Below are 63,895 nucleotides of genomic sequence, written 5' to 3' on the forward strand. Positions count from 1 at the left end.
TTCATTCCTTGTGATAGTGGCACAAGGTCCCATGTATTATTTTTATGAAGGGCTTCGATTTCTTCTTGCATCACCATCATCCACAGTGAAGCATCTGAGCTGTTTATTGCCTCCTGGTATGTTGATGGCTCACCGTCCTCTGTTAAAAGGCAGTATGTAATATTACCTTCTATAACATAATCTGAGTGCCAATTGGGACGTCTTCTCACACGATCTGATTGACGAGTTGTTGGAGCTTCAGAACTCTTTGGTTCTTGTTCATCATGTGCTGGTTCTGCTTCAGAAGAATCTCCTTCTTCAAACGCTTTTTCCACATGTATCTGAGTAGTCTCTGACTTTTCAGCGCTATCATCGTCTTCTTTTCTTTGTAGTTTATCTTCTACAAAGATAACATCCCTGCTAATGATCACTTTGCGGGCAGTGGGATCCCACAAGCGATACCCCTTTACTCCATCAGCATACCCCGAGAATTTGCATTTCCTGGATTTTGGATCCAGCTTTGAAATTTCTTGGGCGTTGTACATCACGTACACAATACTTCCAAATACATGGAGGTTTGAATAATCAACTGGTTTACCAGTCCACATCTCCATTGGTGTCTTCAGCTCTATTGCAGTTGATGGAGCTCGATTCACCAAATAACAGGCGATATTGACTGCTTCTGCCCAGAATGATTTTTCTAGGTCTGCGTCCCTCAACATTGCTCTTGTTCTTTCTAACAAGGTTCTGTTCATCCGCTCTGCCACTCCATTTTGTTGAGGAGTGTTCGCCACTGTGAACTGTCTTTTGATGCCTTTTTTCTTGCAAAAGCCATCAAATTATTCGCTTGTGTATTCTCCTCCATTATCTGTTCTGAAACACTTGATCTTATTTCCAGAATCAAGTTCCACCCGCGCTTTAAAGTTTTTGAAAGTTAAAAACACGTCTGACTTCTTCTTAATAGGGTGCACCCAACATCTCCTGGAGTAGTCATCAATAAATGAGACAAAGTATTTTTCTCCACCTGGACGTTACTGGTGCTTGCCATACGTCAAAGTGAACCAATTCTAGAATACTTTTGCCTCTAGAATTTGATGTGTTGAATTTCAACCGGTGCTGCTTACTTGTTATGCAATGCTCACACAAAGGAAGTGATACCTTTGTTAAGCCTGAAAGTAGCTTTTGCTCTACAAGGACTTTCATTCCTTGTTCTGACATGTGTCCAAGTTTCTGATGCCATAGCATTGCCGAATCTGAACTACATGAGGCAACAGAGGCTTCTGCTTCTACCAAAGTCTCTCCCTTCAGCATGTACAAGTTTGCAGCTATTTTTTCGCCTTTCAGTACCACAAGCGCTCCACAGAACACTTTCATGATTCCTTTCCGTGTTTCAATCTTGCTTGCATTATTATCCAACAATCTATAGGATAATAAATTTTTCTTCAGGCCTTTCACGTGCCGCACATCTCGAACAACTTTAATTGTTCCGTCATACATCTTCAATTTGATGGTTCCCACTCCAACGATCTCTAAGGCATGATCATTGCAACTATACACAGATCCTCCTGAGACAGGTTCATAATGATGGAACCATTCTCTTCTTGAGGTCATGTGATATGTTGCTCCCGAATCAATGAGCCATATATCTGCAAATCGTTTTCTTCCTTCCACGGTGGTTGACGCTTCACAGCATAGAGCATCTCCATCATCTGAAGTGTTTGCGGTATTGCCTTGTGGATTGGAGTTTTTATTTAGACTCCAACAATCCTTCTTCAAGTGACTCTTCTTTCCACAGTTGTAACACTTTAAATTCTTCTTGCTTCTCGACTTCGATCTACCATGTTTGTGACTGTTGCTTTCGCCACATTCTGTTGATCTCCCTCTCATCGTTGTCAACGCTTCTACTTGTTGCAGATTTACTTGTCTGTCTTCCTTGTTCTTGCGCCGATTTTCTTCTTGTAGAACAGCAGCTGCAACGTCATCGAAGACTAGACTGGTGACATTACTGTTTGTCAAGTTGATGATGAGTTGATCATATGAATCCGGTAGACTTTGAAGTAGAAGATCAGCACGTTCTTGTTCTCCTATTTTACAATTTAAGGATGTCAGTTGAGAAAATAAAGTGTTCAGTGTATTTAAGTGCTCCGTCACTGAAGTAGATTCTGGCATACGGAGAGTGTACAATTTTCTCTTAAGGAAAATTTTATTGTGCAACGATGTGGCCTCGTACAGTTTGGTGAGATGATCTCATATCTCCTTAGCTGTCTTCTTCTCCTCGATACTTGACAATACTTCATCTGCTAATGCTAGATGAAAGTTTGCCTTAGCATTTCCGTCCATTTCGATCCATTTGTTGTCGTCTGTGAAATCTACTGGCCTTTCGCTGATAGCTGCTAGACAACCGTCTTTCCTCAGGATGGCCTTCATCTTCAATTTCCACAATGAGAAATTTCTCCCATTGAATTTTTCAATATCAAATTTCGTTGCCATAGCTTCTTTTACAGATAGCTCCCACTATTTCACTATCGTGAATAGTTCTCTGGAACCTTCAAAGAATGGGTAATACCTTCTTACTTTCTTATGTTGGAGGATCCACCTTTTGGTGTCAACCACAAAGACAATAAGCAGATATTACACACTCTAATCTAGCTCTGATACCAATTATTGCGGAAGACGGCTATCGGATAGAGCAAAATCGCAACTGATAATTTGAGAAAATAAAAATGAAGATAAAAAGAGACACAAAATTTACGTGGAAAACCCCTAAATAAAATAGGGTAAAAACCACGGGCAACGGTAGAAGAATTTCACTATGAGAAAATAGGAATTACAACCTCTCTCAATCTACCAAGGAGAAAACAATGATAATTCTCTCTCGATAAAAAGGAGAAAACAACTCTCAAGAAACTCTCTAAATTCTCTCTAGTATTGGAAGAAAGCTAGAATGCTTTGGGGTGATTTTGAAGCTAAATGAGCTAGGGTATTTATAGTTGAAACTTAATGATTAATTTGTAAATACCTTAACTTACAATGGCTAAAATTGAGGTTCTACCATTGTTGAAAAATCAACAATTTCTGCAGCCCTTTCTAAATGTCAACAAATGCTGCCACCAAATAATTTTCACCAAAAGTTTGGTTTACTTTCGGTGATGCCACTTATTTTCAACATAAAGAACCTTCACTGCTGGAATAAGATGCGCTTCTTTCGTTTGATGAGAAGTATTCTTGTCGACGAGGGCTCCTTGTGGGTTGTTTGGGTGAAAGCCTACATAATTAAATCCACCGATTTTTAGACCTTGGTCTTAGTGGTTAGGACATTGGACTTTTAATTCAATAACCCTATACCAATGTGTGAGCATTAAGTCCATTTGGTTTAATACATAAGGAAAATGAACAATCAGTTTATAATTCTTTGATAGCTAGCCATATCTATGTTTCTATGCTTTGCCTCTAGTTTTTTGTTTAATATATATATTACTGCATATGGTTTAGTTCTCGGCATTTGTTAATCTTGATTTTTTTTTTAATTTTATAGAGTGTAAAGAGCTATGAAATTGGATAGTGTTGATGATAATGTGATGAATGTTGCTATGATTGATGACTCGAAGAATGAAGATAATAAAAAAGTTGTTGAGGGAGATACAATAACTAAAAAGAAGAAGAGGAAATCTTCTAATCCCACCGTAACTAACGACAAAGTAGAAAGAAAAAATGCATCCCTTGTTTGAGATCATTTTCATATAATCAATAATCCAAACAAGGTGAAGTGTAATTATTGTAGGAAATATATTGCTTATAAATTATCTAATGGGACTAGTGGAATAAAAAATCTTACTGAAAAATGTACGAAATTTCTTGCAAACTTGGATAGAAAACAAAAATCTATTGATTTTGAATCCAAAACAATTAGATCTTCATATGGCACCATTAAAATTGTTCAAGTCTCTAAAATTGACAATTTGATCAAGATAATTGTAGGAAAACACTTGCTAAGATACTTATTGTAGTCGAGTTACCATTTATCTTTATAGAACTTGAAGGATTTCGATATTTTTACAAACAAATGTGTTTTGTATTTGATCGTTCTTCATGTAACACTGTCATAAGGGATTGGTATAGTCTTTTCATTGAAGAAAGAACTAAATTAAATTTTTTTGGAGTAATTTGTATTCAAGAATGTGTCTCACTATTGATACTTGAATTTCTGGTTATAACCTAGGGTTTTTGTGTCTCACGGCTCCCTTTATTAATGATTAGTGGACATTGCGGTATGTTGTTTGTACGTTGACGGACGTTCAGTATGTTGTGTTTCATGCCTTCATCAACACAGAAAAGGATAAAGCATATCAGAAACTACGTTGTTTCATTATTTACCTTTATTCATGATTTCAGTTTTATTTATTTAAGATTTGCTTATATAGAATTAGGATCAAACTGAAATAATGTGTTAGTGTAGAGGACTAAATATATTATTATCTCCATTCTTATAACGTTATTGTTTTAAGGGTAAAGTACACACATGGTCCCTCGGTTATAGGGTGTTACTTTATTGAGATCCTCAACTATTAAAAGTTACAAAATAATTTCTTGAATATATGACGTTATTTTGTTGAGTCCCCGGAACTATTAAAAGTTACAAAACGGTCATTTGACTATTCATATGTTCCAAACTCGTCATTTTTTTCGTTAAAAATTTGACGACCGTCTCAGCTGGATATTAACATGTTGATTGAGAGATAATAAAATCATATTTTAATTATGTCTAATGGCACTATTGTTGCTTTCAAGCACTGGCTCGATAACACAATATTTCAAGCACTAACTAAACGATATAATGTAAACGGAGAGTCGATCCAAAAAATATAGCTCAAACGATTATGAGATCAGATTTTATAATCTCTTATGTCAACATATTAACGTCCAGCTCAAAAGATTGCTATTTTTAACAAAAAATGATAAGTTTAAAACATACGAATAGTCGAATGATCATTTTGTAACTTTTAATAGTCGAATGACTCAACAAAACAACATCCTATAATTAAAAAAATATTTAATAATTTTTAATAATCGGTGACTTAACAGAACAGTACCATATAATCGCCAACCTTTATTTACTCTACCGTTGTTTTAATTGAATTTATTTAGATGATTCTGGAACGAAACAATTGTCCAATGGGGTTTTGTTTCGAGTAATGTAGTACTCAAGTGTACAATGCTGCGTTAATACAACGACAACGAAAGAATGGGCCATGGGGTTTTATTTTAATTAATGTAATTAATGGGTTGTTTGTTTGTCTCTTAATGGAATCATTCAGCGTTGAGCGCGTTTGTTTCGTACCTCTGAATGATTCAGTGTTGACTGATTCAGCAAAACAGTGCTGAATGATTCAACACATAAGTATATTCTGAATCATTCAGAGTCAGTTATTAAACAACATGTCACATTTAGAGTCAAACCATTCAGAGCCTCTGAATCATTCAGCATTTGAATCATTCAACGCTTAATCATTCTGAAATAAACAAACAACCCCTAAGTCTACAATATTGTCTTAGTAAAACGGCAAAAACAACCATAAGTAGAGGAATTTGTGTGGAACATTAACAATTTATTTTCCTTTCATTGTTTATTCCAGGTAACTTGTAATTAAGTTTCAACCAACTGCCTTATATTTATTTTTATGAGTACCAAAATCTTATAAATAAAGTAATTATTTTTATTTTCAATATAATATATTTTATGAAATATTTTTGCTCTAAGCCTCTAGTACCATGTCTAATTTTAATATATATTTTTTATTTTTGATGCAGAGCCTTAGAGTGTTAATATACCTCATCTTTGAGATTTGATCGTAATGTATAGACCGAGTCTAAGGGGTTATAAATGATATCTTGTGTCGTTAATATCATAGATAAATATATAATTTTATGCCATGGATACAAACTTAAAAAATTATATTAGAAATTTAATGGTGCGATATAACACAATTTTAAAGAATAAAAATTTAGATAATTGATAAAAATATAAAAAAATATTTAAATTATGTGAAAATTAAAAAAAAACAATTAAACAATATGACCGCACCAACACTCTTTTATCTATTTACGGGTGTAATATTTCATAACTATTTCAAATGTGTTTACAAAATCTTCAAGAACTCACAGAATGATCGCACCTTTAGGAAAAATTTATAACCTCTAGACAGATGAAAAGGTGGTGGAATAAGTTAGCTTATTAGGCTAGGCTGTCTCGTCATTTACCAATTATTAAATTTCATTTTTGTTTTAGTGATTTTTTATATCAAATAAAGTATTTTTTTCCTTACGTAGAAAAGCTTGAATTCTTTTTTTATAGGGAAAAAAACTATGATTTTTTTATTAATCTAAAATATTTATAAGTGATAGTATTTATTCTAAATTTTTTTAGTTATTTAACTATAAGCATTTAAATATCCTACAATTTTTGTTACTTAAATTTGAGACCTATTCAAATAAGGGAGAGTTAATAATATGATTTCTGAGTATTAGGTGGGAAACCTCAACCACTCATTAAATATGACCCAACATTAATTAGTAACATGTCTGAATTTAAGATGAAATCGAAATCTAAGATTCGATACATTTATAAGTTGTTCTGAATTTAAACCACCACATCAAAATTATTTGCTCATTCCATATTCAATTTGTTTAGTTAATATTTTTTTTATTTTTTATTAGTCTGAAATAATTAAAAGATAATTTTGTTTGAAAGATTTTAAATTATTTAATAATGAATTCTCAAACATCATTATAAATGTTGTGTTCTAATATAAAATCTCTAAGGATAACAATCATCCTTTTAACCGCTAAGTTCGTTTTATTCGTACTTATTAACATAATATAAACAAAAAATTTATGAATACTTTACTGAATATTCTGTTGATTTATTACACGCATATAAGTTAAGCAGAAGTGCAGAACATAAAAGTTGTTATCACGAGCCGGCACGCATTGAAAATGGAAAATGAAGACAGAAAAAAAGAGAGCTATTAGCAGTGATTTAAATTATCGGCTATTAGAATAACATTGTTATACAATGATAAAGATAATGTTTAAAACCATTATTTTATAATTTTGATATTCACAATAATCGTAATAGCAAATGTTATTACCACAATCACGATAAACATAACGTAATAAAAAACACAATCATAACTATAATCTAAATCCATGATCAAGTCAACTGATTGTGCACGAAGGTGTTGAGCTCAGCCATTAGCAAGGGTGATTCAGGCAGCTCGGGAAACGCATAAAAGCCGTGGAAAGCATCAGGATACTCAACGCTGTACACTTGTTTTCCACATTTATTCAATCCCTCCACGTATTTCTTCTGCCAATCTTGTAAAGGATCAAATCCTCCTATAACAACCAGTGTAGGTGGAAATGGTAACTCTGAAATATCGACAGAATTTGGTCCAAACACATTTACCACCTGATGATCCCGGTCACAGCCGTGTGGCAAGAATGCCTTCCACATCCAATCCGTACGCTTCACAGAGATGAATGGGACCCCAACGAGTTTGAGTTCCGATTCTGTTCTTTCTTCTCCACCGAAAAAAGGCTGTAAAGCTATAACTCCACGAAGCTTCAATCGGGAAAATTCGTGCTGGCAAGCCTTGAGTGCCACATGATGCGCCAGGTTACCACCGGCGCTGTCTCCGGCAACAAAAAATGGCTTCTTGCTGGTTCCAAAAGCTGGAAACCCTTCAATATCTGAGCTATCGATGAACTTCAAAACGTCGAAACCGTCGACGTACTGCGAAGGGAACCGGTGCTCAGGCGAGAGACGGTAGTTGACTGAAACGACCACAGCAGGGATTTCACGCGCAAGTCGCTTGCATAAGTCGTCGTAGTTCATTGAATTGGCCGCCATGTACGCAAAGCCTCCACCGTGGAAGTAGACTATGATGGGAATGTCCATTTGGTCACCGGAGGTGGTGGTGTATAGGCGGAACCAAAGTTTGCGGGTGGTGTCAACCATGATGTCAGAAGACACTACGCCATTATCAGGCTTTGTTGCAGGAGAGGCTTTAGGGTCGAAAAGATTCATGAGACGTCGGTTCACGGCGCTGCCGTCGGGACGGCTGAAAGCAGCCACGGTCATGGAATGAGCTGCAATGAGAAATCTGACTTTTAATGGAAGTTTTGGCATAGGTTTATTGGCGCTAGACATTTTTACTTGTAAATATGAAACTATTTCAACGAGATTTGAGCGACTTAAGATTAGAAAAGTAGATGAATTTAAAGGACTAAAAGAGCATATGAAGCCGAGCCACCTCAAGTGAAGAAGTAATCTGTTATGGGTAAAGTACATAAATGGTCCCCAATTATAGGGTGTTATTTTGTTAAGTCATATGACTGTTAAAAGTTACAAAATAGTCCCCTGGTAATATTTTGTTGAGTCTCCTAACTATTAAAAGTTAAAAAATAATTACTCGACTATTCATATGTTCCAAACTCGTCGTTTTCTGTTAAAAATTGAGAGTCGTCTGAGTTGGACGTTAATCTACTGACTAAGATATGATAAAATTATATTTTAATGATGTATATTGGCATCGCCATCGCTTTCAAGCAGTGGCTCGAAGATTTAATGTAAATGAAAATTCGATCTACAAAATATAGCTCAAACAGCTCTAGGATCAGATTTTATATCACAGTCAATGTATTAACATCAAACTCAAACGACCACAATTTTTTCAACAAAAAATGACACGTTTAGAATATATGAATAGTCAGATACCATTTCGTAACTTTTAATAGTTGGGGACTCAACAAAACAACATCATACAGTTAGTGGATCATTTTGTAACTTTTAATAATTGAGACTCAACAAAGCAACACCCTATAAACGAAGAACGATTTGTGTATTTTACGTTAAGTTATATTATATTTTTAAAAAAATAGTTATTTTGTAAGAAGAAGAAGTATTGTCTCATCGATCTCCAATCTAATATTAATCAAGATTTCAATCTTAAGAAGATTATTCAAGATAACAAGAGTTAATTGCATCACGTTATTAAATTATGATTCTAATTCTAAATTAGTCTCTAAACTTTTAAATATTACAATTTTATTCTTAAATTATAAATGTCATTCTAAATTAGTCATTAAACTTTCAAATATTTTAATTTCATCTTCAAACTATGACTTTCATTCTGAATTAAGCAAAACCCTATAATCAAAGAATCATTTGCGTACTTTACGTTAAGTTATATTATCTTTTTTAAAAAAAGTAGCTATTTTGTAAGAAGAAGTATTGTCTCATCGATCTCCGATCTAATATTAATTAAGATTTCAATCTTAAGAAGATTATATCAAGATAATAAGAGTTAATTGTATCACGCTATTAAATTATGGTTCTCATTTTAAATTTGTAACAACCCGAATATTTACAAAATAGTATTTAATTGAAATTGGAGGTTAATTATGAAAATTGGTAAATTGTTGGTGACTAAATCAAAATTTATGAGAGTTTATAGGCCATTTTAGAAGTGAAGGAAATCCAAGGACCAAGCCTTGAATTTACCCTAAAACTGTCGGCAGCTTTGATTATAAGCGTACATTTGGTTCTAATTTTCAGAACCAAAATGCTCCCAATTTTCCTTTCCCATACGCAGTTTCCAACTCCGATTCCGACGCCGTCCAAATTCCGATCATCGTTTTAAACCCACCGTTGTGTTCATCATCGAGCGAGGAACAAACCCTTCAAATTAATTGAAGCGAAACGCAGCCAAACGTCGGGAATTTCCAGTCAAAGTAGCGACGGTTTTGTTAGCTCTATCGCCGAGGAAATCTTAAATTAACCGCTGATCGTTGCTCCGTTTACGACACCTCCCGCACCATCGTGTTCCTTGTGCCGTTCCGAGTTCATCGGTGTCAACCTTGTCCGCCGTAGACGGCGGCGCGTGAGGAGGTGGTGCAGTCAAAGATTCGGCCGATTTGAAATCGAGCTCTCCGCCGTTCAAAAATTTGAACCGATCGTTGTAAATATCTTGAAATCGCTCAAAATAATTTTTAGAAATTTTTCCGGGATTTTTAGGGCCCCGGAGGACGCCTCACGCGCCACACGCACCGCCGCAGGGCGAGTGGCTGCTGGAAACCGGTTTAACCGGTTTTCAACCGGTTCTGACCGGTTTGACCTGTTTCAACCGGTTCGAACCGATTTGACCGGTCTGAACCAGTTTGACCGGTCTGACCCGACCCGACCGTTGACCCGACCCGACCGTTGACCGTTGACCGTTGACTTTATTTGGCCAAAACTTAAAATGGCTTTGACCGAGCATTAAACGACCGTTAATCTTTTCCGAGTATACCTATCCTGATAGTTTTCGACGTGCCGAATCCATTTCCACTGTCCGTTTCGTCAAATTCGAACCCGAAGGCCTCCAAATCGACGGTCAAAGTGGTTGAATTTGACTTTGACCATGAATTTGAATTTCCAAAAAGTCATACTTTATATTTTTCGACGTCCTGATTCCGTTTCCGCAATCCGTTTAGTCAAATTCAGACTCGAAATACCCCAACTTGATAGTCAAACTCGAAAAATGCTTATATACTTAAGAAGACTAGCTTTGAACAATTAAATAGGATTTGGGACTGATAGATTATTATTGTTTGAAGGTACAAGAGACTCTCCGGATCGTTCGACAGCTCGACCCAGCTCTTCTAGATCAGTTAAACCACGTGTGCCAGTATTCACCCGTTCGAAAACTGTAGCAGAGCGTGGTGAAACCAGCAATCAGTAGATTTGTTATTTGAATCTATTGTCGAGGTGTGTTCCCTACTTATTATTGAACTGTTTTATTGGTTTTAATATGTGGTACACCGAATTCATTGGTTATTGTTTTATGGATGCACCAATTTAATGTGACAATTTATGGAATATGGCTGCTATCTAATTTTTGTTTTGAAATGGTATATGATTACCATGTTTTTGGATTTATGGAATTTATGTCACGGTGCAATTGAATTTTTGGAATTGAATTACGATGGAATAGCTCTGATCAAGCTAACTGGGCCTAATGTGACTCTTGAGGGCCCCAAGATGTTTCATTAGGTCGGCTTTCCTTTGCTGTGTGCTTAGGGTAAGCTATATGGACTTATTGACTTGGGCTTAAGGATACAAGCTTCAGAGCATATCCTTAAGTCGGCTTTCTTTTTTGCTATGTGCATAAAGTAAGCTATATGGAAAATAATTTTGGGAACTACTGATGGTGTACCAGAAAAGGGTTTAAACTATGATTTTCAAAAAGTTAAACTCTTTTACGAATTTGTAAGATTACTGGACTATGATTTGTACCTATTGTGATTTTATGGAAATGTTGGGACACACTGAGCCTAGCTCACCTTTTGAAAATGTTTTCCCCCTTTCAGATACTGTTGGGTAGATACCTTGGTTCGAGCACTTGGAGGATCAACATATCTCTTGAAGTAAATCAGATTGTAATGTTTTTATCTAGCAAGTTGACTTTATTTTGGTGACATGGACCTTATTTTAAAATATCGGATTTTATAATGATAACACTTTTGCTACTACTGCTCGGTTTATTGTGATTTTGAATTTGAAGACATGTTTTAAATTAAATTATTATTTATTTGTACTATATTTAAGAGTTGGATTTTGATAGTATAAATTGTTTATAATTTCATGTTATTTATAATGTGATTTTATATTGATGGAATAACGGTTGCGAAAAATGTCTTTAATAATTATAATGCGATCCACTAGCCTTAGTCGAAACGCATAGGCCGGGTCTAGGGGTTACAAAATTAGTCTCTAAACTTTTAAATATTACAATTTTTTCCTTAAACAATAATTTTCATTCTAAATTAATCATCAAACTTTTAAATATTTTAATTTCATCTTAAAACTATAACTTTCATTTTAAATTAGTCCCTAAACTTTTTGAATATTTCAATTTCACCCCAAAAATTGTATGTATATACTAATCACATCAATTGTTAATAAAATCGTTAGGTCAAGCTATATTATTATATGTTTTAAAAAATAAAATTTAAGTTAAACTATGGTTGACACTAAATATATATATGGATGAATTTAGAGATGAAATTGGAAGATTCAAAAATTTGAGGACTAATTTAAAATAAGGGTCATAGTTTAGGATGAAATTAAAATGTTGAAAAGTTTAAGAATTAATTTAAAATGAGAATCATGCTTTTAAAATAAAATTAAAATATTCAAAAATTTAAAAATCATTTTAAAACGAGCATCAGAGTTCATATAGATATGATGCAATTAACTTCGATCCTACGCTATAAAATAATAATAATAATAATAATAATAATAATAATAATAATAATAATAATAATAATATTATTATTATTATTATTATTATTATTATTATTATTATTATAATAAAACATAATGTCGTTTAGCTAGAGAATAGCAAAGGCGGAGAGGCCGACACATTATTTTGGAAATAACAAAGTGTTCAAGAAAATGTCAATTCTCGTAATTGGAGAAGTAGATTATCGTTAATGAAGACTTTTGTTTTAATTTTTTAATATATATATTTTAAATAATATTTCTATTATTGATTTTTTTTTAATTTATAATCAAAAAGATATTAAACGTATAAATATATTTGATTTCATATTCTTACAAGTATATATTTTAAACAATGTCTATATTATTCAAATTATTGCTAATATATTTTTAGTTCAATCTTATATTATATGTTTAATTATTTAAATCTGGTTTATCATATAATTGTTAGTTTATTTGTATTTTATTTACGTATAATGTTTAGGAATTATTTAAATTTTTTTCGTATATTTTAAGTTTAAGTTTTATTTCCATACATAATTATTTAATTTTTGTATAAATATTTATTCTGCTTATTTAAATAATATATCAAATTAATTTATTTTACAGTTACAAATAAAAATGTTAATATTAGACATAAAAAAACATTTAAACTTATTAATAATATATGATATGTAAATTAAATTTGTTGAGGCGTCAAATGACTTCATTGGTTAAGGGTAGGGTCTCCTAGAGGTTATGGATCTAAGGGTTAAAAAAATTATGAATATATATTATCTTGTAAACATCTCATATTAATAAAAATTTGAATAAATTAATTTATTCAAGAAATTTCATTATTCTTAGTAAATTAATTTTGTTATTTATAAGTAACAGAATTATGATATTATTATTAATGTGATATTTGAATCAAGCTAAATTTTATTACATGTCTGGAGTAGTTGGAAGTTATAACTGCAGTAAACACCACCAAAAACACGTTTCTCTCTTGTGGCGAGTATACGATCATTCTTGAAGATGTTGAGATTTCTCTATCATTGTGATTAATAAGAGTGAGATTGAGTGAGTTGTTTTATGTTACAACTTGATTGGAAATGTACCAAAAGAGGAACTTGCCACAAACTCCAAGGCACCAGTGATTGACACCTAGCTCAATTCATCATTTCAAAACGCAGCCGGAACCTCGTGTAACGGATGACCCTTTTGGTTTCTTTCAATGATCTTTCGCGCAAGAGGAACTTGTTTGCCAATGACAAAGATGAATGCCTTACCCGTTCCCCAAGCTCCTCTGGCAGTTCGTCCGACACGGCGCACGTATTCACTAGGATCACGAGGGTAGTCGAAAAGTACAACATGATCCACACCAGAGAAGTCTATTCCACGTGATGCTCTGCCATCAGTTTTCCAAGGTTATTTTAACCCACCATATAGGAAGGAGACATACAGGCTATATCTTTATAAACAAGTAGGAGAAAAAAGGAGACAGAAGAAGATAGTACTAGCCATATTTATATCATTTTGTTTGGACAGTGAGAAACACTACCTATCAGTGCAAACCAATATCAATGATTCTTCTCCAGGTTGAGAATGGGTGAATTCCTTCATGTTTATAAGTCGCGTCTCTTGTGACAGGGCAGCATGAAACGGTAGGACTCGCACATGAGTTCCTTTCCTATCAAAACGTTTTAGTACATTCTCGACTTTTCTGCATGTTTCAATCTGATAATGGAGAAGAAAAATGTCAAAATACGATGAATCTACAATAATCTCATCAAGAAATTTCAATCAGGAAGGCTATCCTTCCGTGCACGCATACCTTGTTGCAGAACACAATTGTTTTGGGAACTGGGCTTTCTTCCACAAGCTTCAGAAGAGCATTCTTCTTATTAAGAAATGCTGTATCTGGAGTCTTTAAAGTCCCTTCTTCTCCACTGCAATCTACGAGAACCTACATGTGCAGATTGGATTTTACTCATTACAAAGAAAATTAAGAATATTCATTAATCATACAACTTATTCCAATCACCACACAAAAGGGAACCTGACTAGTTTGTTGACAAAGCGAAAGAAAAAGTTCTAGGAAACCTAACTTTAGGATATGATACCACCATTTATCCACATGTCCTCACAAAGTTTGATTCTAAAGGCACGGCCATATATTTAATTAGAAAGATTTTAGTCCTTATCACAGATCTAGAAATGGTATAACAGATTGCAGAATAGCTGCACACTTTCATGATAAAGGATATGTTTATGGACACCAAATTTGTATTTCCCACAATGGTAAGGGTTTCAAAAGTTCCTCCTTAAGTGGGAAGGCAGTTAAACCGACTCACATGAACCATTTAAAAGTTTATAAGAGGAAAATTCTTCAACCCTACAAAGAGGAAGCCGACTCTTATTTATCGTAGTATGAGGTCTTAGCTCTGGAACGTAACTAAACAAACTACTTGTTATGAGTTATTGTAATTTTAAAAGGTTGAAAGAGTATTTAGGTAACTATTGCCCATAGGCTTTATTGATCATTCATGTAATTTTGGTTCACCATATCCATAAAAATACTTGCTGAACTCTTACATTTTATCATTACGAACACTCATGGCGAGCACTCAATGATGAAGAATTCAAGAAGTCATAAGTATGATTTTACGTGCTAAAATCATGACAAACCTCATTAGTTATGGTTTTCGAAATTACAACTGTTTTGAGAAAAGCCTGAAAAGTTTGAAAAATTTTACAACTAGTAAAGTTCATTAACAATTATGGTCCCTAATTCTAGCAGGTAGCACAACTAAACAGCATCTCCATCCATGGTCAAAACAAGAACGTGGGAGATTCTGGTTCGGGCTAGAAATTGTTTTAAAAGAAAATAAGAGTACTTAGTTTGGAGTGAACATAAAATGTTAATTAAGACTAATATGTAAAAGACCGAGCTAATAACATACGTCAAATAGGAAGTTCCAATTCCGGAGCAAGTTAATAATGAAAATAACTAAAGACACAAACTGAGTACAAAGAAAGAAATGAGAGCCAACCTCCTCAAGACCAGAGCTTATATGATGCATGCCAGGTCCCATGATCACTTTAGTATCAGGAAAAACTTCAACCAGCCTGTTGTATATTTCAATGGGCAAAGTTGCAGTGACAAATAGATATTGCGTTACGACAGGTGCAGAGTCTATCAAACTTTGCAATGCAACCTTGAAATCCTCATCGTTAAAAAGTATATCCACTTCATCAAAAACAGCACTGCAATACAGGCAATTGAATAGATCGTTTGAGTGTATTCTAGGCACAAATGGGTAAAGTTAAATCCTTGCTGCTGCTTTGGGGAAAAAACTAATAATAAGTGCTTTCCTTTGCAGTGTGATGCAGGCATGGAAACATTTCTATCGAGAACAAAACTCAGTCCAAAAAGTTCATGTTTGTCAATATAGACCATGAAACTGCACAATAATTTTGTTTCAAGGGCGACAAGAAGAAGTCAGAAATGATACTCGAATAAATGCTACCACACCAAGAGCCCAAATGTAATCTCTCAACAAGACAAAAAGGAGCTGGAAAAAACTAAACTAGACTTTATGCAGCAATGTAAATGGTTAGGTATGCATTATCATATTTATTTACCACAAGGAATGTAAAGTAAGGATAAGGAGAGAAGGGAATAACATAAAATAGATATAAGAGAGGTATCATTATTAAAAAGCCCCACTTAGAATGCCCTAGAAATTTGAAGACCCCATGACAATTGAATATAATTAAGGTAAATAAATGAAGCAGTTTTTAAGGAAATTTAACTTACCTCCTAAGATTTTCTAATTGCAGGTAGCCTTCTTTAATTAGGAACATGAAACGACCCGGTGTTGCTATTAAAACATCAACACTTTGCTCTAGATTTTCCAGCTGAGTTTTTTGCCGAAACCCACCAGTTACAACCAGAGATCTGAACGGAACCCCAGATTTCGACAATGACCGACAACTATTCAAGACCTGCAAAAATTTTACTTGCAATAAGCAACCACCATGTTGCCATGGAGAGGATTCCTACAAGATTGTATGCAACTTAGCATAGCAGCAAAAAGTATCCACTTTTCAATTAAGCAAAGTGCACTGAGGTTTCTACATTATGAATTTCTCTTAAATACAAACTTTGCATTCCTCAGGTTCAATAACTCGATGTCACTCTACCTTTTGAAAAGCAATAGTGAAAACAAATTCAATGGTTTTGCAGTTATGCTGTTTTTCATACATGTGGAATTTAGCTGCTTGTCTTTAAGAACAGTTGAGTAGAGAAGAATTATACCAAGAATCAACTCAATCCAACAAAAATTTACAGTTGGAGAAAAGCAAACCATGTACCGATGAGTAATTTCCAGGCACCGCATTTACAAAATCATGACTATAAACAGTAGATGGATCCAAGGTATATAGAAGAAACTCCTCAATCATCATTACAAATTAAAAGATGTTTTCCCTATAAAAGAAAGTATTAATCATAAACCCTGTGGTCCTATCATTCAAAACTCTATACAACGATCAGATAAACCATTTTTGGCAAGCTGATATGATCAAAACCTTCAAGCTAGAATGAAAGAAAAGAATCATGTAGACTGGCCATTTCTTGTTTTTCACTCATTTCAGTTGCACATTCAACTTTTTTTTTCTTTTCCTATTTCCAGTTGGAATATAAATTTAAGCAAATTTCAACCTTGATTACAGACTCCAGAAAAGGGATTAATAGGGAAGGAATAGAAGTTTAAAGCTTCCAATACTGGAGCTGGAGGCATACTGCTAGCGGAAGAATGCAGTGATCTTAAGCTCTAAAGCTAGAAAATGCAATCAAAGTTTCATTCGCATAAATTACTTTTAGCTATACTCAGAACAGATTGAGAAAGTAAATACCATACTGACGAGAGACAGCACAATGCTAATAGGTTACAATGATGCATATTGTTTAACGCAGCAATAAACAGAGAAACGACAACATCAAAAAGGAAAATGAGACAAGAAACTGACCTGGGATGCCAATTCAGCTGTTGGTACAATTATAACTGCACGAGGGCTGCCAGAGGATGACCTGCTAACTCCTTGGAGTTCTTCTTCCCTAAGACGCTGAACCACAGGTGTAAGGTATGCTAATGTCTTCCCCGAGCCACTTTGATCAGCAATAATACAGCTATGTCCCTCAATAACAGGTCCAAAAGCCTTGGCCTGCAGTGATTCAGGATTTTTAATTTATTTCACATGCTAAATGGATTTCGACAAATCAAACCAGGTAAGTTGTAGTGTCATTTATCAATATCTATGTGACACCACATTGAAAAATAGATAAACTATTGAGAGTTGAGACATGACAAAACAAACTCGACAATGGGCACAATGCTTACTGGACCAAGTTGTCACAGGAAACTAGTAAGTAAACAATACCTGAATATGTGAAGGGCGCAGGAAATCTTGTTCTTTTAAAGATTTAATCATGTATTCACTGCAACCCAAATTGGCAAAAGTCTTTCGACTGAAAAAATCAGTCCCAGAAAGATGTTTGTTTAGATGGTGAGGTGACTTCAATTTGGGGTTACGTATGGAACCCCCATCAGCCCAACCTCGCAAGTGAGGAGCTGCGAATGAACCCACCGGTTCAGAATTTTTGGGGAAACTCTCTCCCCTTGAAACTCTTCTATCATCATCGCAAGTGTTTATTTCTTCTTGCTTTATCCTCTTGACAAGGGCTTTTACTCTTTTCGCTTTAAGTCTCGTGAAACCCGCAGTGGATCCCTTTGAACCAGAGTTACTGCTGGTTGCTGTTGAATTAGGGTTAGGGTTAGGATGAGGAGAGAGGGCCCAATCAGAATCTGAATCCGATTCAGATAATAGGAGGTGGTCGGGGACAGGGTGAGTTGCGGCGGCGCAACGAGTGAAGCAACGGAGGTGGAGGTGGCAGTAAGAAGGCGGTGTTTCGAGGGACGCCAGTGTAGGGGTACGATGCCATCCCAATAATGGAGGATTTGCTGTAATGATATTTGAAAAACAACCATTACTCAACATTTGCTTGCGAATTTGTTTCTCCTTCCTCTTCCTGGATTTTGATTGATTTCTAACTCAACTATCAATCTGTGTAGATAGATTTGCTTCAAAATAAAGATAAAAAAATGCGTTTATCCTTGGATTTCGTTGTTAGATATTTTTGAACATTTTTGGAATTTATGCATATCATCTATATTATGTAGACGTTTCTATCCAAATATACCTAATTTAAAATTTATTTTCTCATTCCACACTCGATCAAAATTATTCTTCATTCTAACACTCATTCAACATTATTTTCAATTTAGTACCTTCTTATTCTACGTAAGTGATATGCAACCCCAACATACTTTCTTCATTTGATTGAAGAGATATTATTATCAAATAAATCCGAGAATGTAATTTACATTTAGTATCTTCTTTTATTGGGTGTATTTATAGAGACTTGTACGTATAATTATAATTTCGTGATTTTGACATTCTTATATTATGAATTTTGAAAGACAACAAACACGATAAAGGGAAGCAAAGAGGATGTTGATAGTTACGTTATCCTTTTATAATCTTGGACTTGATACCGACTTTCATATTTTACACCAATTATATTACTTTAGTTAAGTTTTCTCTTACCGCGAGATAATTTTTTTACTCTATTACTAGTCTATTTGGGTTTGAGAGTCAACGATGTGGGCCATTACTTGGGAATTCCAATTTTTCATATTGAATAGTTAAAAAGATTTCATATACATACTAAACATTAAAGAACTCTGTTTTGAAAATCGGATCGGATTGATCGATTCAAACGGTTTAATCGGAAATTGTTGTTTAGTTCGATTCAATCTAAACTGATTGAACCGCTATTAGTGAACCGGCTAGAACCGCTGAACCGTTCGAATCAGACCGGCTGAAAATCGGAAAAAACAGGGAAAAACCGGGAAACACCGGGAAAAATCAGGATTTTTGTTTTTTAAAAAAAAAAATTAAACCAAACAACGTCGTTTGTTAAACGAGCCAAATCGAACTCGAGTATTGCTGAGCTCGACTCGAAATTGAAAACTTTAAAAATAAGCTCAACTCAACTCAAACTCACAAGCTAAAAATTATTAAGTTCAACTCAAACTCGAAATATAATATTGAAACTTGAACTCAAAAAGGCTTGAACTCAAAAAAAAATAAGAAGCTCGATTGAAGCCTAAAATTCGAGCTTGATTGAAGTGAAAGAATAGTTCACTCAATGCTCACCAAAAGACTCCATGATTTTGAATGCCAAATTACCTCTATTATTTATAGAAATTAGTTGTAATGCGCTTCTATGTTTCTTAACAATGTGAGATTGTTTTGTTCTCATATTTTTACTCTTTAGACTTTTGGGATACTCTTCTATGTTTCTTAGCCATGTGAGATTGTTTTTAAAAAAAATTAAACCAAACAATATCATTTTGTTATGGTTTTTTTAACCCCAAATTTATTTTTTAATTATAGTTATATAATTATATTTGTAACACCCCAATTTAGGGGCTAAATTTAAGAAATTAAAAAGTGGTGGATTTAATTTGGTATTTTGAAAGAAATAGTGGGTTAAATTGCAAAATTTTAAAGTTGACAGACTGTTTTATGAAGTGCAGGAAGTTCAGTAGCTAAACTCTTGGTTTAGCCATTTTTAATTATGAGATGATATATACCCCCAATCTCCCGTATGTTTCTGAAAATTTTTCCAGTTTTTCCTATCCCGTCAACCCTCCTTCCAACTCCGATCTACTCGCCGTCCGACCTCCGATCGACGAGCCGAAACTACCATCGTGTTCGTTGTCAACCGAGGAACAAAACCCCTCAAACCGTTTGTCGTGAATCATCACCGTTCGTCGTGAATTTCAGTCGGAAGTATCGTCGGTAATAACTCGATTTTAGTTGGTTTTTCATCGATTCACGACGATCGGGTCATCCGTTTACGACACCTCCCGCACCATCGTGTTCCTTGAGCCGTTCCGAGTCCACCGGTGTCCTCTCTTTTCTCCGGCGGTGGCTGCACGTTTGGAGGTGAAGCGATCAAAGTTTCCGATTCGTTGAAATCGAGCTCTCCGTCGTTCAAAAAAATTGAACCGAGCTTTGTAAGTATATCGAAATCGATTAAAATAATTTTTAGAAATTTTTTCGAGAATTTTCCGATATCAGTGCACTGTTCATGCGCCGCCACTGCGCGTGGGGAAGGAAAAATGAACGGTTTGACCAGTTTTGTAACCCATTTGACCGGTTTGACCAGTCACAACCCGACCCGACCCGTTTACCCGTTTACCTGACCCGACCTATTGACCCGACCCGTTGACCGTTGACCATTGTTGACCAAAAACTTTGACTGACTTTGACCGGGCATTAAACGACCTTTGACTTTGACTGAGTATACTTATCCTGATATTTTTCGACGTTCCAAATCCGATTCCGCATTCCGTTTCTCCAAATTCAAACCCGAAGCCCTCGAAATTGCCGGTCAAACCCGTTGACTTTGATTTTGACCGAAGATTCCAAATTTTGGAAAAGCCATATTTTATGCTTTCAACGTTCTGAATCCGAATCCAAAGTCGGTTTTGCCAAATTCGAACCCGGTAAGCTGTTTTTGACTGATTTATCATCCGATTCGATCCGTTTTTCAGAATTAAACTCCGTTTTTGATGTAATTTCTGTTTATTTGGATCCGAGGAAATATTGGAAGTTGAATTTAAGATCAAAGGTGTTCGAATGGAATTTTTATGGTCGATCAGTATTGCACAGTAATCGAGGTAATACTTTACTACCTCTTTATGCTTTATGGAACATGTTTATATTGATAAATGCATGAACAAGATAATGTTGGTCACTTTGGTGGAGTGGAATAATTTATACACTTGATATGATGTGGTAGAAATTCTGTAACTGATTACGGATCGAATGACTAATATAAGAGATTGAGAAATTGTTAGATTAAATTACAAGTTTGTGATTAGTGATAAAGAAATCAGCCCTGTATCTGCAACTTATAATTTATTTCATCAAAGGTTAAATGTTAAAGGTACTTGGATGAGAAATTATGAGAATACTCTGGTAGGGTAAAATTACGAAAATACCCTTATGTTATAAAAAGACAAGATTTGAATATGGAAGTTAGATAAGAGGATTTTACAGACATATTGATCTGATAAAATATTGATGTCCATAAGAAATGTTAGTTTTATTTGGAAATTATGGATAACTGGTTTTTAATCCTATGAGAGTTTGTGAAGAATACTAGAAGTTTGTTAAGAGAACCGTTTCAAGATCAGAGAGTATTCAAGAAAGCAATTAATCATAGGATCTCTAAATTATATTATTTTCGTTAAGAGCTAATATCGAAATTATCTGGTTAAGAAATTATGGAAATGCCTTTAAGAGGTAGAATAATCTAGTTGACTCTGAATGAGAAAAATACTTAGGGGATTCATACTTAACTCGATTAAGTATGGATTTAATTGTTAAGATCCTGACTTAGTGCAGGAAAATTCCTGATATTCCGTTTGTAAAATCTGAGAAGACACTTGGCCCGTAAATATTCGAATAATGAGTAAATACTTGAAGAATAATTTATCGGGGGTATTCTGTTGTCAGAATTGTTCAAAAGGACTGAAGTAAATGATAAGATTGAATTAAATAATAAGACCGAATGGCAGCATAAGATTGAAATACCGTAGATCTGTAAAATGACCAAAATACCCATGTAATGGAAATGACCCAAGAATATCACCAAGCTCAGGAATGATTGGATATCCTCGAGCTCTGAAATAAATGGAATAAAACTGAACACCAAAATTACCAAAATAACCTTATGGCCTAAACTAAGTAAATACCTTGGATTAATTAAGGAATCCAAATAAGCATAGGTATTGGACTACCTTTAAAAGTTATGGAACATAACTTAAGTAAGCCGATCAACCTTAATAATATGTCAGTACCTGAACGAAAATAGATATTACTTGAATACATGTTCGTCTACTCAAGTTTAGCTCAATGATAATTTTGGAAGTATTCAGCTCAGCTCAACTCTAGATTGCATTCGGTACTAAGAATTGGATATTTGTTCGACAAATCAACCACGAAGACCAAACTGAACTGAACGGAAGTACAATATGTATCTGAAATTCAGAAACGTACGGAATTACTCTGGAAAATCCCGAAGTAACTGGAATAGACTTGAATGCTAAATGAACTAAGCAACCTCAAGCACTAAGGATTAAGTAAGTGATGTGAATGAGTCTGGAAACGTTAATGAACATACACAATGTACTGTTCATCTAGATCATGAACTACAAATCAAGCACGTCAGTATTTCATGATATATTGGAAGCGTAAAAATAAAATAAAGACATTGGAAGATCTATTCAGTGATGATTCAGAAAAATAATCTATGGATAAGAGTTTGTGGTATTAAAGAGTAAATACCCTGGAAGAACAATGAATTGATCAATCGACAAGAATTAATTTTGGGAGCTATTCATTTAAGAGTTGTTTGATAATCCGATCAATCGACATAGATTGTAAATGTCCTGAATCTTCATTTCTTCCTTATAGCTCAAGTCATATTCTGAATAATTGATGATTTTGTCAGATATTGAACTATTCCAATAGTGATTCTAAATTTCGATATTCAATCGGCATACTGAATAACTGTGTTTCTCTACCTGATACAGTACCTCCAAATAATACCTGTAAACTTCGGTGTGTTCCCTATTTATATAAATATTTTATCTGATTTCCGAATTGAATTTTGTTCTGATACGTTACCTGAATTCTGTTCTGATTCTGATCTGGATTCTGTTCTGATATCTGATATGAATTATGTTTTAATTTTTGATATCTCCGTTTACTGACGGAGAAATGTTTTATCTGGGGGGTTTATTGTTGGAAGAAGATTATTGCAGGCTACTCGGCTGTGTGCTCAGGGCCTTACTGTTACCGGTTGTGCGGGGTGTATGGTTCCGGGGAACCTACACAAACAGATTGTGAAAGGATGGGGGTGTATATATATATATGCTTTAAATATATATATATATATATATATATATATATATATATATATATATACTGGTTTTATGGGAACACACTAGATAACATATTCTGATCTCCTGAACTCAGTCATCCGAAATATTTGTCTGAACTGAAAGCTCATTGTCCGTTACCATCTGAAATATCAGTAGAATCTTTGCTCAGCATAAAAATCTATAAATGTTCGGAAATAATAAGGATATGTATGTTTATCTGTATCTGTACGTTCTTCAGCATTATCTGGTAGTTCTGTATTACTGAGCTTTTCAAAGCTCACTCTATTACTCATCTTTTCAGGTTAAAAGAATTGTACCAGTGCATCTATCGACTTCAGTAAAGGAGTTTTTCCGGCGTTGTTGCAGAGTATAGTACATGTGATTAGGGGGCATGTAATTGTATTTTGATTTATATACGAGTCTGTAAATCTATTTTATTTTTAAATAGTAACAACTGATTTTATTAGTTTACATGTAATTTAAAAAGTTTTAAATTTTCCACTATTTTAACAGTGGATCGCTCCGGTGGCCCAAATGTGACACCCCGGATCGGATCTGGTTACCCTTATCGGTCTGTGGGGGTTATATTTAGTGGTATCAGAGCTTTGGTTTGAGTCAAAATTTTCAAGTTAGACCGGTCGGTCGGATGTCAAAATATGTCTGATCAGTACATGCCCCTAGACTGCAATCGTACCTCTCTGAGCTGGAACTCCATGGTTGAGTCCCTATCTGTAATGAGTAAACCTAAGTTTCTATTCGTTAAGACTCTACTTTTGCAAAAAAGGAATACCAGTAACATCTGTATAAATGATGTAAAGTACCTCACGAGCCATGTGAGAGTTAATTATCTGAGAAATTCTGAATTGACTCCGGAAATGAAATTGAGATATGATGCTGCTCTATGAGCCTATTCACGTAGCCAAGGCTGAATTGATTTCACAAGGATAAAGTTGTTTTGATTACTTACTTAGACTGAGGGAGAATTCTGAAGAGATTGATTACTCGAGAAAATTTTCGTTCAGATTCTTTTATTGAAACGAGGAAAAGTTATGATAAGAATGTATGCTCAGCTAGTTAAGGATTAGTGAAGGATTCGTATTTCTATAAGACCTACATGAAATATATGAAAGAACTGATGAAAGTTTCATTTCTGCAATTATCTGACACGAATGAATTTCGGGTACAAAATTCTTTTAAGGAGAGGAGAATTGTAACACCCCAATTTAGGGGCTAAATTTAAGAAATTATAAAGTGGTGGATTTAATTTGGTATTTTGAAAGAAACAGTGGGTTAAATTGCAAAATTTTAAAGTTGGCAGACTGTTTTATGAAGTGCAGGAAGTTCAGTGGCTAAACTCTTGGTTTAGCCATTTTTTAATTATGAGATGATATATACCCCCAATCTCCCGTATGTTTATGGAAATTTTTCTAGTTTTCCCTCTCCCGTCAACCCTCTTTCCAACTCCGATCTACTCGCCGTCTGACCTCCGATCGACAATCCGAAACCACCATCGTGTTCGTTGTCAACCGAGGAACCATACCCCTCAAACCTTTCGTCGTGAATCATCACCGTTCGTCATGAATTTTAGTCGGAAGTATCGTCGGTAATAACTCAGTTTTAGTTCGTTTTTCATCGATTCACGACGATCGGGTCATCCGTTTACGACACCTCCCGCACCATCGTGTTCCTTGAGCCGTTCCGAGTCCACCGGTGTCCTCCCTTTTCTCCGGCGGTGGCGGCCCGTATGGAGGTGAAACGGTCAAAGTTTCCGATTCGTTGAAATCGAGCTCTCTGCCGTTAAAAAAATTGAACCGAGCTTTGTAAGTATCTCGAAATCGATTAAAATAATTTTTAGAAAATTTTCCGGGAATTTTTTGATATCAGTGCACTGTTCATGCGCCCCCACGCGCCGCCACTGCGCGTGGGGAAGGGAAAATAACCGGTTTGACTGGTTTTGTAACGCATTTGACTGGTTTGACTGGTCACAACCCGTTCCGACTCGTTTACCCGTTGACCCGACCCGACCTGTTGACCCGACCCGACCCGTTGACCGTTGACCGGCGTTGACCACTGTTGACCAAAAACTTTGACTGGCTTTGACCGGGCATTAAACGACCTTTGACTTTAACCGAGTATACTTATCATGACCTTTTTCGACGTTCCAAATCCGATTCCGCAGTCCGTTTCTCGAAATTCAAACCCGAAGGCTTCAAAATTGCCGGTCAAACCCGTTGACTTTGATTTTGACCGAAGATTCCAAATTTTCGAAAAGCCATATTTTATGCTTTCGACGTTCTGAATCCGAATCCGAAGTCGGTTTTGCCAAATTCGAACCCGGTAAGCTGTTTTTTACTGATTTATCATCCGATTCGATCCGTTTTTCAGAATTAAGCTCCGTTTTTTTATGTAATTTATCTTTATATGGATCCTAGGAAATATTGGAAGTTGAATTTAAGATCAAAGGTGTTCAAATGGAATTTTTATGGTCGATCAGTATTGCACAGAAATCGAGGTAATACTTTACTATCTCTTTATGCTTTATGGAACACGTTTATATTTATAAATGCATGAACAAGAAAATGTTGGTCACTTTGGTGGAGTTGAATAATTTATACACTTGATATGATGTGGTATAAATTCTGTAACTGATTACGGATCGAATGACTAATATAAGAGATTGAGAAATTGTTAGATTAAATTACAAGTTTGTGTGATTAGTGATAAAGAAATCAGCCCTGTACCTGCAACTTATAATTTATTTCATCAAAGGTTAAATGTTAAAGGTACTTGGATGAGAAATTATGAGAATACTCTGGTAGGGTAAAATTACGAAAATACCCTTATGTTATAAAAAGACAAGATTTGAATATGGAAGTTAGATAAGAGGATTTTACAGACATATTGATCTGATAAAATATTGATGTGCATAAGAAATGTTAGTTTTATTTGGAAATTATGGATAACCGGTTTTTAATCCTATGAGAGTTTGTGAAGAATACTAGAAGTTTGTTAAGAGAACCGTTTCAAGATCAGAGAGTATTCAAGAAAGCAATTAATCATAGGATCTCTAAATTATATTATTTTCGTTAAGAGCTAATATCGAAATTATCTGGTTACCAAAATTATGGAAATGTCTTTAAGAGGTAGAATAGTCTGAGTTGACTATGCATGAGAAAATACTTAGGGGATTCATACTTAACTCGATTAAGTACGGATTTAATTGTTAAGATCCTGACTTAGTGCAGGAAAATTCCTGATATTCCGTTTGTAAAATCTGAGAAGACACTTGACCCGTAAATATTCGAATAATGAGTAAATACTTAAGAATAATTTATCGTAGGTATTCTACTGTCAGAATTATTCAAAATGACTGAAGTAAATGATAAGATTGAATTAAATAATAAGACCGGATGGCAGCAAAAGATTGAAATACCGTAGATCTGTAAAATGACCAAAATACCCATGTAATGGAAATGACCCAAGAATATCACCAAGCTCAGGAATGATTGGATATCCTCGAGCTCTGAAATAAATGGAATAAAACTGAACACCAAAATTACCAAAATAACCTTATGGCCTAAACTAAGTAAATACCTTGGATTAATTAAGGAATCCAAATAAGCATAAGTATTGGACTACCTTTAAAAGTTATGGAACATAAATTAAGTGAGCCGATCAACCTTAATAATATGTCAGTACCTGAACGAAATAGATATTACTTGAATACATGTTCGTCTACTCAAGTTTAGCTCAATGATAATTTTGGAAGTATTCAGCTCAGCTCAACTCTAGATTGCATTCGGTACTAAGAATTGGATATTTGTTCGACAAATCAACCACGAAGACCAAACTGAACTGAACAGAAGCACAATATGTATCTGAAATTCAGAAACGTACGGAATTACTCTGGAAAATCCCGAAGTAACTGGAATAGACTTGAATGCTAAATGAACTAAGCAACCTCAAGCACTAAGGATTAAGTAAGTGATGTGAATGAGTCTGGAAACGTTAATGTACATACACAATGTACTGTTTTTCTAGAACATGAACTACATATCAAGCACGTCAGTATTTCATGATATATTGGAAGCGTAAAAATAAAATAAAGATATTGGAAGATCTATTCAGTGATGATTCTGAAAAATGATCTATGGACAAGAGTTTGTGGTATTAAAGAGTAAATACCCTGGAAGAACAATGAATTGATCAATCGACAAGCATTAATTTTGGGAGCTATTCATTTAAGAGTTATTTGATAATCCGATCAATCGACATAGATTGTAATTGTCCTGAATCTTCATTTCTTCCTTACAGCTCAAGTTATATTCTGAATAATTGATGATTTTGTCAGTTATTGAACTCTTCCAATAGTGATTCTGAATTTCGATATTCTATCGGCATACTGAATAATTGTGTTTCTCTGCCTGATACAGTACCTCTAAATAATACATGTAAACTCCGGTGTGTTCCCTAATTATATAAATATTTTATATGATTTCCGAATTGAATTCTGTTCTGATACGTTACCTGAATTCTGTTATGATTCTGATCTGGATTCTGTTCTGATATGTGATATGAATTTTGTTTTGATTTCTGATATCTCCTTTTACCGACGGAGAAATGTTTTATCTGGGGGGTTTATTGTTGGAGGAAGATTATTGTAGGCTCATCGGCTGTGTGTTCAGGGCCTTACTGTTACTGGTTGTGCGGGGTGTATGGTTTCGGGGAACCTACACAAATAGATTGTGAAATGATGGGGGTGTATATATATATGCTTTAAAATATATATATATATATATATATATATATATATATATATATTTTACTGGTTTTATGGGAACACACTAGATAACATATTCTGATCTCCTGAACTCAGTCATCCGAAATATTTGTCTGAACTGAAAGCTCATTGTCCGTTACCATATGAAATATCAGTAGAATCTTTGCTCAGCATAAAAATCTATAAATGTTCAGAAATAATAAGGATATGTATGTTTATCTGTATCTGTACGTTCTTCAGCATTATCTGGTAGTTCTGTATTACTGAGCTTTTCAAAGCTCACTCTATTACTCACCTTTCAGGTTAAAAGAATTGTATCAGTGCATCTATCGACTTCAGTATGGGAGTTTTTCCGGCGTTGTTGCAGAGTATGGTACATGTGATTAGGGGGCATGTAATTGTATTTTGATTTATATACGAGTCTGGAAATCTGTTTTATTTTTAAATAGTGACAACTGATTTTATTATTTTACATGTAATTTAAAAAGTTTTAAATTTTCCACTATTTTAACTGTGGGTCGCTCCGGTGGCCCAAATGTGACACCCCGGATCGGATCTAGTTACTCTTATCGGTCTGTGGGGGTTACATTTAGTGGTATCAGAGCTTTGGTTTGAGTCAAAATTTTCAAGTTAGACCGGCCGGTCGGATGTCAAAATATGTATGATCAGTACATACCCCTAGACTGCAATCGTACCTCTCTGAGCTGGAACTCTATGGTTGAGTCCCTATCTGTAATGAGTAAACCTAAGTTTCTATTCGTTAAGACTCTACCTTTGCAAAAAGGAATACCAGTAACATCTGTATAAATTCTGTAAAGTACCTCACGAGCCATGTGAGAGTTAATTATCCGAGAAATTCTGAATTGACTCCGGAAATGAAATTGAGATATGATGCTGCTCTATGAGCCTATTCACGTAGCCAAGGCTGAATTGATTTCACAAGGATAAAGTTGTTTTGATTATTTACTTGGACTGAGGGAGAATTCTGAAGAGATTGATTACTCGAGAAAATTTTCGTTCAGATTCTTTTATTGAAACGAGGAAAAGTTATGATAAGAATGTATGCTCAGCTAGTTAAGGATTAGTGAAGGATTCGTATTTCTATAAGACCTACATGAAAGATATGAAAGAACTGATGGAAGTTTATTTCTACAATTATGTGACACGAATGAATTTCGGGGACGAAATTCTTTTAAGGGGGGAGAATTGTAACACCCCAATTTAGGGGCTAAATTTAAGAAATTATAAAGTGGTGGATTTAATTTGGTATTTTGAAAGAAACAGTGGGTTAAATTGCAAAATTTTAAAGTTGGCAGACTGTTTTATGAAGTGCAGGAAGTTCAGTGGCTAAACTCTTGGTTTAACCATTTTTAATTATGAGATGATATATACCCCCAATCTCCCGTATGTTTATGGAAATTTTTCTAGTTTTTCCTCTCCCGTCAACCCTCTTTCCAACTCCGATCTACTCGCCGTCTGACCTCCGATCGACAAGCTGAAACCACCATCGTGTTCGTTGTCAACCGAGGAACCAAACCCCTCAAACCTTTCGTCGTGAATCATCACCGTTCGTCGTGAATTTCAGTCGGAAGTATCGTCGATAATAACTCGGTTTTAGTAGGTTTTTCATCGATTCACGACGATCGGGTCATCCGTTTACGACACCTCCTGCACCATTGTGTTCCTTGAGCCGTTTCGAGTCCACCGGTGTCCTCCCTTTTCTCCGGCGGCGGCGGCGCGTGTGGAGGTGAAGCGGTCAAAATTTTCGATTCGTTGAAATCGAGCTCTACGTCGTTCAAAAAAATTGAACCGAGCTTTGTAAGTATCTCGAAATCGATTAAAATAATTTTTAGAAATTTTTTCGGGAATTTTCCGATATCAGTGCACTGTTCACGCGCCGCCACTGTGCGTTGGGAAGGGAAAATGACCGGTTTGATCGGTTTTGTAACCCATTTGACCGGTTTTACCGGTCACAACCCGACCCGACCCGGCCCGTTTACCCGTTGACCCGTTTACCCAACCCGACCTTTTGACCCGACCCGTTAACCCGACCTGTTGACCGTTGACCACTGTTAACCAAAACTTTGACTGGCTTTGACCGGGCATTAAACGACCTTTGACTTTGACCGAGTATACTTATCCTGACATTTATCGACGTTACAAATTCGATTCCGCAGTCTGTTTCTCGAAATTCAAACACGAAGGCCTAGAAATTGCCGGTCAAACCCGTTGACTTTGATTTTTACCGAAGATTCCAAATTTTCGAAAAGCCATATTTTATGCTTTCGACGTTCTGAATCCAAATTCGAAGTCGGTTTTGCCAAATTCGAACCCGATAAGCTGTTTTTGACTGATTTATCATCTGATTCGATCCGTTTTTCATAATTAAACTCCGTTTTTGATGTAATTTCTGTTTATATGGATCCAAGGAAATATTGGAAGTTGAATTTAAGGTCAAAGGTGTTCGAATGGAATTTTTATGGTCGATCAATATTGCACGGAAATCGAGGTAATACTTTACTACCTCTTTATGCTTTATTGAACATGTTTATATTGATAAATGCTTGAACAAGATAATGTTGGTCACTTTGATGGAGTTGAATAATTTATACACTTGATATGATGTGGTAGAAATTCTGTAACTGATTACGGATCTAATGACTAATATAAGAGATTGAGAAATTGTTAGATTAAATTACAAGTTTGTGATTAGTGATAAAGAAATCAGCCCTGTATCTGCAACTTATAATTTATTTCATCAAAGGTTAAATGTTAAAGGTACTTGGATGAGAAATTATGAGAATACTCTGGTAGGGTAAAATTATGAAAATACCCTTATGTTATAAAAAGACAAGATTTGAATATGGAAGTTAGATAAGAGGATTTTACAGACATATTGATCTGATAAAATATTGATGTGCATAAGAAATGTTAGTTTTATTTGGAAATTATGGATAACCGGTTTTTAATCCTATGAGAGTTTGTGAAGAGTACTAGAAGTTTGTTAAGAGAACCGTTTCAAGTTCAAAGAGTATTCAAGAAAGCAATTAATCATAGGATCTCTAAATTATATTATTTTCGTTAAGAGCTAATATCGAAATTATCTGGTTAAGAAATTATGGAAATGCCTTTAAGAGGTAGAATAGTCTGAGTTGACTCTGAATGGGAAAATACTTAGGGGATTCATACTTAACTCGATTAAGTACGGATTTAATTGTTAAGATCTGACTTAGTGCAGGAAAATTCCTAATATTCCGTTTGTAAAATCTGAGAAGACACTTGACCCGTAAATATTAGAATAATGAGTAAATACTTGAAGAATAATTTATCGGGGGTATTCTGCTGCCAGAATTGTTCAAAAGGATTGAAGTAAATGATAAGATTGAATTAAATAATAAGACCGGATGGCAGCAAAAGATTGAAATACCGTAGATCTGTAAAATGACCAAAATACCCATGTAATGGAAATGACCCAATAATATCACCAAGCTCAGGAATGATTGGATATCCTCGAGCTCTGAAATAAATGGAATAAAACTGAACATCAAAATTACCAAAATAACCTTATGGCCTAAACTAAGTAAATACCTTGGATTAATTAAGGAATCCAAATAAGCATAAGTATTGGACTACCTTTAAAAGTTATGGAACATAACTTAAGTGAGCTGATCAACCTTAATAATATGTTAGTACCTGAACGACATAGATATTACTTGAATACATGTTCGTCTACTCAAGTTTAGCTCAATGATAATTTTGGAAGTATTCAGCTCAGCTCAACTCTAGATTGCATTCGGTACTAAGAATTGGATATTTGTTCGACAAATCAACCACGAAGACCAAACTGAACTGAACGAAAGTACAATATGTATCTGAAATTCAGAAACGTACGGAATTACTCTGGATAATCCCGAAGTAACTGTAATAGACTTGAATGCTAAATGAACTAAGTAACCTCAAGCACTAAGGATTAAGTAAGTGATGTGAATGAGTCTGGAAACGTTAATGAACATACACAATGTACTGTTCTTCTAGATCATGAACTACAAATCAAGCACGTCAGTATTTCATGATATATTGGAAGCGTAAAAATAAAATAAAGACATTGGAAGATCTATTCAGTGATGATTCTGAAAAATGATCTATGGACAAGAGTTTGTGGTATTAAAGAGTAAATACCCTGGAAGAACAATGAATTGATCAATCGACAAGCATTATTTTGGAGCTATTCATTTAAGAGTTGTTTGATAATTCGATCAATCGACATAGATTGTAAATGTCCTGTATCTTCATTTCTTCCTTACAGCTCAAGTCATATTCTGAATAATTGATGATTTTGTCAGTTATTGAACTCTTCCAATAGTGATTCTGAATTTCGATATTCTATCGGCATACTGAATAACTGTGTTTCTCTGCCTGATACAGTACCTCTAAATAATACCTGTAAACTTCGGTGTGTTCCCTAATTATATAAATATTTTATCTGATTTCCGAATTGAATTCTGTTCTGATACGTTACCTGAATTCTGTTCTGATTCTGATCTGGATTCTATTCTGATATCTGATATGAATTCTGTTTTGATTTCGGATATCTCCGTTTACCGACGGAGAAATGTTTTATCTGGGGGTTTATTGTTGGAGGAAGATTACTGCAGGCTCCTCGGCTGTGTGCTCAGGGCCTTACTGTTACTGGTTGTGCGGGTGTATGGTTCCGGGGAACCTACACAAACAGATTGTGAAAGGATGGGGGTGTATATATATATGCTTTAAAAAATATATATATATATATATATATATATATATATATATATTATATTATATATATATATTTTATGGAACACACTAGATAACCTATTCTGATCTCCTGAACTCAGTCATCCGAAATATTTGTCTGAACTGAAAGCTCATTGTCCGTTACCATATGAATATCAGTAGAATCTCTGCTCAGCATAAAAATCTATAAATGTCAGAAATAATAAGGATATGTATGTTTATCTGTATCTACACGTTCTTCACCTTATCTGTAGTTCTGTATACTGAGCTTTTCAAAGCCCACTCTATTACTCACCTTTTCAGGTTAAAGAATGTACCAATGCATCTATCACTTCAGTAAGGGAGTTTTTCCGGCGTTATTGCAGAGGGGTACATGTCTGTATCTACACGTTCTTCAGCATTATCTGGTAGTTCTGTATTACTGAGCTTTTCAAAGCCCACTCTATTACTCACCTTTTCAGGTTAAAAGAATTGTACCAATGCATCTATCAACTTCAGTAAGGGAGTTTTTCCGGCGTTATTGCAGAGTATGGTACATGTGATTAGGGGCATGTAATTGTATTTGATTTATATACGAGTCTGGAAATCTGTTTTATTTTAAATAGTGACAACTGATTTTATTAGTTTACATGTAATTTAAAAAGTTTTAAAATTTCCACTATTTTTACAGTGGGTCGCTCCGGTGGCCCAAATGTGACACCCCGGATCGGATCTGGTTACCCTTATCGGTCTGTGGGGGTTACAATATTTATTATTTAATATGTTTTACCTTAAATATTATGTTGTAGTTAATTTGAATCAATTTTGTTTCACTTGATTTTATGGTTTTAACTTATATATGTTATGACTTGCTTTGAATATGACTTGTGATATAAAAAATTATTTTTTATTAAATATTTTTGGTATTTTTATTTAATTTTTTAAATAATTATGACGTCGTCCTTTTCTTCCGACTGATTCGATTGGTTGAACTAATGAACCGATAGCATAACCGGTTCGCTAACCGATCCGATTTTGAAAACCATGTTAAAGAACAGCAGAAAAAGCAATTAAAAGATATCTGCACGCTTAGAACTTTATATATATATATTATATGATTTACATGATTAAGCTATAGCCCCAAATATAATTATTCTGCCGACCGATCATTTGGCAGTACGTTTGTAAGATGATATTTAATTTTGTAATGCATGATGGTCCAGCAACGTAACGACCAACAGCAACCATACGTCAAGAAAAGGCCGCTTCCATTTCTGACATATGGATCGGCAACTAGCTAGCCTACGGTAAGCGACGGATCATAAAATATAATTTATTTTCATTTATTATTTATATTATTGATTGATTTTATTTTTATTTTTATGAATAAGATATTTGGCAGAAAGTAGTCTAAAATTTAACTGCACAATAATATGTTTCTGACAACCGATTAATTGAATGATTTGTTTGTAATTTTTATAATTGTGTGATTTATTTGTAATTTGACCAATAATGGAGTGACATTTGATATAGGTTACCTTAATTATTAATTAATGAACGATGGAAAGACCGAATACGACGAACCTTAAAGTCAAAAAATGCAGAGTTGCTAACACTTGCGAAAATGAGTCACGGTGTCAACTAAATTTTACCAAACTAGTACAGAACTTTGAAATTGGTGACATATTTTCAGACATCATTACTATTAAGTCTATCATGCATTGTTTTTCAACAAGTAGTTGTCTTAGCCTTGCTTTGAAGGCAATTTGTCAACCTCACGAGTCTTGAGAAGAAAATCTAAGGAATGGTCATTTAATTTAAAGTTAAAAAATGATAATTTTAGATATGATTAAAAATATGATAATATATTATTTAACCTAAATTTTTGGGAAAAAATTGTTAATTAATATTTTAAAAAACAACCTAACCATTAAAATTAGGGTAGTTATGCTTCTATAAGTATTGAAGTTTAATTTAATGCGATTTTTAACCTAAAATATTATTCGATTCAATTTTAAAAGTTATATAATTTGTAGCATTTTTATTTACAATAAAAAATTACACTACAATGAGTTTTTGATTTATAACCGAAAAAGTTATATAATTTGTACTATTTTCGATTTCAACTTAAAATATTATAAAAATAATATTTTATTTTAATTTAAAATATTATATTTTTAATAATAATTTTTTTATTACAATCAATTAATATTAACTAGTCATGTTTTAGACTTTCCCTTAAAATCAAAGAGCTTAGTATACAAATTATGATAACCAAATAGAATTGATTTGAACATGTAGTATACAATGGATTAGATACAAGATGGATTTTGAATATAAAACATCTCGGTCTGAGTCAGACCGCTTCGTCCTCAATCTTCCATAAAAATCAACCCCTAAGCTCACCGATTCAGCCATAATAAGAAGCAATGTTTCTGGTTGTATTGCTGTCTCTGTTTCTTAATGCTTTTGCTTTAAACCAGGAAGGTCTCTTTCTCCAGCGAGTCAAGCAAACTCTCGCCGATCCCACCAACGCCCTCTCCGACTGGGACCAACGAGACCCAACCCCATGCGATTGGCTCGGCGTCTCCTGCGACTCCGTCACCCGCCGAGTCCACTCGCTCAACCTCTCTCACCTCCAACTCGCCGGCCCTTTCCCTCTTTTCCTCTGCCGCCTGCCTTCTCTTCGCTCCATCTCTCTCGCCAACAACTCCATCAGCTCATTCCTGCCTCTCGAGATATCCACGTGTCAGAACCTCACCACTCTTGACCTCTCGCTCAACCTCATTGCCGGCCCCCTTCCTCACTCACTCCCTGAAATTCCCACGCTCCGGAATCTGAACCTGGTGATGAATAACTTCTCCGGCGAAATTCCCGCCAGTTTTGCGCAATTCCAAAGCCTCCAGTTCTTGGGTTTGGCGGGAAACTTACTCAACGGCACCATTCCTTCGTTCCTGTCAAATATTTCAACTCTCAGAGAACTCGACCTCGCTTATAACACCTTTTCGCCCAGTTTTATACCGAGCCAATTTGGTAATCTAACCAATCTTGAGCAGCTCTTTCTCGCTAACTGTAACCTGGTGGGTCAGATTCCGTCGAGTTTGGGTTGGTTGACTCGGCTTCGCAACCTTGATTTATCCACTAACCGTCTCTCAGGGTCGATCCCCAGTTCGATTTCCGAGTTGAAAAGCATTGAGCAGATTGAGATATATAGAAACTCTTTATCTGGTGTATTGCCGTTATCCATGGGGAATATGACCACGCTTAAGCGATTCGACGCCTCTACGAACGAGTTAACCGGGACGATTCCGACTGGGTTATGCGGGTTACAGCTTGAGTCGTTGAATCTTTTTGAGAACCGGCTTGAAGGGACTTTGCCGGAGAGCATAACAAGCTCAAAATACTTACACGAGCTTAAATTGTACAACAACAATCTCAGCGGGACTTTGCCGAGTCAACTTGGTGAAAACTCGCCCTTGAAAAGTCTGGATTTGTCTTATAACCAGTTCTCTGGTGAAATCCCAGAGAGTTTGTGCGCAAAGGGGAAGCTAGAGAATATTCTTCTAATTAACAATTCGTTTTCTGGGAAAATCCCGGAAAGTATAGGAAAATGTCATAGCATGGGTCGGATTCGGTTCAAGCATAACCTTTTCTCTGGTCAAGTCCCAGACGGAATATGGGGACTACCCAGAGTGTTCTTGCTGGAGCTAGCAGAAAATTCTTTTAGTGGGCAAATTTCAAAGATGATTTCAACTGCACATAACCTCTCAGTTCTGTCAATCTCCAACAACCAGTTTTCTGGATCGTTACCTGATGAAATTGGGTCATTGGGGGCACTGGTTGAGATATCTGCTAGTGGAAACGGATTCACAGGCCGGATTCCTGAATCTTTGGTGAAACTTAGGCAGTTGGTTAGGGTTGACCTTAGTGGAAATAAGTTCGAAGGACGGATTCCGGATGGAATTAACGGATGGGTGAATCTGAATGAGTTAAATTTGGCTAACAACAAGCTATCTGGTGGTATACCTTCTGATATTGGTAGCTTGCCTGTGCTTAATTATCTCGATCTTTCCTGTAACTCATTTTCTGGGCAAATCCCAATTCAGTTGCAAAATTTAAAATTGAATGCGCTCAATTTGTCAAATAACCAACTTTCTGGAGAGCTCCCTCCCTTTTTTGCTAAGGAAATGTATAGGGATAGCTTTCTAGGAAATCCCGGACTCTGTGGTGATTTTGAGGATCTTTGTCCGAAGATTGGTCGATCTAAACACCGGAGGTATGCATGGATTCTTATATCCATTTTTATACTTGCTGGCTTGGTTTTTGTTGTAGGGCTTATTTGGTTCTACATGAAGTACGGTAGCTTCAAAAAGAACAAGAGAAGAGTTACCATATCAAAGTGGAGATCATTCCATAAGATTGGTTTTAGTAAATTCGAGATTGTTGATCGCCTCTATGTAGAGAACGTGATAGGAAGTGGAGCTTCTGGCAAAGTTTACAAAGTCGTGCTTGATAATGGTGATACAGTGGCGGTGAAGAAACTTAACAGAGGTGTTAAGAAGGATGATTCTTTAAGTACCGATACAGAGAGAGATGAGTTTGAAATTGAAGTCGAAATGCTGGAGAAAATTAGACACAAGAATATTGTGAGACTGTGGTGTTGTTGCAACGCCGGAGATAGTAAACTTTTAGTTTACGAGTATATGCCAAATGGGAGTTTGGGGGATGTGCTTCATAGTAGCAAGGGAGGCTTGTTAGATTGGCCCACTAGGTATAAGGTTGCTTTAGATGCGGCCGAGGGATTATCCTATTTGCATCATGACTGTGCTCCTCCAATCGTTCATCGCGATGTGAAATCAAGCAATATACTGTTAGATGCAGAATTTTGTGCCAAGGTTGCAGATTTTGGAGTTGCAAAGATTGTTAAAAGGGTTGGCCAAGGGGCAGAACCAATGTCTGTGATTGCAGGCTCCTATGGTTACATTGCACCAGGTTTTTTCCTTATTGATGCTTGTGCATTTAAATGACTCCCACATTTGGTTTTTCCATTTTCATTTTGAATATTGAATACTTCTGGTGGTTCTTGGTTGGTTAATGATACTTTGTTATTCAATGCAATTTGATCTTTTCATCAATGTTATTTGCTCAAGATTCTTTTCTAAATTTTAGTTTTGGAGTTTAAATCCACCGTCTAATATGGAATTCTTGCTTCACCGAAACACATAGTTTAAGCTTTGATAAGTGACTGCATTGGCTTACTAACACAAACTTTGTTTTCGGCATTATGATCCCCTATAAAGAGTAGCTAGGAAGCTTTCTTGCAATCTCTATATTACCTCTTGTTTTTCAATTTGTTCATTTTTTTCTTCTTTCTACTCAGAATACGCTTATACCCTGAGAGTGAATGAGAAGAGTGATATCTACAGTTTCGGTGTGGTCATCTTGGAGCTGGTTACAGGTAAACCCCCATATGATCCAGAGTTTGGGGATAAAGATGTGGTAAAATGGGTATGTGCTACCTATGACCAAAATGGTACCAATCAATTAATCGACCCCAGAATGGACCTGACCTACAGGGAAGAAATTTGCAGGGTACTCGATATCGGTCTCCTTTGCACCAATGCACTTCCCATTAATCGGCCTTCAATGAGGAACGTGGTCAAATTGTTGCAAGAGGCTGTGGGGAGAACAAGTTGAAAACTGGTAAAAATCAAGGTAGTGTTGTATAAGTTTTAATTAGTTGAGTATAGAGAATCCCACTAAATTTTAGGTTCCTCCCTTGGGAGAGGAAATGGTATAGTAACTAGAAAGGGCACCATAATTATTGAAAATGCCCACTTTGGAATATATACCCTAAGTGACATTGGAAAGTGAATGGAAGTTATAGAATTCTGAATTTTGTTTCTCTGTTTGTGTAATGGCAAAGAATGCATTGCAGACATGAGATTTGTCACATTTATTCCCATAAGCGTCTGTAGTACAGTTGTTACCGATTATGTTAACCAAACCTGAGAAGAGAAGAGCTTACTTATGCCTTGAAAAGGCATTTTAGTTATTACAAAATCACTTTTAACTTAACTAGAATTGTTTAATTACTCCAACAGTTTGAGCGCCAATTGTTCAGGCTTTGCTCAGTGTTGGAGTTCACCGCACCCTGATGCCCTGCTGGTTCCGTGCCTAAAAAATCAACCAGATTTTCAGCATTCCCGTTGTCTGAGTGTAGAATATGAGAATCGAACAATGCAGTCGGAGCAAGGTTATGGAGAGATCCTGGATCCCTTGAGTCGAGATTCTTTTCACACGTTTCTTCTCCCACGTACAAACCGTTGGTGCTCAATGCATTAGTTCCTATGTTACTACCAGCCATGGAAGAACCTTCGTGGATGGACCCTGATGAGTTGATATTACTACTAGAGAATCCGGTGAAACCTCTGAGTACTATCGGGGCGATCGTGTTGTCACTGATCTTAGCCCCCATGGCTGCAGCTTTTTGTAGCAAGGCCGTGGCAGATGCGCAAGTTGACCCGATTGCAAGAGTAGATGCCAGTGATGTACTTGGATTGAAAATTTGATGTAAATTGCCGGACAGCATGACTCCAGTCGAGTTCAAAGATAACGGCCTTAGTGAACGGTTTGTGTTCTCATTCGAAACCGACAGATTCATCATCGTATTCGCATTGGAGCTTGAATCCGAGTAGGGCATTGATGAAGTAAACATCTCTTGTGCCTGCCTTTGCAACATTCCTTCGGTGGAGGCAAGGCCATGATTCCCCTTGTACTCTTCCTCGGTTAATGCATAACAAAAGGCTCTATGTGTGACAAAACTATCCTTCCTGCACAAGACCAAAGGAAACACAAATATCTATATCACCCTTCACATTTTACATAACCAAAACAATGGAACCAAAATGAAGCTCTACCTTGAAAAAGTCGTGCCGCAATCACAACGATATTCTCGGGTGCCACAGATCTTCGTGTGTGCCTTCCAGTCTGATTGAACAGCATACCGTTTGGAACACTTGTCACATTTCCATTTCTTTTCTCCATGCTTCCTGCAGAAGTGCTTCTTAATGCCGGTCAAGTCGCCTAGAGCCCGGCTCGGATCATGATGCACACAACTCGTTTCGGGGCATATATAAACCCTTTTCTTAACCTCTATACCTGTTCTTTGCTTCAGCTTCCAAGGCAAGTTATGTCCTCTTCTATGTAGTTGAAGGTTCTGATCTCTTTGAAACCCTTTATGACACACTTCACATATGTACCTGTTGATTGCCATTAGAGTCCTCGGAGATAATGCTACGACCTCCGCATTGGGATCTGAAAAATCACCAAGAGAGAGTCGAAAAACACGAAAAAGTGCAAATAAACTCGGCATTTATGTTTCACGTAAAGAACCATTTGTAGGAGCAAGAGAGAAGATATAAAGGTTTGCCTGCCTGGATTTCCTGGAAGACTTCTCTTCTTCTTTGAACTAGTGCCATGTTCAACAGGATTGGGACTCCCATTAGAAGATTGTGAGATGAAAGTTGCTTGAAATTGCTCACCTTTTTCAAAACCCTGAACAAACTTCGACATGTTTTAGCAGGCCTTGATATTAATCAATGTTATGAGTTAGAGGCAGTTTATAAAATATGAGAGGAGACTTGGCTAGCAGACAAAAGGAGAACGAAATTCCATACCAACCGCACACTCGAAGCAAAATCACGAGTTCGATTCGAATATAAAAGTTGACATTGAGAGAACTTGTCCTCGAAACAAATTCAACCTATCTCGATTCGAGACTTAATCAGGACAAAAAAAGGAAAGGGAAGACCATGGTCCATGCATGCATTGCAAAATAAGTTGGTCTGAATTCTTTGATAGCAACTTCTTCCATGTTAAAATAATATGAAAATAGACATTGTAAGAAGGGTCTGTTTGTCGTGTGTATGACCAAGTGAGGTCGTTGCATTAAATAACAAGTGATCTGTCAGCATTTGAATTGCAGGCGGTGGATCTTTGAAAGGTGTATTGCCGTTTACAGTTTTGGAAAAAAAATAAGAATTAGTTGAGAGATGTGAGGATAAGACAAAGGACAATGTAGAGGATGCCAAAGGAGAGATCCGTATAAAGGGACAAGTTTTGCCTTGTGTTACAATTATTTATGCCTACCTGCTTCCACTCATGCTTCACTTTCCATCTCTGTGTTTGGCATTCTTCGTTCTTGCTTTTGCTTTATACATACGGTTTGGTTCGTCCAAGGACGAAGACAAAATTATATGTTAGGAGACGAACTTTTAAAATTTTAGAATGGGTAAACTTCTAAAATTCTAGAGGGTGAAATCATATTTTCAATAAAAAATACATAGAAAAAAATCTAAAAAGTATGATAATTTTAAATTTTCAGGAAGACCATTGTCCCTGGACATCCCCTTCTATCTATTCCTGCCTGAGCTTACCTTATTTCTCAACGTTTTACCATTATCCCCTAAAGTTACTTGTTAAATAGGTACACATGTCTTTTATGTCTGAAAATGGGGAACCAATCCTTGAGTGATGATACCAACGGAGTATGAAAAATAACTATAACAAGATGTTGGGGAAATGATAGAACTGCGGTAAAAAAAAAAATTCTCTCCGTGTGACAATAAAAATGGGCACTCAAAATTTTGATTAGGTAGAAAACTCAAATTGAGAAAAATCGCAGGACGCAAATCTGGTATAAATTTATATTCCACTAGATGACTTAGGCCATGATATTTGACAACATGCTTCGAACTCTCTCTTCAATGGTTCGATTCATTCTCTCATCCACACCTTTTAATTACCATGTCCTAGGTAATTTTATATTTTTAATCTAATGATCATAATTAATAATTTATTTTAAATTATTTTTATTAACTTCATCAATCACAAGTTATTAATTTAATATACTTTTTAATATATTTATATTACAATTTATAAATATAAATTAATGACCACAGTTAATCATGTACCTTAAATAGTGAATAATTATTGTCACACTGTAATATCATAAATTCATAATCTCACAACTTTATCACTTGCAACGAAATAGTAAGTATCAGGTTGGATCAATATCATATCAGTTCAATAACAAGTCATATCATTTACGAGTTGAGTCAATTACAGGTCAGATTGATAGCAAATTGGGTAATTTCAATTATTTATCAGGTTAATCTCATGTTTACGTTCATATCAAATCAGATGCAGGTCAGATTCGGTTATCATATATTGAGCAAATACTAATGTGCAGGAAATCAAGAACATAATTTCCTCTATTCGATTTATAAGTTCGACGAAAACAAAACTCTATGTTGTTTATCAGCTAAACAATAGATGTAAGGCTCAAGTGTTTTACCTTTTACACCAGAAAGAAACTCTTTTCCAGTTAGGGTTTACGATCCTTTTTGGCTCATGTGACCTAACCTTTTATGCCACAACTCCAAGTATACGTTGTCAACATCAACATTGGTTTCTCTCTTGTGCAACTTCTCTCGCATTATATAAAAGTAGCGTTGCTTGCTTAGTTTAGATCAAGGAACTAGCGGAGGATTGTTCCTTCTAAAAAAAAATTAGATTCTCGTATAATTTAATTATTTTTTAACATAAAATACCACATAAATAATACCATTATCTCACGAAGAAAGTAAAAACTTTTTTTTATATTATTCTATACAAAAATATGTGGACCAGCTAAACCGATTGATTTTTTTTTTGTTTAAATTGAAAATTAATCTCCTTAAACACATGCATGATTTACATTTATTTATTTAAGTTAAATATTCAAATAAGAGTATAATATTTTTTTAATATTTTCAAATAAAAATTTATATTCTAAGATAATCAAATGCTTATGTACCTTATTAGTGTGTATATATTAAATATACTTATTATTGTTAATATAATTGAGTGTTATGTGTGTAATGATAAAGTACATTAAATTCCTATTAAGAGAATCAAGATTCAAATTTTGGAAATGGTTTTATTAAAAAAAGATCACGAGTCTAAAAATAGAATCAAACCCCAAATGTAATAACTCGCAATAAAATCAATGTCTACATCAATGAGGTTTCACTTAAAACATTTATTTCAAAACTTATATCTCGGACATTGTTAATGATTAAAAACTCTTCTGAACAAATACTACTTTATAACCGTCTCAGACTATTTGAAAAGAATTTATATGTCAAAATCTTAATTAAATACTATTTTGTAATCACTTTAGACTAATAAAAAAAACCTTATACGTCTAAGTTTGATGACAGAAAGTTGGCAAACTACATTACACTCCTAGTAAAATTAATTAAATTCAAACTTCAAAAATATTTTTATTGAAAGGAAAAAATTATAAGTCTAAAAATAGAATAAAATCCAAAAGGTAATGATTCATAACAAAATCAATGTCTACATCAATGAGATTTCACCTAAAACATTTGTTTCAAAAACTTATATTTCAAAGTTTGGTGAAAGAAAGCATACCATGTTAAAATTTCTTGTGTTTCATTGATTTTGCAAGAAAAAGTAGTGGTCTCAAAGAAATGTTTAGGTTGAATGATGAATACCAATCATTTTCATGATGTAATCTAAGAAAAATGATTTTTTTTGCATTTCAACTCGTAATGGAAATGGCCTACTAAAGTTGTGGTAATCTTATGTCAAACATCCTTAGAAATTGGGAATAAAAACAAAGAGTTGTGGGGGAAAAGAAAAGATATTTGTTAATAGCAAGTTGCTAACATACTAACGGAGAAAGTAACAAATCATAGATTGTTAAAATTAGTGTTATTCTCCTTTAAGGTTCTGGATTCGAATAACTAGTATATATAATATATGTGTATTATCAATAATTAAGAAAGATTACTCACAGCCCCCAAACTTTCCCTAGGTATTTATCCTAGAGACATCATACTATTCACTTGGTCCCAGTACCCGCACACCTATGCTTCACATAAACCTAGAAAAAAATCATTTACGTCATGGTATCTTCACATGCTAACTCAGGGTGAGAGGATGCAAAAACCCAACACTAGATCACTCAAACTATTAAAAGAAAACAAACTCTTCCTTTCTTTGAAAGAGCCTAATTTATTTGGGATAATAGCTATTTTTCTTATAAAAATATATATTGACTAAAACGTCACACGGCAGTTTACATATTGTTCTATAGATTTTTGTAAAAAAGAAACTTTGATATTGAGACACATTGAGAGTGTTCTATTTCTTTGTTCTTGATTGAACTCAATTGAACTTATCAAGTATTCTTTGTGGCGTTTATCCTATCTTTCGAACCTATCACTTTCCTATTTGTGTGTTAAAAGGAAATGGTCCCCTTTCTTATACAATAGAGTATGGAAATGTTTAATCGACCAAAATAAGTGTCCTTCCCATAAATAATACCCGAAATTTTACCGGGAAGACCACTCAGAGTCTATGAGTAGATATAATTTAAAAATGGTGCATTATAAAACAAGATAATGTGATTGTGGAACCAAAAACATCTTCAATAATAAATTAAGCACAACATAACCCATTTATGGATTCCATGACAGACATCATCTCAAACTACAATGTAAGAGTTGAATCAACAAATGGTGTTGATTGATCCTGAATTTGTACATGTAAATTTACACTTCAAATTACAACCAAAAAACGTTGCAACTCCCTCTCTAATTCTATATACAGCAGGCTTCAGGCTAGCAGCCATTATGATGCGGCAAAGGCACCGTTCGCGGTAGCTATAATGATGGTAATAGTGTCTGCTGTTGTCTCGATCGTGATAAACATAACGTAACTGCAATTTAAATTCCTGATAGCCAGTATCAGCAAAATTTCGTCACTGAAAGCTACGAGACATCCCAGAAATCTTAGGTTGAAGATGCTGCCAAAAGATCAAGTGATCTTTATCTTTTCAACATCTGAATCTCCCAATATATGTTAGCATCAAGCACCATACAAGTGTGATCAAAAGTGCAGCACCTCGCCCTCCTAAAAGCAGCCCTGCAAGAACAATCACTATCACACTCGCACTCAGATGCTGACCTGGTGACCCTCTCTCCACCTTTTCTTCTTTGACTCGTCCAATTCTGATTCCTCCCATTGAACTTGATCAGCCCTTAGTATCTCTTCTTCTTCTTCAAGCTCCTCCATTTTATGTATATCAGCTCCCCATTGATCCTCGTTTTTCTTCTTTCCATGTCTCAACTTCTTTGACACTAATTTCTTAATCAGATGACTTTTAATTCTTCCACTCCGGCTCAGTTCGTTCTTTTCCTTTGTCTCCATCTCCTCTACTTCTATCTGCGTTTCACCTGCGGAATCGAATTCCGATTCAAGAATCTGAATTTCCTGGACTCTATCATCTTCAAAATCAATCAACTCAAGAGAATCAGGGAGAACAGACGCTTGTTGTGCTGATGGTGTTTGTTTCCCTAAACCCAACAAACCCTCTCCGATCCAAGAACCCAACAAAATGGTGCAAGATTCCGGCGGCAAGAAACTAAAAACACTAGCCCCGACAAACTCTAATATCAATAGCGAGAATGCAGCAATCATGATCCAAAGCGTAAGCTGCCTGGTACTAACAGCTAGAGCCGCCACTATAATAACTTTAAACGCCGCACGGAACGCGATCATACTACTACCCGCGCATTCACTCTGAATCACCACTAATTTTCCAACATCTACACGAGGAGATTGTACCTGTTGATCGCAGGGAACGAAGGGGTCGAAGGGGTTTGAATCTGGGAAATGGAGTTCCTTTTAGGGGATTTTCTTAATCGATCACGGTTCTTGACAATAAGATCGACGAGGTAAGTCGGAAACCCAGTCTCCACCACGAGGGATCTGCCGCGTTTGGGGGGTAGTGGAGGTCAGCGACCAGCCGCGAGAAAAGGGTTGATTTGGCTTTCTTCCATGGAAAAGTCATGGTAAAGAAAACCCCTAAAAATCTGATTATTTTGTTGTGGAAGGAGAATGGGGAATTAAATTAGAAAGAAGACATGGTTGTTGGTTGGGACGATAATTAAAGTGGTGGACGCCTGACCCAACTCAAGAGCCCTAGTATATGGACACGTACTAGGGATAATAATGAATACATCTATGTTTAATACTATATGAGTCCCTTAACTTTTTATAATTAATGTGATGTTTGAATTGATAAAAAAATAAGAAAAAAATTCAGTTCATGAGATTTACAATCATGGCTTACTTAAAAATAGTTTGGTATTGTTTTTGAAAAATAATGTTAAAAAATATAATAGAAAAATATTTTTATAAGTACAGTTTAAATTTTAAAATTTAATTGATTAAGATTATTGTTAAAAATAATTTTGAAAATATAAAATATATATTTTAAACATTATATTGCCAATTAAAAATATAGCATTTAAATTATATTTACACTTATTCGTACTATGATATTTGAAATATGTCAATTTAAACTATAATAAAAATATATTTTAAGATAACTTATTAATAATATTTTTATACATAAAAATACGAAATCATACTTATATTGATATAAGTATATATTTATTTGTAAGTATTAAGATATTAAGAAATATACATATTTACAACGATACAAGTACCACAGCAAACTCCCTCACTGTAAATTATATGTGAGGAAGAAAAAAATTCCTTGTTATAGAATAAGCTTTTATTACTTGTAAGATAATATAATCCAACCATTTAATAAAGGTTAACATTGATATTTCCAACATAATAGAGCTTTTCAACCTCAAAAGCTTCAAAATCTCATCTTTTGTGTCTGAATCTAAAATCTCTTTTGAAACGCCTATTTTAGTTAAAAGTGCATTTGTTTGGGATTACTTTTACTTAAATAAGTGATTTTAATGTGTTAAAAACAATCCCAAGCAGGACCTTAGTTTCTTCTTAAAGTTCATTTGTTCATCGAAAATTACGAAATTTTTATGGAAAAATCGACAAATGACTCTTATCCTTTGCAATTGAAAAAGAAAAAAAAATTTGAAAATGGATGTGAATTGTTGCAAGCGGACATCAAATTTGATACAAATATATCATAACAATAATAATATAAAGGAAAACAAAAACTCAATTGTAAAGGTACACTGCTACGTTTACTCTGATTGGTTCGGCTGATAGTAGTCAAAACTGAAGAGGTTGGTGTCATGTCCTGCCTTACAACAGCTCCAAGGGCTGAATCGCAACTCCATTCCGTGCAGCTGGAAGGCGTCCCCATCTTCCTAGTCGGGGTTCCTGCAACAGCCAAGGTGTTTTAAGCATCAACAAGACTGACGATGATGCTACTAAAGGGAATACATATACTATTAGGAATTCCAATAACACAGCTGCTATATTCCAATGTCACACCTGCCATAAGATCTTAGAAACATATACATGCACCCAAAGAAGATATAAGATAATATATATATCACAGTAGCTCAGCTTAAACACTGTATAGTATAACAGAAGTTGCACCTCTTCTAAGTCACACATACACCATTTAATCTTTAAATGTTGTTTACACAAAACCAGCCAGTACCAGAAGTAGCACTTCTTTTAATATAAATTTTCCTTTAAAGAAAAAAAGTCGATACCTTCTAGGATTCTTAGGAACCTATATACATAACCAACAAATGGCAAAACAAATAATCTTGGAGGGAAACTGAGGCACCAAACCATTATTTAATTGAAAGATACTGTTCCCAAAGAGATATGGATGCTTTCCTGGGACAACTAAAAGAAAATAGGGGGGAAAATGCTTTATTAGGAGCCACCTACAGAATCAGCACACCAGGAAGCAATTATCATATCATGTTCTGTTTCTAGTTAATATTCGCAAACCTCATACAGAGTTCAGAAAAAGGAAAAAAATAAACATTAAAACATTAAGAGAAGATTTTTCCAGATAATGTTTAGGAAATATAATTCACCTGCCCTACACCGGCAACTAGGAACTGTCCAGATTTTGCAAAAGCGAGGGAATTAACAAACCCCACCTGTATCACAGAAAGGGATTTGTAAACAACAAAAATGAGGAGAAACGAATTAGGTGCAACAAGGATACAAGCATATGAAGGACTCAAACTCAATAGTACTCCAAAAGAAAAGCAAAACATATGAAAAACACATGAGATTCCATAGGATTAATCAGTGTTCACCTTTCTTAACAGTATGCTACTCATTCTTGAGATGTAGGCTTAATATATAATTAGTGAACCTTAAGGCTAAGCTAGAAAGGCCCAAAAGTATCATCTCATATAAAGCATCTAATCAAGACATTGAAAGCAAATTCTTCCATAGCCTTAATATTTTTGAATTTTAAGTCAATCCTCAATGCTAAAAGCAATGAAGAAATACCAGTATCCACTGATGTAGAAACTTTGAATTGACATAAAATGGACATTGTTATTCACTATATTTCTAACTTTCCAATTCAATTTTCTATTATACATAAGATCATCTAATTTACTGGTAAGATTTCTAATTCCATTCAAATAATTTTTTTAGTGGATCTATTTGATGATAAATAAATTTCAAAGATTATAAAGGGTATTCTCGCCGGCATAAAAGTTTCTCCAAGCCATGCTTCTAAATATCTTATAAATTGGTTCAATTTGACAAAAACTAGAAGTTTGAGGGCCAAAAGAAGCGAAAAGAAACTTATGTTAAAATGACTTTTTTTAAAGTTCGAAGACCAAAAATGTCATTAGGCCTATATAATTATTATTTTAAAATATTCACATGCATTTTATGTGACAATAAATACTAGTATTTCCGAAGGGTGTTCGTTTGAGTAGAGAAAATAGATATATGAAAATAATAATTACTTCAGTGACTTCTATTTAGTATGCACAAAAGGTCCAGTCGAAATGGATAATTCAATAGCCTAAACATGCAGTAGAAAACGATGGTAAACTCTTAACCAAGGTATTGAGTGACATTAACTTACCAATGGAACGTCATATAAAGGCCGGATGTCCTTTTTCCCAGTCTCAACGGCCCATAATCGAATGCAACCATTACCAGCTCCTGATGCAACAAGGTCAGTGCCTCTACAAACACTGATTGAACTGACCCAGGAATATGTTGACGAACAATTATAGCCCTCAATTTTGTGATCGCCATTTTCTACAGTGTAGTATGAAGCAAATTAATCAAACAGGTTAGAAGGCTGTTCAGAGAAGCTAAAATCATGTTTAAAGCTGGGCCAAATATGTTCCTTTCAAGATTCAAAACAATTTCTTACAAGCGTTTAAATAGAGAGAAGATTAAAAGCAAAACAAAAAGGAGAAAAAACTAAAAGAATCTTTAAGAAACAAAAACATAACAAAAGAGGTGTCCAAGTGCTGTGCTACTCAGCCCACTTCAGGCAAGGCTTAGACTAAGATATTTTAAGCTTGATTGTGTTCCAAAGGTACTACTTTATTAACCATATCAGACATTTTGTTTTAACCCTAGTCTAATATATACAGAAAACATTAAAATGATCATTTAAAGTATTTATTTAAGTATTTAGAAGATAAAACATATATGTATTTATATGAATGGACATATTGGACTTAGATTTGATAAGTTTAGGCCTAGATTTCCAAAATACAAATTGGAGTTTGATAAGAACCAATAGACAGAATTGATGATGAGAAACTAAAAAGATGATTAAATTTTCCAATTGATCATATTACCAAAAAAATGTTTACGACTGCATTAGCTCTGGTCAGATTAAAAACAAATCAATTATAATGTGCGCACAAACAGGCACAACTGAGAGAATGTTACTGAGATTCTCAAAGGCCAACATGTAGGCACCTCTAAAGTTTATCAGGTATAAGTTAGCAAGGAATAATATAGGTTTGACCGTTCAATAGCAAAATTACTTTCAGAAACCAATTGACAGCAGACATGCAAACACACGGAAAATTAAAAACACTAATCATTCATCTTATCATAAATAATTACTTCAACATTACACATGGTGAGATTAAAAGTTAACGTAAATATATATAATGCGCAATAATCTAGGATTTAAAAGAATGTCACCTCAAATTCCATGTGGACTACCATCTAGCTAATAAAACATAAGATGCATGATATACAGGTTTAACTGAATATTTTTTTATTACCTAAACCATTATCAGGGATATTTTCACTGCCATTTTGTTCAACATTTTGGCCAGCAGGCAGCAGAGCATGAGCGTTCTTAACAACGTATACAGGCTTCTTTCTTAATACATTCCAAAGTTGAATACTCCCATCATCCGAACCAGATAAGAATTCATCATTGTTAATAAAGCAGCAGCACTCCAAAGATGTTGGTGGAGGACGAAAAACCAATCGAGACTGATCAAGAACCTATTTAGCATGGTTCATTACAGATGGCTGTCAGATATGGAGAAGAAAAGAAACAACATGGTATCCATCTAGACTAAAATTAAATGCCAGAAATTCCAATAGTAGTTCAAGACAGTGCTCAGATTACAAGAGATGGAGGGGCCTTAAGGTGTGAATATTAGAAGATATCCAACAATTTTGATTGCAATGGAAACACAAGTGAAGTTTTAGTGCAAGCATTACTCCACCTCACATATTTATTTTTTCCATAATTATCTACTTGGATAATGAGCTAAAACTTCAAAATCATATTTACCTTAAACAACATCATACATCGATCACGTCCAACAGTCAATACACGTTCTTTCCTTAGGCAATCAAGGGTCAACACTTCACTTTCATGACCACATATTGTATCAATATAAGCTCGGTCCTCCATGTTCCAATACTTGATCGTCCGATCAAACGATCCAGAAAAAAGATCTGTGGTACCTTGCCTAAAACTTAAACATGATAAAGGTTTTTGATGACCTGAGAATGCCTGTTGAGCACAAATGAAAGACCAGATTGAGAAAATTGCACACTTCATTATTGAAAAACAGGTACAGGTTAAGTACTGAGATGCAGTAAATAATATCTAAACTAAAAACAAAAACAGGTAACTTTTTTTTTCTTTTACTAATAGGTTTTTTTTCTTTTAGAAAAAGTATACAATATCATCTAGCATATCTGCCAAGTTTGATAAACAAGGCAGAATTACCTGTAAATGCTCTCTTGTCCGAACATCCCATAGATGAACGTGGCGGTCTAAGCCTCCACTTGCCAAATATCGACCATCCGAACTAACAGCCAATGCTAAAACACTTTTACTATGCTTTTTAGATCGACCTCGTGGATCCTTGGCCCCGTGACTTTTAAGAATATCTTCACTGGGCCACTGGTACCTTACAGTTTTCCCACTTTCTACATCCCACTGTATAATAGTACCGTCTTTGGATGCTGAGAAGCCTTTCAAGTCATCGTCAGAGAGAGCTACAGCGGTAACAGATTGTCGATGCTTGACCAAGACTTTAAATCCATCAGCAGTTTCTGGTTTTTTAATCCTGAGTTGAGTACATTCAATAATTTAACCATCTAAAAGGACAATCTCTCAGTGACAAATCAAAAGTGCTCCTACGATAATTCCATAGTTTAAAGATACAGGAAAAGAGGAATTCTTTTTTACCTGGAAGCTATGACTCTCCTAATCCTGCCACTCTCCTCAAGCTGCTCCTGCTGTAAAATCTTGGCCACAAGCGAATCCCTAGCCTCTTCCTCTTCCGTTTCCTCGTCCCCATCCTTGTCTTCTATCTCCTTCCTTGCTATTGCGCGCATCTTATCCAAAAGCTCAGTCGCCACCCTTTTCCGAATCTCACCAGGGGTCTCCTCAATCTCATCCTCATCCTGCTCTCCGCCGCTCGCGTCGGAACCCCCCAGAATCTTTGCCTCCTCATCAGAACCCCCAGACTCAATGTCATCGTCCTCGTAGGCCATTTTCCGCCGCTTCTTGCTCTCCGTCTCGAAGAAGGGATCGCTTTTCATCGAAAATTTCTTCCCCTTAGGGCCTCCTTTTGGGGCCGATGAGCCCCGCATCTTCTCATTCTTGCTCTTCATGCTTCAACAATCAGTGATGAAGGAAACAAAATCAATAAATAAATGAAGTGTTAATTGAAAATCCCAAAGAGAAGAGAAAGCAAGGGTTTAAGAGTAGGGTTTTTCTGTAAGAAATATGGTTTATGTACTTATGTCAACTGATCTAATACGGGTCGGATTTCGAATGCGATTGAAATTTTGGATAGTAACTGAAGCCGCAAAAGAAAATAATGGGTTAATAGCATATTTGACCCCTAAACTTCCATCGAATACACAATGCGATACCTAAATAAAAAAAGGAAAGTCTAATTTGGTACTGTTCTATTTCTTTGTGTATCTAATCTACCCCAAAGCCTTGACTCCGTTGTGCTCACTTGGCAACATCATGAGTCGCTCAGGGCGGAACCACATAAGATAGAGATTGAGTAGCCTAGCTCCCTCAACTTTAATTATTTTTAGGTAAACAATGCATTAATCACTCAACTACCACTACATTTTGGTTTCATTAAACTAATGGTTAAAATACACAAATATTTCCCCAACCATAGGGTATTACTTTGTTGAGTCTCATGATTATTAAAAGTTACAAAATGATCGGTATTACTTTGTTGAGTCCCCCGACTATTAAAAGTTACAAAATGATTATCCGACTATTCATACGTTCTAAACTCATCTTTTCCATTAAAAAATGATGTTCGTCTGATATGAACGTTAATCTATCAACCGAGATATGATAAAACTTTATCCCAATATCATTTTAATTGTACTTTGTGGATCAAATATTTGTTTACATTATGTTGTCAAACCAATGCTTGAAACATTATGCTAACGAGCCAGTGCTTGAAAGCAACGACAATGGCAGTTAACATCATTAAAATATGATTTTATTATATCTTAGTCACTAGGTCAAAGTCCAATATAGATGGATGTCAATTTTTCAACGGAAAATGAATTTTGGAATACATGAATAGTTGGATGATCTTTTTGTAACTTTTAATAGTCAGGTGACTCGACAAAACAAAGTCTTATAATCAGTGGATCATTTGTAACTTTTAATAGTTATGAGACTCAACAAAGTAATGTCTTACAGTTGTGGGTCCATTTGTATATTTTACCCAAAATTAACATTAGTGTTGACATGTCACCATAAGGTAATGTTACGTCGTAATTGAAAGAAAAAATCATCTATTAATTTTTAATAGCGGAAGACCAAAATGAAACTAAAACATAACATTAGTGATATGTTTGAAAAAGGAAAATAAATGATTGACCAAAACAAAACCAAAGTGATAATTAGATAATTGAGTAGTTTAAAGTTTCTATTGGCTTTAAAGTTAATCAAATTAATCTTAACAAGTTTTCTTATTTAATCATTTTTTAGGTCGTATAAGTTTAACTTGGTCTGGCACACTAGATTCTTTAAGCAAGGTCTAGGGGTTCGAATATTGAATTTGCGAATGGAGCAAACTGAGTTGGTAAAGTCGTCCCATAATGGACTCTGCAAAATCGGATTTGAATTAGTCAATCAATAGATCGGATGGATACCAGTGATTAACTAAAAAAAAGCTCTCCCTTGATGTTTTTGGTATAAATATTTTTTAGGCCCTACAAGCTTTAAAATTAGACAAATTAAACTCTAACTCTCCTCGTTCTTTTGATTTAAATAATAATTCTCAAGTCTGTATAAAATTTACAGTTAAACAAATTGACCTCCTCCGCCCCTAATAACACTTTCTACCTCCACACCGGTGTTGAATATCCCCCAACTTATGCATAAAAAATTGCAATCTTCTGAAAAATGAGCAAATGAGGAGATTTGGAATAGCAAGAAGATTCTAACCAAGAACTTGAAGAGTTTGTAAACTTTCTGATCAACACCAAACATAAATTTAAATGGATGACTTGTTCGAGCGTGGATTTAACAAAAATATCTTAAAAAGAACAGGTACAACAGCAAATATTTTGCATCTATTTTATGTGTTGAATCATAAAAATTTTGACATTTGAACAGAAAAGGTACAAACTTGTTTGTTACATCTCAATACCCCAATTTTGGCCACTTTCTCACCACCTTCATCTTGTAAATGTTAAAAAAAGTAAGAAAAAGGCCACAATGAATGAATATATATAGAGCAGCTAGCTTCTCTTGCGAATTGATTTATCCCTGTAAAAAGCAAAATTTGGGTACTTTGTCATACTGGTTCCTTAATGTGATCTGAGAATGTTCAATCTGTGTTCATGTTGAGTTCGGCAAAGAGGTGCCTGCAGAAGGGAGTTCAGTCATGGTGGTACTTGCTCATCCAATCTGCATCAACCGTAGAGCTGTCAAACCTGATCTAAATACCAAAAACTCACCTAATTTGTTCAAACCTGAACTAGAATCAAATCAATGTGATCACAAAACAATAACTTTGAACCGATCAACTCAAAAACAACTAAATCCAACGAACTAGAAAGAAAATGACTCAACCTAAAATGTTTCAAACCCAAATGACAAAAAACTGATAAAAGAAATCCAAACTCAAATTAAGAATAATTTTATTTTTAAAAAAGTATTAATGTAATTAAAATATAAACATATAAGCAGTCTACTAATATTTAATATTCTTTTTTAAATTGTTTATGTGCTTTTATATACCTTTGAAGATCATATTTCTTAACCATGAGTATCCTTTTAATCATATAAAAACATATGAAATGTGAGCTATTCTCTATCAAATATTTTTTATGATATTGAAAATCAAAATGGAAGATATGCTATGAGTTGACAAGATAGCAATTTTGACTAACCTAATTACAGATAAAAAAAATCTGACCTTATCTACCAAATTCATTCAAGATCCAACTTGATTTGACTTTATATGTCAATGACTTGAACTCGAGAATGATCTAATCCGTTCGAAGGTCAAACCTAAATGACTAGAATCAGAGATTAAAAGAACCGAAAAAATGACCAGGACAGCAGGAACCAATGCAATCTGAACCAAACCCAACCCGACCACTCATTCGACACTGCAAATCAATCATTGAGAGAATTCATTCATATTATGGATATCATCTCAAACACATAAAATGCTTTCCTTCCTAACCCATATTCAACACTTACACCCGAGCCTAAGTAATAAAGCATATAGTAATAAAGTAACACAAGCAAGCCATTCAATATATGATCAATTCATAAAGCCTCTAACAGTTTGCAGTCATCTTAGAAGATGAATACCAAACTGAGCAGTGTATAAATTACAACTGGAAGAAGTGAAATTAGAAAGGATTTGAACTCACATTGCTTTCCATTCACTGCAGGAAGTCCATAATCAGCAAGCAGGTACGAAAGGAAAATTTCATTCCAGATATCGGGGTAAGCCAGGAAGACACCAATGGCTACAATCAGGTACCAATGGTTTGTCACTCCACTCACCCACATGTGCATCTCTCCGGAAGGCTGACATGGAAGTTACTTGCAGAATGGCTATAGGAACAGTCATATTCTTTACCACCTCAAATATAGTCTCCGAGAAAATGCTTTGATCCCTCCCTTCGGTTTCTGACAACGGGTTCTGAGTCACGTTGCAAAACCTGCGGGATTTTTCACTGATGCAGAAACCAAAAATAGTAATGATTTATAGCCTGACGAACATATTTTTCATTTGGAAATTAACCAAATAAGCAAATATTGTAATAGATAACTCAAAAGTCTTTTATCAGAAGAATGAATAATGAAAAAATAATTAGGAAACTGTCAAGCAGATATCAAATTGTGAAACTGTTCAACTTTTTACATATAAACCAATCCAGGGTTGTTTGCTGGAAAAGAGCAAAGGCTGCAATATTTGTGTACGTGTGCATCCCACTGATAAAAGGAGAACAATCCAAAATATGGACAAAAAACATATTTAATTTAGCAACCAAAAGGAGTTCACTTTGGGCGTGTTTTCTGAAAGAGCATCATGGTGCAGCAGAGCCTTCCGCTCAGTCATAGGTGCAAATGTTCTCCAACTCAAAAGGGCTGAGTTCAAATTCCCCTTCCCCCAAAATTATACTTGATCAAAGAGAAACAAAAGGACAGAAGAAGCATCATAGTATTATTGGTTACCTCCAGTGTGATGGCTCGAATGTTCGGAAGAAGACAAGTGTTCTGTTTGCGTCAATCGTGTTCTCAACCCATGATGCCCAAGTACTTAATGCCGTTTTATATGCTGCAGGAATTGAAATTCCAAGCTTTACTGAGTTCCCAACCTGGAAGTAGCAACCACTGCCAAACAAAGACATTTATGAAATTTTCTTATATGGGTATGGAAAAGCATCTAGGAAATGTCATTTCAGCTAGTCATAGTAAGTTCATAGGATAGTAAATGGTAAGAAAAAACACATTTTACAAACAAATATTAGCATACAACAGAGAAGGCCAGTGCGCCCCCACCAGTATCCTCTTTCAGTTTAGAATATTTTGAATTGTACGCTTCAAGCATCAATTTAACTAATCATTCAAATCAACACAGCAAATAGTAACTATACCGACTTTGCGTTTGTCAAAATTATGAAGGTAAAGCATCAATTCCGTAAAGCAAACTGAAGAAACACTAGACGAGGCAGTAAAAAAGGAGAAATGTTTATTGAACAAATTGCAAGAGGGGAAAACTTAGGTGAAAAAAATACATGAAGGTAATCATGAACTATTTCTTAGTTTCCAATCAACATTTTTTATACATTAGTTTCCAACCTTCAAAAAGGGAAAAAGCTGTAAGTTAAGAGTAGAAGGGATTCAAATTGAAAAATAAGAACCATAAGAATTCATGTAGAAATTATGAAACATTCTCGTTAATTATTATCTTATAAAACTTCAGTCTCAAACTCTTCAGTTGAGGCCAAAAGATACATTATCAAATAATTGAATCATTGCAACCTAATAACCCATAAACTATTATTAATTGAAGTAGACTAATCCCAGTTCAAGTAGTATCAATTACCCACTTAAATTATGTAAATTTGGAAAAATGATAATGCAAAAGAGAGTAGACACTGTTTTGTAAGTTCTACCAAAATTATTCGTAAGAACCCAGATACTAGAGGAGATTGCTCTAGAATTAAACATGAAATTAAATATTTTTCATGATATAAGTTTATAGATAGACTGAAGGCAACTTACGTTTCAAAGAGCTTCCCTGGAACCCACCATTGTCCAGTGTTGAATATGAGAACATCTGCATTAATCCACTCATTGCTAATATCATCCAGTTTATCCAACTTAAGGGTTGATCTAACACGCTTTGGTGCATGCCTAGGCATCCAACCATGTTGCACCAAGAAAACTGAGCGAAAGAACTCAATGGTAAAGTTGAAGGAAGCAAACCGAACACCAAGAAATCTGATACGTTTTGTTATCCTATTGCCATTAACTTCATAAACACTCTTCTTATCTTCTACTCCGGTCATGAGCAAGCATATCAATGATTCCCACTGCGTTCTACTCATAGAATCTCCAACAAAAACAATCCTCTTATCTCGAAGCATTTCCAGAACATTGCGAACGTTAAACCTTCGAATATCACAATCTTTTGGTTTCCATCTCCATTTAAGATAATCTTTATCTTTCCTTCCATTTCCCAAGCAATTGAATCCTTGTTCCACAAATGGACAATCTGAAGCATTGTATAAGGGGTAATAGTCATCTATAATCCAGCTTCCATCAAAAAAATCACAAACATTTCTTGAATCATTGAATTTTAACACACCATATCCATGAAATGCTCGAGTCAGACTAGGGAGAACATATATATAACCTCCATTAAGTAGTATAATAAATGAAAGCAAAGCCCCAACGAGAACAAGGACAGGAAACAAGCGTGAAACCCAACCTGAGTTATGATAAATTCTAGGACTATGGAAACACAAAGGTTTAGTGCTTAGAACATTCAAAGCTTTGGGGCTTGAAACATTCAAAATTCTGGGGCCTTCAGCATTCAATGCCCTTCGGTTAAATGATGTACTACTCAAGTTATTCACCATCTCAATCAATTCATAATGCCAGTATATTCAAAGAACCATTCTTGAAACTAGGCAATTTTCTTTTACCATCTTGGCTTACCAACATTCAACAATCTCCCAACCAAAAACAATGAAAAGTTTATAACTTGAAGATCTTCAATAGCCCTTTTCTCTATAAACAACTCCAAACACATTATAGAATCGATCCAATACAAGTACCAGACTAACGATTCACAAAATTTCACCACCAGTTCAGATCAATGTTCGCCCATTCAGCCCACGTAAGTACAAGAGTTTCACAGTAGAGCAAGACACCACGTCAAAGTAAAACATTCAAGTACAAAGAAACCAACACACCTATACATATCTAACATTCAAATTACAGCTTTTACAAAAATTCAGGCAAATCTATCGTCTACATGACAACCCATTTCCCAGCAGTGGCAAATAAAACAAAGTGGGTTTTTCCCAAATCTCAAGAAAAACAAACCCGGATTCACAGAATAAAGAATTTCAACAATCGTGGATGAATTGAAGAGAACGAAGAAGAAGGAAGATCTTACTTAGCTTTCGGATGAAGGCAAAGTTAGATAGAAATATAGCATTCAATGAGTGAGAAATGACAGGATGGAAAGAAATGGGAGAGATGAGAGGGGTGTGAAGCGAAGCAGATCGGAGAGGTGGTTAAGAGAATACGACAGCAATACATAAAAATGACTATACTACAAACATTAGTCACCAACTTATTACATCTATTCGATTAGGAGTTATAAAAATCTTGTTGTGGGGGTAATCCTCGCTCGAATAACTCGTGTTTGTTTCATGTAATTTGTTTTTCGAAAAATATTTTTTCGTGTTTGTTTTACGTAATTTGTTTTTAGGAAAATGTTTTTAGTGTTTGATTGGAGGAAAATTAGTTGATCAACGTAAAACATTTTCCTGATCAACAAAATTTCCTTTGTATTTTCTGAAAAATAATTTATGATCTGATTTTTCGTAAATCATTTTCTGAATTTTTCACTTTAAAAATAAATACTCAAAATAATTTTATTTTATGAATTTATATTAATAAAATTTTTAATATCATTTTAATCAAAATATTAATTATTAAAATATTTAAAATATATTTATTAATATTTCTAATAATATAATATTATATTTTTATTATAATAAAATAATCAATTATATTATAATAATATAAGATAATATATTATATTTTTAATTTAATAATATATAATAAATTATTAATAAAATTTATATTATTAGTAATTTCATAGAAATAATATTATTAAATTATTAATAATGAATAATATTATTTATATATTTAATATCAATATAATAATCTAATAATATTTTAATAAATATATTTAAAATATAATAATTAATATTTTAAAATATAATATAACATTATTACTTTAATAAATAATTAATATAATTTATAATATTTTTATTTGAATAAAATATACCAATATTAATATTTTTATTTATAAAATTATAAAAATAATAATTAATAATTAATAAATTATTTTAATATTTTAAAAATAATAATATTAGGTTTTATGATAAATAATATTATTTATTGTATTTAATATTTGTAATAAATAATTTTTAAAAAACTAATCAACTAGTGAAAAAAATTTAAACAACATCTTCCAAACATCGTAAAACGTTTTCTAGAAATGTAATTCATTTTCTAGAATTTAAATTCCAACAATTCATTTTCCAAAATTCAATTTCTAAAAATTAAATTTAAGCCAAACAAACGAGTTCAATTTACTAATCTACCAACGGAAATATTAAACGCTAAACTTCACAAAGCTCAACGTATAGCGACCATTTGTTGTCTATTTTTTATTCATTTATTATATGACCCAAAATAAAAATAATAATAAAAACAAACAACTAAGTAAATTATTTGCAAGAGAACCCAACTAGACCCATAATCTTAACTATGATAAAACCCTATGATTTCTCTAATACTGCACTAAGTCCACGTCTTTTATTTTATTCTAAAAATTCATCATGCCGCTTCCTGTAGTGGATACTATATACCATATAATTCAAGTATTGGATCCCTAATAAAGGAATGATCCATAATAGAGGTCCAATCATAAGTGGGTGGACATTTGACAAAGTTTTCTTGAAATTTTAATGATATTATGTTTTTTAAAAAATATTTTTTTTTTAAAAAAAACAAAAATTTTAAAATAATGTATCATATGTCATATTTTGAGTTGTTAACATATTTTTTAACGAACAATAAAATTGATCTTAAAATGGTTATAGAAAAAACGATAGATACTTAATTTGATCAGAAAAGTTAAACGCCTAAAGTGAATAAAATATAATTTAGTCATTTATTTTTTAATTAATCCAAAAAATTTAGATTATTTTAAAAAACTTTTATCAAAGATTAATATCTAAAATAATAAAAATAAGAGAAAATAACTTCAGTCACCGAAAATGCCTTATCATATACGATTTTAACCAATTTTTTTTGGATTTGCGAAAATGACCAACAAATTCGTAACGCGATCTCAAATTCGCAACGCGAACTCCAATTTCGCAACACATGTTTCAAAATCGCAACGCGAATAAGTAAATCACGTGAATATGTAAATCGCAACACAGAAGTCAAATTCGCAACGCTAATTACCGATATAGGTAAACAGTACTATCGCAACGCGATTTTCGTTTTCGCAACGCGATTCTTCAAAATCGCAATGTGAATTTCATTTCCGCAACGCTAATTACCTATATCGGTAATTAGCGTTGAGAAATTCGAGTTGCGAATTTGGAGAATTCGCGTTGTGATTTACATATTATCGTTGCAATTTAACTATTCACGTTGCGAATTGGAAAATCGCTACGCGAATTTCGTTTTCGCAACGCTAATTACCTATATCGGTAATTGTCTTTGCGAAATTCAAGTTGCGAATTTGGAGAATTCGCGTTGCGATTTACATATGATCGTTGTGATTTACCTATTCGCAACGCTAATTACCGAAGTAGGTAATTAGCGTTGCGAAATTCAAGTTGCGAAAACAAAATTCGCAATGCGATTCTCCAAAATCGCAACGCGAATTTCGTTTTCGCAACACTAATTACCAATATCGGTAATTAGCGTTGCGAAATTCGAGTTGCGAATTTGGAAAATTTGCGTTGCGATTTACATATTATCGTTGCGATTTTCCAATTACATATTCGCGTTGCGAAATTGGAAAATCGCAAAACGAATTTCATTTTCGCAATGCGATTCTCCAAAATCGCAACGCGAATTTCGTTTTCGCAACGCTAATTACCTATATTGGTAATTAGCGTTACGAAATTCGAGTTGCGAATTTGGAGAATTTGTGTTGTTATTTACATATTATCATTGCGATTTACTTATTCGCGTTGCGAATTACATATTATCGTTGTGATTTAACTATTCACGTTGCAAATTTTACTTTTGCATTGCGATTTTGAATTTCGCGTTGCTGTTTTGACTTTCGAGTTGCGATTTTGACTTTCGCGTTGCGAATTTGATTTTCGCGTTGCGATTTTGGAACCTGTGTTGCGAAATTAGAGTTCGTGTTGCGAATTTGTTGGTCATTTTCGTAAATCCAAAAAAAGTTGGTTAAAATCGTATATTATAAGGCATTTTCAGTCACTGAAATTATTTTCTCTAAAAATAAAGTAATACCGAATTGAAAGTTGAGGAGTCAAACTAATTAAAAAGATAAAAACAGATAAGGCTTTTTACTTTTTTTTGGAGGGGGGAGGGGATGTGACCCTCAAATTATATTTTCACTCATACAAATGTAATATTCTAACTTAGAAAATAAATGTAATGTGATCATTTCATCAATATTTTTTTAACTTTGATTGTTACGGTATTGATATGACAATTTATGATACGGACATGGTAGTTTACGGTATAGAAGTAATAGTCCACATTGGCTGATAATGTGACATATGACATGATAAATAGACTAAATCGATTTTTCGGTCATGTTTGAGAGCTAAATTAATTTTTATATATAGAATTTTAAGGGCTTGTTTTTTTTAAAAAAAAAGTATTTAAATTTTAAATATAAAAATATGCAAATATTAAAAAAATCAATATTAAAAATAAAAAAAATTACTATATATATATATATATTAAAATACTATTAAAAATTTTAAAATAAATAAATATATATCATAAGATATACAATGATAACTTATAAATTATTAAAATATTTTAGAAAGATATGTAACAACCCAACCTGTACCCGACCTGGAAACGAGTCTGAGATGTCATATTGACTTTTCAAAATAATTTCCTTACAAAATAACCAAACATTTGGACTTTTATTAATAAAATACGATCATATACTGTGGAATTATGTTTCATTATAACAAATTTGAAAAAAATACGTTTTCATGAACAGTACTATTCGTATGAACATTGTCATGAACAATGTACCGATGCACAAAACACATCGAATATAAATTGTGTATCGATGCACTGCTACAGTAACTTCGGCAAAACATGTATAAAACTCATAAAAATTTAAGCTTTCATCAGTATAAAATTTCCATTTACATATATACGTTTAAAACATTACAAAACTCAATCATATGATTTTACAAAACCGATTTAGAATATATCAGAGTCAAATCTTTATATACATGCCAACCAATATCAGTATTACAAAATACATACTATTCAACTGTTTCTGATCTGATTTTTGAAAGGAGAAACTGACCTGTCTTGCATAACTTTTATCGATCTTCCTCTTCTCGAAACTTATGTATGAAACAATCGCACACTAAGTCGTTGACATAGTGAGGCATATAAAACATAATTATATGCTAACTGTAACTTCTACAATGCATGAACATTTGATACTACCTTATCATACCAAAGGATATATTCTTCTATGTAGCATATACATACATGCACATATTATGTAACATAACATCATTAACATGCTTATCATTTCTCATTTTATCATCACTAATTTATTTTTATACCATATCAGCATATAATATAAACTCTAAATCACACCAATGCATAAACAATTACCAATCTCATATCATATACAAACACATATTATCTCATATAACAAATACATTTCAATTAGGAATACACCCATCACATATAAATATTGTAAATACTTTTGATATCTTTTATAGGCCCATGACATTACTGAGAACTTAAGGTATTCGAGTACATGAGGTTGTGCACTTATGTTGTCACCCACATTTCGTATAGGGTCCCACTAGGGGCATGTGAACTTTGTCCCGAAAGACCTATGTATTTGTCCTGAAGGACTTCTGTATATATGTCCCGAATGACTGCGTCGACCCTCGACTCTTGGCATGCCAACTATACCTCTAGCTCTCATATCACATAACATGGACATTATTTTTATACTTATCACTTTACATATTCACACATTCATACCACATCATTCTTTCACATAGCTCTTTATCACATTTCATATGATCACATGTTTATTCTCTTCTGCCATGTACCACATGTATGTGTAATCATTGATCTTATCATATGATTTTCTCGTATATTCTCATATCCGATTGCCACGTATTCATATGTCCATAGTTTCATAACTTTTGCATGTAATCCATAAACATATATATTCATCTCTTTTCACATATGTTTCCCATATAACTCATATCATTAATTCGTATCTTACTCTTATATCATCATATTATGTCTATGTTCATTCACTTAATCTCTTATGTTCATATATCACATATTGCATATTGTAATCATATAGGTCATGTCACATATAATAACATATATATTTTCATGTACTCATGCACACATAAGAATCACATCAATCATATAACATTTTAGGAGTCCTTCTTATTATAGTAACTCCGTCACTGGCTCATCGCAAGCCAATGTTTGATCAATAACACAAGTACATTAAATTGCACTCACCTTAGCCTTGCTTTTATTCTATCCTAATTCTTTGATTGTTCCAGAACTTGTTTAGGCTCATATCTACATAAACATAATTTTCGAGACGATTATCAGAAGTCTAAACCTTATAACTTGATGTTAATAACTTA

The 63,895-nt window shown here is 34.3% G+C and overlaps 6 protein-coding genes across 6 annotated transcripts; 1 reads left to right on the forward strand and 5 right to left on the reverse strand.

The window, feature by feature from the left end:
- Nucleotides 1–7,189: 7,189 nt before the first annotated feature.
- LOC120205400 (probable carboxylesterase 18) lies at nucleotides 7,190–8,257 on the reverse strand. The gene has a single exon (XM_039205287.1). It carries the CDS (start codon nucleotides 8,186–8,188, stop codon nucleotides 7,190–7,192), a length of 999 nt encoding a protein of 332 aa, XP_039061218.1. The 5' UTR covers nucleotides 8,189–8,257.
- Nucleotides 8,258–13,319: 5,062 nt separating this feature from the next.
- On the reverse strand, nucleotides 13,320–18,417 carry LOC120205404 (DEAD-box ATP-dependent RNA helicase 50). Its single transcript, XM_039205294.1, has 7 exons — nucleotides 17,729–18,417; nucleotides 17,318–17,512; nucleotides 16,104–16,291; nucleotides 15,337–15,550; nucleotides 14,118–14,249; nucleotides 13,845–14,020; nucleotides 13,320–13,691 (listed from the first exon to the last, which is right to left on the reverse strand). Exons 1-7 carry the CDS (start codon nucleotides 18,344–18,346, stop codon nucleotides 13,466–13,468), a joined length of 1,749 nt encoding a protein of 582 aa, XP_039061225.1. The 5' UTR covers nucleotides 18,347–18,417; the 3' UTR covers nucleotides 13,320–13,465.
- Nucleotides 18,418–35,309: 16,892 nt separating this feature from the next.
- LOC120205405 (receptor-like protein kinase 5) lies at nucleotides 35,310–38,866 on the forward strand. The gene is made up of 2 exons (XM_039205295.1): nucleotides 35,310–37,894; nucleotides 38,283–38,866. The coding sequence occupies exons 1-2, from the start codon at nucleotides 35,332–35,334 to the stop codon at nucleotides 38,597–38,599; spliced, it is 2,880 nt and encodes a 959-aa protein (XP_039061226.1). The 5' UTR covers nucleotides 35,310–35,331; the 3' UTR covers nucleotides 38,600–38,866.
- A 124-nt stretch (nucleotides 38,867–38,990) lies between these two features.
- Nucleotides 38,991–40,477, reverse strand: LOC120205401 (zinc finger protein GAI-ASSOCIATED FACTOR 1-like). The gene is made up of 3 exons (XM_039205289.1): nucleotides 40,339–40,477; nucleotides 39,885–40,219; nucleotides 38,991–39,764 (listed from the first exon to the last, which is right to left on the reverse strand). Exons 1-3 carry the CDS (start codon nucleotides 40,475–40,477, stop codon nucleotides 38,991–38,993), a joined length of 1,248 nt encoding a protein of 415 aa, XP_039061220.1.
- A 6,512-nt stretch (nucleotides 40,478–46,989) lies between these two features.
- LOC120205406 (U3 snoRNP-associated protein-like YAO) lies at nucleotides 46,990–51,951 on the reverse strand. The gene is made up of 7 exons (XM_039205296.1): nucleotides 51,438–51,951; nucleotides 50,973–51,315; nucleotides 50,529–50,753; nucleotides 50,005–50,233; nucleotides 48,834–49,012; nucleotides 47,815–47,880; nucleotides 46,990–47,137 (listed from the first exon to the last, which is right to left on the reverse strand). Exons 1-7 carry the CDS (start codon nucleotides 51,863–51,865, stop codon nucleotides 47,060–47,062), a joined length of 1,548 nt encoding a protein of 515 aa, XP_039061227.1. The 5' UTR covers nucleotides 51,866–51,951; the 3' UTR covers nucleotides 46,990–47,059.
- Nucleotides 51,952–53,790: 1,839 nt separating this feature from the next.
- Nucleotides 53,791–58,517, reverse strand: LOC120205408 (protein trichome berefringence-like 7). Its single transcript, XM_039205297.1, has 4 exons — nucleotides 56,991–58,517; nucleotides 55,938–56,096; nucleotides 55,127–55,435; nucleotides 53,791–54,149 (listed from the first exon to the last, which is right to left on the reverse strand). The coding sequence occupies exons 1-3, from the start codon at nucleotides 57,848–57,850 to the stop codon at nucleotides 55,186–55,188; spliced, it is 1,269 nt and encodes a 422-aa protein (XP_039061228.1). The 5' UTR covers nucleotides 57,851–58,517; the 3' UTR covers nucleotides 53,791–54,149; nucleotides 55,127–55,185.
- Between the last annotated feature and the right edge of the window lie 5,378 nt (nucleotides 58,518–63,895).

This window comes from Hibiscus syriacus, unplaced genomic scaffold, assembly GCF_006381635.1.
Source record: "Hibiscus syriacus cultivar Baekdansim isolate YM2019G1 unplaced genomic scaffold, ASM638163v2 tig00012427_pilon, whole genome shotgun sequence".
In the NCBI taxonomy this organism is placed as follows: domain Eukaryota; kingdom Viridiplantae; phylum Streptophyta; class Magnoliopsida; order Malvales; family Malvaceae; genus Hibiscus; species Hibiscus syriacus.

Bases quoted from the DNA above. Each gene is read 5' to 3' on its own strand.
- LOC120205404 (XM_039205294.1), bottom strand. From the start codon at position 18,346: ATGTTGAGTAATGGTTGTTTTTCAAATATCATTACAGCAAATCCTCCA. The intron at 16,292-17,317 runs GTCAGTTTCTTG...AAATTTTTGCAG, and splicing joins CAGCTGAATTGGCATCCCAG to GTCTTGAATAGTTGTCGGTC. The intron at 14,250-15,336 runs GTTGGCTCTCAT...CTGCACATGTAG, and splicing joins TAAGCTCTGGTCTTGAGGAG to GTTCTCGTAGATTGCAGTGG.
- LOC120205405 (XM_039205295.1), top strand. From the start codon at position 35,332: ATGTTTCTGGTTGTATTGCTGTCTCTGTTTCTTAATGCTTTTGCTTTA. The intron at 37,895-38,282 runs GTTTTTTCCTTA...CTTTCTACTCAG, and splicing joins CTATGGTTACATTGCACCAG to AATACGCTTATACCCTGAGA.
- LOC120205406 (XM_039205296.1), bottom strand. From the start codon at position 51,865: ATGAAGAGCAAGAATGAGAAGATGCGGGGCTCATCGGCCCCAAAAGGA. The intron at 51,316-51,437 runs GTAAAAAAGAAT...TACTCAACTCAG, and splicing joins AGGAGAGTCATAGCTTCCAG to GATTAAAAAACCAGAAACTG. The intron at 50,754-50,972 runs GTAATTCTGCCT...TGTGCTCAACAG, and splicing joins GGACAAGAGAGCATTTACAG to GCATTCTCAGGTCATCAAAA.
- LOC120205408 (XM_039205297.1), bottom strand. From the start codon at position 57,850: ATGGTGAATAACTTGAGTAGTACATCATTTAACCGAAGGGCATTGAAT. The intron at 56,097-56,990 runs GTAAGTTGCCTT...TTTGTTTGGCAG, and splicing joins CCAGGGAAGCTCTTTGAAAC to TGGTTGCTACTTCCAGGTTG. The intron at 55,436-55,937 runs GTAACCAATAAT...TTTCTGCATCAG, and splicing joins TTCGAGCCATCACACTGGAG to TGAAAAATCCCGCAGGTTTT.
- LOC120205401 (XM_039205289.1), bottom strand. From the start codon at position 40,477: ATGTCGAAGTTTGTTCAGGGTTTTGAAAAAGGTGAGCAATTTCAAGCA. The intron at 40,220-40,338 runs GCAGGCAAACCT...GTGATTTTTCAG, and splicing joins AAGTCTTCCAGGAAATCCAG to ATCCCAATGCGGAGGTCGTA. The intron at 39,765-39,884 runs GCACACACGAAG...AGGGTGATATAG, and splicing joins CTGTTCAATCAGACTGGAAG to ATATTTGTGTTTCCTTTGGT.
- LOC120205400 (XM_039205287.1), bottom strand. From the start codon at position 8,188: ATGTCTAGCGCCAATAAACCTATGCCAAAACTTCCATTAAAAGTCAGA.